The sequence below is a fragment of the Camellia sinensis genome, chromosome 1 (genome assembly GCF_055761805.1).
Source record: "Camellia sinensis isolate YWXY chromosome 1, ASM5576180v1, whole genome shotgun sequence".
NCBI lineage: Eukaryota > Viridiplantae > Streptophyta > Magnoliopsida > Ericales > Theaceae > Camellia > Camellia sinensis.
This window is the reverse complement of record NC_138961.1, coordinates 175,298,879-175,370,967: the sequence shown is the minus strand read 5'-3', so window position 1 is coordinate 175,370,967 and position 72,089 is coordinate 175,298,879. Positions and strand designations below refer to the sequence as shown.

The window sequence follows — 72,089 nt, the reverse complement described above, 5'->3', positions numbered from 1 at the left end:
ACTTGGAAAGCTGTAAGCCCGTAGGGCATTCTTGCTTTTGTTGTTAGCACGTAATACTTTTGTAATGAAACTTTGATGAATAGAAGAATGTGGTTATTTCATTTGTCAACGAATGTCTTAGTTGATGGGTTTAATGTTATTATTTTGAGGGCATTACAACTTGGTATCAGAGCGTACCGGGTTCAAATACTTTGGGTACGTGGGAAGTGATTAGTATCACAATGGATTTGTCTCGCTTGATAGAGACTTAGATGTAGTATCATATGATATGTGCTTGATTGATAACATGCTTATGTGACTATGTGGATATGGGATTTAATTTCTAGGATGTTGATTGGATCTTTGGGTTTCTGGGAATCTTGTTGGAAAGGCACTTGATCAATGTCGTTTCTAACCGGAACTCTAGTAATGCCTCGGGACTATCATTATCCGGAGATGAAATTCGTAAGTGCTTATGTGTTTATGTGCTTACGTGGAGTGAATTACAGTTGTCCATGCATTAGGACGTGAGTGTTTAGTTTCGGCACATTTGTGAATGTGCTAACGTTCTGTATCACCTTTGTTAGGATGTCAGGACGAGGAAGAGGTGCTAGGCGTGGTAGACCTGCGAGGCAGGAAGTACCGTTACCGGGTGAGATTCCGGTAGTGCATGAGGGAGTTGGCCAGGCCAATGTGGCCGAGCCAGCGGGTCAGCAGGCTATGGGTGCCTTGGCCAGAGAGATAGCAGGAGCTTTGGGTATTCTTAGAGCTGGGAATCAGGCAGCTGAGGCTGGGCCTTCTTTCTTGAAGAGGGAGTTTTTCCGGTCTAATCCGGATGAATTTATCGGGGATCCGAAGGAGCCACTGAAGGCTGATGAGTGGCTAGAGCAAATGAGTAAGACATTTGAGATGATTGGCATTGAGGACGGAGCACTGAAAGTGACCTTGGCATCCTTCCAACTGAAGGGAGATGCGGGTCAATGGTGGAAGTACGAGAAGGCTCGTGTTGGTGGTACGTGGGAGGCGTTTGTGAATGCTTTTCAGGAGAGGTTTTTGTCTGCAGTAGCTAGGGAGAAGCTGAGGGATCAGTTTAGCCGGCTTAAACAGCAGGGCTTGTCAGTGGCCGAGTTTGAGGCTACTTTTACCAGTCTGTCCAGGTTTGCACCTGAACTGGTAGCGTCTGAGGAACGTCGTTGCTATGAGTTTGAGCGGAAGTTGAGGCGGGGCCTCAAGTTGAGAGTTGGTGGGTCTTACATCCGAGAGTATAGACACCTGGTAGATGCCGCTACTCATATGGAAATTATGATGCAGGAAGAGGAGGAAGAGCAAAGGGGCTCCAAAAGGGGCCAAGATGGCCAGGGTGATGGCAGGAGGCAGAGGGGTTATAACCCTCAACAGTCTCAGGGTGCAGTTTCTAGATCGACCTTTCCAGTGCCGAGTGCAGGCTCGGGGAGAGGCAATCAGGGGGAGTTTGCTTGTTACAAGTGTGGCCAGCTGGGTCACAAGGTTTCAGTTTGCCCGCAGAAGGGTGGGGGTCAGAGAGCTGCTTCTTCTTCAGCTAGACCGCAGAGTCAGAGTTTGGGCAGGGGGCAGCCCTTGTCTTGTTATCAGTGTGGACAACCTGGGCACCTGAAGAGGTTTTTCCCGCAGTTGAGTGCCACTTCGGGAGCGTCCGGTTCTAGACAGACGCAGGGATTTCAGCCAGCTCAGTCTGTGCAGGCTTCGAGGGCCAATCCGGGGGCTTCGTCGTCCCAGTCAGTGCAACAGTCGTATGCTCCTAGAGGTGAGCAGGTAGACCAGGGGCCTACAGGGCGCGCGTATGCTGTTACTACGCAGGATTTAGTACCGGCTCCATCGGTAGTGAGAGGTACTTTTCTGTTTTGCAACTCGGTTGCTAGTGTGTTGATTGACACGGGTGCATCTCATTCTTTTGTATCTGCTGCATTTGCATCTGTTTTAGAATTGGAGTTGGCACTGTTAGCATCTCCTATTTGTGTGGTATCGCCTTTGGGTAGTGAGTTGATCTTGAAACAAGGTGTTAGAAGTTGTGATATAGAGGTCGCCGACCATAGGCTTCCTTTTCCGTTTGTTGTCATACCCATGAAGGGTTTTGATATTATTTTGGGTATGGACTGGCTATTGTCATACCGGGCTGTTATCGATTGCTACCGCCAGAGGGTCACGTTATGTACCTTGAGCAGGGAGTGGTTCCATTTCTTGGGAGACCGGGTTGGTTGTGTTTTGCCACCGGGGTATGATTCGCGAAGGCGAAGTGAGCTTAGTGGTCTACTTGCTAGCTTTGAGAGAGGTGAGACTGGTGAGACCCAACTTGTATTGCCAATGGTGGTTTGTGAGTATTCGGATGTCTTTCCCAAAGATCTTGTTAGTTTTCCACCTCACCGAGAGATAGAGTTCTCTATTGATCTAGTGCCCGGCACGACGCCGATTTCTATGGCACCTTACCGTTTTGCTCCAGCAGAGTTGGTTGAGTTGAAAGTTTAGCTCCAGGAATTGCTAGATAAGGGTTTTGTTCGCCCTAGTGTTTCACCGTGGGGAGCACCGGCCCTCTTTGCTAAAAAGAAAGATGGTGCCTTGAGATTGTGTATAGACTACCAGAAGTTGAATCAGGCTACGGTTAAGAATAAGTACCCTATGCCCCGTATAGATGATTTGTTTGACCAGTTGAAGGGTTCCCGTTGTTTCTCTAAAATAGACTTGAGATCGGGTTACCACCAGTTGAGGGTCAGGGAGGAGGATATTCCGAAGACGGCATTCCGTACGTGGTATGGCCGCTATGAGTTTCTGGTGATGCCATTTGGGCTTACCAATGCACCAGCAGTCTTTATGGACTTGATGAGCTGGATCTTCCGGGAATTCTTGGATCGATTTGTAGTCGTTTTCGTGGACGACATTCTTGTTTATTCGCCTTCTGAGGAGGAGCACGAGGAACACTTGAGAGTGGTGCTTGAGTTGCTTAAAGCCCATAAGCTGTATGCCAAGTTTGGGAAGTGTGAGTTCTGGCTGAGAGAAGTCAAATTCTTAGGCCACGTGGTATCCGGGGAAGGAGTGTCTGTTGATACATCCAAGGTAGAAGCAGTGCAAGATTGGGCACAGCCTAAGAGTGTATTTGAGATCCGCAGTTTTCTGGGATTAGCTGGGTATTACCGCCGGTTTGTGAGAGATTTCTCCAGGTTAGCGTCACCGTTGACTAGACTGACTCGGAAGGGAGTCAAGTTTGTGTGGAGTGAGACTTGTGAAAAGTTGTTCCAAGAGCTGAAGGTTAGATTGACCACCGTTCCGGTGTTGATTATTCCGGAGAGAGGGTTGGGTTATGCGGTTTATTGTGATGCCTCACGAGAGGGTTTGGGTTGTATGTTGATGCAAGAGGGGAAAGTGGTAGCTTATGGCTCACGTCAGTTGAAAATACACGAGAAGAATTACCCTACACACGACCTAGAGTTAGCGGCTGTGATCTTTGCCTTGAAAATCTGGAGGCACTACCTTTATGGTGAGAAGTTCGAGGTGTTCTCGGACCACAAGAGTTGAAAGTATCTGTTTACACAGAGAGACTTGAATTTGAGGCAAAGAAGGTGGATGGAGTTCATTGAGGATTATGATTTTGAGTTGCATTATCATCCGGGAAAGGCCAATGTTGTGGCTGATGCCCTTAGTAGGAAGTCCATTAGTGATGTAGCTAGTATAGCCATCCGGGAAAGGGAGATGTTGGGAGCACTTGGCGAGTTTGATTTGCTACTGGGCGAATCTGTTGAGGCTACGGCCTTGTTTTCTGTTGTTGCGCAGCCTACACTTGTGACACGAGTGTTAGAGGCACAGAGAGGTGACCTTGAGGTAGAATCCCTTCGAGAGAAGATCTTCACTGGGAAGGTTAAGAAGGGTTTGACGGTGTATCCTGACCTGAGTGTGAGATACCGAGACCGTTTGTTTGTGCCAGAGTCTTGCCGAGAGGAAGTACTCCGAGAGTTTCACCATTCGCGCCTTGCGGTGCATCCGGGAGGTACTAAGATGTATCACGATTTGGGTCGCCAGTTTTGGTGGCGGGGTATGAAGAGAGATGTGGCTGTTTTCGTATCGAAGTGCCTTACTTGCCAGTAAGTGAAGACCGAGCATCAGAGGCCAGCGGGTTTGTTGCAACCCTTACCTATTGCCGAATGGAAGTGGGAGCATGTCACTATGGACTTTGTTGTAGGTCTTCCGAGGACTCAGCGGGGTAGTGATGCTATCTGGGTGGTTGTAGACCGGTTGACTAAGTCGGCGCACTTCATTCCTATGCGCGTGAGAGATTCAGTAGATCATCTTGCCGACTTGTATATTCGGGACATAGTGAGGTTGCACGGGGTCCCAGTGACGATCGTCTCAGATAGAGATCCTCGTTTTACTGCTAGGTTGTGGCAGAGTTTGCAGAGTGCCTTGGGCACTAAGTTGACCTTTAGTACGGCTTACCATCCTCAGACTGACGGGCAGTCCGAGCGTACTATTCAGATCCTCGAGGATATGCTTCGGGGTTGTGTCCTGGACTTCAGTGGGACGTGGGAGAGGCACTTACCCTTGGTAGAGTTTGCCTACAACAACAGCTTTCAGTCTAGCATTGGTATGGCACCGTTTGAGGCCTTGTATGGCCGACCGTGTAGGTCTCCAGTGTGTTGGGCCGAGGTGGGTGATGCACCTTTGTTAGGTCCGGAATTGGTTAGGGAGACAACGGAGAAAGTTAAGCTTATCCGTAGGAGGCTTGTTACAGCCCAGAGTCGTCATAAATCTTATGCTGACCATAGGAGGAGGCCTTTGGCGTTTGAGGTAGGTGATCATGTCTTTCTGAAGATATCACCTAGGCGAGGCTTGATGAGGTTTGGGAAGAGTGGGAAGTTATCCCCTCGGTTCATTGGTCCTTTTGAGATTCTTGAGAGGATTGGCGAGGTTGCTTATCGGTTAGCCTTACCGCCGCAGTTGTCCGGAGTGCATGACGTGTTTCATGTGAGTATGCTTCGGAAGTATGAGCTGGATCCATCGCATGTGTTGGATTGGACCGATTTAGAGGTAGATGAGGATGCCTCGTATGAGGAGAGACCGGTTCGGGTCTTGGATAGGCGGGATCAGGTCCTGCGTGGCAAGACCATTCCTTTGGTGAAAGTCTTGTGGAAACATCACGGAGTGAAGGAAGCCACTTGGGAACATGAGTTGGAAGTCCGTGAAAAATATCCGGACTTGTTTGTTGATATGTAATCTTGTATTTAGATTTTGAACTATTGTTGAACTTAAGAGCTTTTATATATGTCTTAAGTTGTGAAACATTGAAAATGTTTGGTTTATTGGAAGTATGTTTTGGAACTTGCCTCATATGGAAGTTGAATGTAACATTATATATGTTGAATATATTGTTGAAATTAGAAAGGAAATGCGTAATGTTGATGCATGTTGAAAGTACATATGTTGTTTACATATTGTGAAATGCCTCTTGTTAAAGGGAGGGGGTGACCGGTAATGGGTCGAATTGTTGAATGTTAAAATGTAACATTGTTTAAAATGGAGGAAAACTTATTTTTGAAAACTTGTGCTTAATTTCGGGGACGAAATTCTTTAAGGGGGGGAGGTTATAGCGATCCCGGATTTTACCCTCGTTGTACAGTGATCCGGACATGTGTCCGTGGATGTTGGTAGTTGATTATTATCTTGTTTACATCCTTTTTACTTCGTATTTGAGTTGTAGGATGTGTTGGGCAGGTTTGTTACAGGTTGGTTGAGTTTAGAAACCAAAACTAGCTGCCTAGATTTTGACCTGTCCGCTCGAGCGGGGGTTCTGGCGCTCGAACGGGAATTACACCCATCCAGTATTTCCTGTGCAGTGTTGGACGCTCGAGCGTGGAATTGGCCGCTCGAGCGGGGTTGTGTGAGTGCCGCTCGAGCGGGGAGTTGGAAGCTCGAGCGGAGACCTGGTTCTGTAAAAGTTCTGGGAGTGTGTATCCGCCGCTCGAGCGGGATTTTTGACGCTCGAGCGGGAGTCTGTGAGTGACGCTCGAGCGGGGTGTTTGACGCTCGAGCGGGGCGACTGGGTTTAAATTCCGAGTTTTGACTTTTCAAATCACTTTTTCACTTTTTCTTCTCTCTCCTACTTTTCCAAAAACACCATTGTTGAGCCTCTCACTCTAGAACTCTACCTTCTCTCTAGGTTTTGATCTAGTAGGAGTGATTTGCTCATCTTTGGCCTTTACAAAAAAGTTGTTGATCGTCGAGGGCTACATTTTAATCTGAAAATTTCGAGATTTGGAGCACGTTGGGTTTTGTCATCTTCTCCCTTGGGGCTCCGAATTTGAGGTAGGGATATCCTACTCTTCTCTATGGATTTTGTCTTTAAATTTTGGTATTTTGAGATGTTGGGGTTGGTTTGGTAATTTTGTGAAAGTTTGGGGACTTTTGTGTTATTTTACAAAAGTTGGGGTTTTATTTATAATAAACCTAGATGCATGTTTGGTATAGAGGAATGGAATAAATGTTAAATCATTGATGAAAATGGGACCTGAGGGTTGTAATGTTAATTATGGAAAATGATCTAATTACATTGATTGGTTAATTGGGGTAATTAATTGTGAGAAATGAGGAAATGAAATGAAATTGTTGAGATTGGGAGTGCATGGGGTTAAAGGGTGTAGTTGAATTGTTTATCACACACCGAATTGAAATGTTGATTGAATATCCATTTGTGCATTTATTTTCTGTTTAGAAATAACTGCTTTGGCTATCGGTGGAGGATAGTCGTGATTGTTGTAGACAATGCATGATGATTAGGCAAACGGAAACTAATCAATGGAATGTGTCATGAAATTTGACGGTTGATAGAATACATTAACTGTATGTATTGAGTGATTGTATATAGAACCAATGTGTTTGTATACGTTATGTGTAGAGGAGGAGATGGGGGATGTACACCGCGGTTTAGGGGAAGATGGGGGATGTACCTCTAAACCGGATAGTATTGGGAGAAGATAGGGGATGAACTCCGTAGATACAGCTCATATGCTTGTCTAGAGAAGTGAAGATAGAGCTAATATGCTTATCTTTGTGAAGTGTGGATACAACTTATATGCTTATCTGTGAATGTGGGATATTGTTGTTATACATATCTGTTGGGAATGTGGATATAGCTTATATGCTTATCTGTGAATGTGGGATATAGTTTTTATACATATCTGTTGAGATGATGATAGAGCTAATATGCTCATCTGTTAAAAAAGGGAAAATGAAAAGTAACTTGGACTCATAAGTCGGATGACAGAAAATGTGATTTATGTGGACGTACCAGTGTTGGCCATCTATTAATTGCTAATCTTTTAGTCATTGTTCATGGTTGGTTTAGTGTATTTCTACTGGGCTGTGGCTCACTCTATATGGGAACATCATTTTCAGGTACAGGTAGCATGCCACCTCCAAGGTCATAGCTTGGGAGGCTAGAGGCGAGCAGATTGTTGTGGTTTTAGTTCCTTTTTGATGTATTACATGTATATTCAAGCCGAGGGCTTAATGTGTAGATGAGTTAGCACTCTTTTGTTGTAACCAAGTGTTAACTTGGAAAGCTGTAAACCCGTAGGGCATTCTTGCTTTTGTTGTTAGCATGTAATACTTTTGTAATGAAACTCTGATGAATAGAAGAATGCGGTTATTTCATTTGTCAACGAATGTCTTAGTTGATAGGTTTAATGTTATTATTTTGAGGGCGTTACAGATTTCCTTTACGATTTAGGAATTCGTGGTTGGCTTACTTTTGTTTGTTTGGTTACAGTTCATGTCCACTTGTCATGAACCCTCGCTCGCCCTGGCGTTGAGTCGCAACTCTTCCTGTAGAAACCTCCTTCAACTAATTCAAGTGATTCAGTTAGTAAGAAAGTTAGATGTCTCTCCTGCAGGCCTTGTTATCATTTTTATTGATGACTAACGAATTAATTCATTATTTTTATTCTTCAATAATTCATTTACGATTAACAAATTATTGATGAAAATAAGACTAAAATCTTATATGATTTAAAATATGCAAGGATCTTAATGAAATTATACTAAAATTGTAAATTTCAATATATTAGAGCGGTCAAGGATCAATAGGTAAATACAATAATTGCTGCGAACGAAGGCAGTATTTATACCAACATCAAACTATTAACGGTCCAATTGGAATACATAACTGTAATGAAAAGAAAGTCTTGCACATGTTTTTTAAAAAATAAAATGCTATTTAACCGTGGTTAGCATCAGCGTGACCATGACTTTTTGACAAGATAAGAATGAACTTATTAGTGAGGTTAGTCATATAAATGAGAAAATTATATTATCATTATTTTATATAAAAATATATATATATATATATTTACATCTTTTTTATTATAATTTTGATTCATTTAATTTTATTAAAAATAAATTATCTTAAACTTATGAATTATTGTATTTTTTTTTAATAACATTAAAATCGTTTCTTAACCTTTTTCGATTGACTGGCCAATAAATCTTTTAACTGTTTTGTGAAAATCATTCCATAACCTTTTTCGATTGACCAGTCGATAGATCCTGAACTTTTCCAATTTAATAAAAATATTTTGCTAGTATATTTTTTTTTTCTTTTTTTTTTTCTTCTAAAATTTCCGTTTCAGATAGGTCCACTCAGATGGCACACCATAGAGAAATTATTCATGGTTTCAGGGACAAATTTAGGTGGTATGTCAATTTAATTATTATTAGTTAAAACAGTGAATTCTATTGTTTGTTTGTCTTCTTTGAAGGAGACAACTGAAGACTTGTCCAAACATTAATAGGTGGGACAACACTATGAGACAATAAATAATTTCTCCACACCATAACCTCCCTGAAATTATTCTTTGCTCCTAGAACAATATTATGTGGTGCTCCAACTTGACTATCATTGATTGAATCGGTGAGATTCATTATCATTTTGTCTCCCTTCTAGAGACAATTAGATACTTATCTTTGGGTTCATTTGGGATGTGTGTTGAATTTTTGACTTTTTAATTATTTTAGCCTATGGCTAAAAAGACACATTTGGAATAAGTTTTTTTGATTTTTTTGACTCTTGTAAGAGAAAAAAATGAAATGATTATGCTTCAGATGTGACATTTTATCTTATTTGACTAAAAAGTTTATTTTATCTTTTTGTGACTATTTTAGTTAAAAAAATCCCATTTTAACTTTTGTCAAACGAAGGCTAGTGGTGTAAAAATGGCCCGAGGCTTTTGTCGGTGGCCCGAAGCCCGCCCGTGGCTTGAGGTGGGCCCGGCCCATTTCGGCCAAGTTAAGCCAGGGCCCGAGCCCAGCCCATTACCTTGGGCCTAGGCCTATACCTCGGGCCCGAGCATGGGCCTTCTATTTGAAACCCGGTCCAGCCCAAAAAATTTTGAGCCCTGCGGACGGCCTGACTTTACCCACCCGACTTGACCCTCTATTTACCAATGGCCAAATTTTAAAAAATAAAAATAAAAAACAACTTGCAACGGTTAAATAATTCAAAAAAATATTTTAAAAAATAAAAAATATAAACAATAAAATAAATAAAAGATTGATCTTACAAAAATAAAAATAATAAAAACAAAAACAAAATAACATAATAATTAATGTCATTTCCTTATAATGAATGAATTAAATATATATATATATATATATATATATATAATAATTCTAGACCCTCTCTCTGCCCTGCCCAACCTACCCCTGCATCATCACGTCATTACCTGACACCCCTTTCACTTTGCTTGCAAATTTGAAATTGCAATTGAATGAAAAATAAATAAATAAATAAAATTCAAACGGTTTGCTGCCTAGTTTATCCCACCCCCTACTAGCCTACTTTGTTGCATCTCAATCACTCAACTCACTCTTTATTCATTGAATGAAAAAAAAAAAAAAAAGGTCGTAAATTAGTAGAGATGGTCATAAAAAAATTCAAACGATTATAAAAATTCAAACGGTAATATATATATATATATATATATTTATTTATTTATTTATTTATAAATTTACTTCACTCTTTCAAACTATTATAAATATCCTTCATTTTTCAAAGCAAATCTCACAAATAATTCTCTCTTTCTTTCTCTCTTAAACTCTTTCAGTCTCTCTTAAACTCTCAATCTCTTTCAATTCTTAATTAATTTTGAAGTGTCATCCCTAAGTGACAATTGTAATTGTGCAAAAAGAAACTTTTATCAGAAGAAACTAATTTTTGTATTGCATTCGCCAATCAGTAACATTAATTAGTTTAATTAAATTTATTAGCTACTCATTTTTTCATTAATTATTTGTGCACCTATATTAATTATTATTTTTTATTTATTGTATTTACACATTATTTAAATTAATTGTTAATTCATATATATTGTTTTACTTACGTTACTATGGATTCTAATATTCCTAATGTTTATGTCAATGTTGATACATATATTACACAATATGAATCTGTTGATTTTCCTTCTAATATCCATCTTCCAACAATTGAATCATCATCTAGGATCAAAACTAGTAGTGTTTGGGAACATTTTAAAAAAATATATATTTATAAATAATCCTGATGGTACAATTACATTTAAAATAAAATGTAAATATTGTGCTAATTACTTAGTGCTGCATCTACAAGAAGTACTAGTCGTCTAAAAATGCATGCTAACAAATATTTACAAAGTCGACAGCTTGATATTCGAAGTCAAATGCAATTAGGACCTTCATCAACTGGTAATTTGTAAACATTTTTATATGATCCTATACGTGCACAAAATTCTGTAGTTGATTATATTATTAAAAAAGAACAACCTTTTACTACTAGTAAATGTCTCAATTTTACCGAAATGATTCACGAAGTCTTTGCACTGCAATATCAAAATTTTTCAAGAAATACTACTAGAAACAGGATTTTAAAGAAATTTAAGGATATTAAAAGTGAATTATTTGACATATTTAAAAATTTGAATGAAAGAGTTTGTTTAACATCTGATCTGTGATCAAATAATGATTTTAAATATCAATGTATCACTGCACATTTTATTGATAATGATTGAAAGTTAAATAAAAGAATTATTTCATTTAAATTAGTTGAACTTCCATATACTGGTCATTCGCTTGATGTAGAAAAAAGAAATGTATTATATGAGTGTACTTTACAAAATAAAATATTTATGATTAGTTTAGATAATGCAGCATATTATAATCAAACTGTAACCTATTTAAAAGCAACTTTATAATTATTTGTTAATGGTAATTTATTTCATGCTCGTTATTGTGCCCATATTTTAAATTTGATTGTTAGAGAAGCTATGCATGTATACGAGACTTCTGTATTTGTAATAAAAAATACAGTTGTTACTATTATGTCTTCTGTTATCGAATTTCGAAATATAAAAAAATTTGTCAACAAGAAAATATACCATTTAAAAAATTAATTTTAGATGTAGATAGTAGGTGGAATTCAACGTATAATATGTTAAAAATATTTTGTAAACAAAAAGGAGCAATAGATTTATTTTTTGCAACAATATCAATATGAGGAGTATTGGCTCCCACAGAACTTAATTAGCGCCAAGTAATTTTGTATAAAGATTTTTTAAAAACTTTTAATACTTCAACTAAATTATTTTCTTATATATATATATATATATATATATTCCTATTTCACTATTTGTTTTACATATGCCAGCATAAATAATTAAAGTCTTCGTAAAATATATGGGTAATGAATATTATGTAACCATTATTACTTTAATGAAAGTAAAATTTAATAAATATTTTGATCATTTGCCTCATCTTTTAGGTTTAGCCATAATAATTGATCCTAGGTGTAAAGAAATTGGTTTACAAGAATTTTTAGAATGTATTTTCGTTGATCAAACACAATTTGCCCCTATTATACAAACATGCAACATATTATTTAAAGAATATATGGCAGTTGCATCTGTAAATACACCTACACACACTACACTAGCAGTCTCGTTTCGAGGTGGAAGATTAAGTGTTTTTTCAGCAATAAAAAGTAGAGGAATATCTCAACATACAAGTGTAAGTAATTTTGAACTACAACGTTATTTGGAAAGCCCGTCAGTGGATGATTTCGATGATTTTAACATTTTGAAATAGTGGAAACAAAATGAAATTATGTGGTCTGTGGTTTCACAGATGGCCCGTGATATACTAACCGTTCATATTTCTACACAGTTGCTTTGGAAACACTTTTTAGTGCACGTTGATGTGTGTTGAGCGGTTACCGAGGCAGGCTTCTCTCTAAATAGTTGAGGCACTGATGATATTCAGAGATCATATGCATGCGCTTATAAGAAGATAAAATTATAGTGAAAATGAGTGAATTCAAAATGATTTGGATGACATATCTTCGGGCAACGCAACTGAAATGTCTGTCTCCTCCAATAATTAATCAACATTTTATTTTTTACTATTTTATTTTATTTTATTTTATTTTTTTGTATTAGATTATTGAGGTGGAGTATAATGCAAATGATTAGTAGGCTAGTAGGTGTCAACCTAGTTGAGATGTACTTGACCTATGATGATGCAATTGCTCTACTATCATCAATAGTCTACACTTATTTTATTTAATAATATAAATTTTTGTAATATTTTATTTCATTTTGAAATAAAAATTATTCATTCAATAAATATTATATACTCCATCCGTTCCAAAATATTACTCCCTTATTCCATTTTTCATTGTTCTAAAATATTAGTTCATTTTCAAAAATTAAGTACCAAAATAATATAACTTTCCTATTTTGCCTTTCTTTTAAATTCATTAACAACATAAAAAGTATAATTATGACACTGATATTTCCCAAAAAAAATACTATCAAAGGATAATTTTAGAAAATCAATTCTTTTAAAGTACAATAATCGTACTACCAAAAAAGTTGAGTTCCCCAAAAAGGACCATTTTTTTGGGACGAAGGGAGTAATTAGTTTAATATAGTAATAGTGAAAGTTTTATTTTCATATATACAAAATTATTCATTTCAAAAAAAAAACTACATAATTATATATTTTTTTAGTTATAAATTCATAATTAAAAAAATAAGTTATACATAATTAAATTTAAGTATCACTATAAAACATAACCAAACAAAACATTTTATTAACCTTAACTAAAATATTATAGTATAATTTTTTTTTTATTTTTTATTTTTTATCTCTATTTATTGTTTATTTTTCTATAAAAAAAAAACTTGCCTCGGCTCGGCCGGTGGCCCAGCCCCTAGGCCCAAGTCCAGACCCTATTATAAGTAGGCTTAGGCTTAGACTTACTTTTTGACCCATGGCCCAACCCGACCCCGCTCGACTCGCTAAAAATATAAAAACCCATGAGACCGGAATGGGCCGGGCCAAGTCCAAGTCCAAATGCACAGGGCCGGGCCCGGTTATAATGCTCCTAGAACACCAAATAATTTCTAACTGATCAGAGCAAACATGTGGTGACGTGCAGAAGTCATATCAAGTACATATCAGTCATGAATGAATGCTAGTACATACATTATAACCTATGCAGATAGTGTCCACATATACATTTTCGAGCTATCAGTCATTTTTCTTTTAAAATTGTGAGTCTTTTAATAAAGAGATCTCTATTATTGTTTATAATGTATTCATTAATTTGTGGGAAAATGACTGGTAGCTCAAAAGTGAAGGGTCGAATGGGTCGAAAATATTCTCTTACCGGTAAGAGAATATAAAAAAAATCTAAAACGACGTCGTTTTAGAATTTCAAACCATCCAACCCTCTGATATTTCGAACTACCAACCAGAGTTGATTTTAAAAACGATTCATACCACTCATTATGTGAGATGTCTCGCATATTTTCCTATATATCATGAATGGTCAGGACTCAGGAATGATATAGAATTTACTCCTAATAAGAATAAAGAAGGAGAGCCATAATAATGCAACGCCCAAAGTTGCGTATTTTAGTTTTATTAATTTATTGATATAAGATAAATGGATATTTTAAAAAAATGATAAAATTTTAACTTTTGATTTTTTATCAAGTGTTTTTAATTTTTTTAAAAAGTGATTTGAAAAGTTAGTAAAAAGTTATTTTTAACTTTTTTTAGTTAATAGTTATTTATAATATCACATGACAATTAAATGACCAAAATATTCTCATCCATTTAGTAAATATACCTTTTTCATCCATATATAATCCCAAACAGCATGAAAAGTATAATGGTAATTTCATATGTAGCTTTTTTTAGACTTTTCAAACGACTTTTTGCTAGAAAAGCTAATCTAGCTTTTTGCCCCCAAGTTACAAAAAGCAGTTTTTAGCCCTGGTTTGGCAAACAATTTGGGCTAAATAATCACAAAAAAACAAAAAAAAAAAGTTACAAAATCACAAAAAGATAAAAAAAAAAAAGCCACAAAATGTCCAATTTGACCCATATACAAACAAAAAGTCAAAAAAAAATCATTTCCAAGTGGCGGGTAATTTTGTCATTCTAATGCCAAAAAGTCAAAAAAAAAAAAAAAAAACCAAACAAACAAAAAAATCACAAGCTAAAAAAGTTAAAAAAAATCAAAAAGCCAACTAAAAAAGTCATTGCCAAACGACCCCTTAATTTTGCCTCTTCCATCAATAAAGTTTTGTTTTTGTTGATCAAAAAAAATTATAACAATGTATTTGTAATACATGAAATAGTATCTAAAATTTTGTATTCAAATTTGGTCATAGTGCATTTCTCTATCAGAAAACTCCCATTTTTTGTACGGGTACAATACCATTTTCAAAAATTTTTTTGGAATGTTTTTAAGAAACATATTTAATAAAGGAGGAGAAATAAAGGGACATTATAAACAAATTAAGAGAGACCTGACAAAAAATAAAACAAAAAATCACATATACTACTTAGAAACTTAATTACAGTTATGATTTATGATATTTCTAACAAATATTAAAAGACGCCTCCTAAAAATATTTTAAAATGTTCTATGTAACAATTTTTAAAATTTTAAATTAGGCACAAAAGGAATTCTTTTTAAACTTCTCCCTTATTCTTGGATCACCAAAAAAAAGGGAAAAAAAAAAAAAGAAAACCCATCATACAATTGAACTTATGCAATCCACTAATGCCAATTTTTTTCAAATGGATGGAAAAAAAGTTAAATAACACAAAAGTTTATATTCAAACATTGACGTTACTATGAAATGAAATGAGATGTAGAATTCACACATGTGATGTAGTATTTTTATATTTCAAATAAGGAGTATTTTGAAAAAATGGTTAAAAATTATTTTTTAATTTTTTTTTTAATTTTTTTGTGAGAGAGGGAAGTGGGTTAAAACCCACTTTTCAAAATAGCCCTAAGTAGTAGAATGCTAGTCTAATTTTGTTTGTATTAACAATTTCTTATAGCATACTGGCTTAGACAGGTGCTTTTGTTTGTTTTGTTGGTAGCACCTACTCAACAAGATTTTAATGTTATTTTATTTTTTGCTTCTGTTTCTCAAAAATTGCAGAGTTCATTTACATCTCAAATATAGTGCAATTCAAAATTTAGCTACAATACAAAACACCAACTTGCAGTAAGTTAACATCTTGTTAAAATGTCACTTTCTCTACATTATAACTTAACTTTTGGATGTACGATTTGGTTTCAATTTTTTAAAAATTAAGATTTTTTTTTTTTTCGTACTTCCTAGTCAAGTACATGCACTCTCTCTCTCTCTCTCTCCCCGTTGTATATGAATTTTCTCTATGACAATAATTCAATAGCCTAATTTCCATTGTGAACTAAGTCCATACTATTTTGTGAAAACGTGTTAATTTGGTAACATCAGCAGCTAAACTAACACATTATTGCTCGTGGGAAATCCATTTGCTTGTTGATGAGGCCAGCAAGTTAACAAATTGCTAAGTTCAAATATGGATAGTGACAGAGGCGGCTTAACCTTTAGCGCACCAAAAATGTCAAAAAAAAAATTTGTTAGGTGAACAATCTCATCCATACTACTATACTATCCTCTATTCTTCAATATTCTATTACGAAGACCTCAGACCTCGTTTTGAGTTCACAATTGTTAATGTATATATTTTTATATATATTAGGTATTGATTTTCTAAATATATTAAGTATTATCATAGTTAGATCTCTTATAGAATACTCTTTCTTATAGTTAGATTTCTACTAAGATACTCTTTTTCAGCCTATATATACAGGCCTTCTATTGTATAGGACAATATATTCAATACAATTCATTAAATACAATACATATTTTTTTTTCTTTCTTTTTGTCTCTACTATTCTAACATAGTATCAGAGTTAGGTTAAGTACCTAGTAATTTCGCTTTATCGGTGGGCGGCCACCTTACCTTGGCCTCCCGTCGGATCTCAACCTATTCCGCTGTCATATTTTCTTGTCAGTATCGCTTCGTGGTGATCTCTTCCTTTATCTGCTGGTTTATTCTTACCCCAAATATCTCCATCATATATATACACACATATATATATTTTTTGTTTTTTACTCGTAATATCTATTTTTTTATCCACTCTCTTTTCCCTCTGCTTCACTTCAAATTGGTTTCTATTTTCAAACTTATTTGAGTTTGAGGGGGGAGGGGGGTATTTATTATACCTATATCATGATGAACATAGTTATACCTATACAAACCACCTAGCCGCCTCCTTTGGCACATAATCCAAGCCGCTTCCTCTAGTGCACCACCAAACTCATTCCCTGGCGCACTCAGTCATCTGTTGCCATCATCGTTTAGCACCACGTCATAAGTTATGTGTGTGCCACACTTGTTGGTTCAACATCCAGTCTTTACAACAGTCTGACATGACCTTAAACTGTCTCGACATTAGTTCCAGTCAGTTTCTCCAATAGTCCGACATGACCTTAAATTGTCTTTGCATTAGTTTCAGACAGTTCCTACAATGGTGTGACGACCTTGACCTCCAAAATAACACATTATATAATTTAAATAAGTTTAACTGCATGATTATGTGCTTGATTGTGTGATTAAGTGTTTAATTCTATAATTATCTGTTGATATATGGAATATTTGTTTAAATCGACAATTTAGAGTCAAGAATTGAAAGCCTAGATGACTTCAGAAGCTGAAACTGACTAGCCCAATAGGCTAATTGGAATATTTAGAATTTTATGGTGACTACAATTGAAATTTGATTTGGATCAAAATAAATAGAGTAAACTGATTGAATTAGTTAGAGTTAAGCCTAATTCACTAATCCTAACCACATTTAATTAGGCTAACTTAATCACATCTTATATAAGGCTCAATTTAAGCGTTGAACTCATTTTATACACTCTTGGGCTGAGATTTGAGAGAGAGGGAAGAGTTGAACACAACACTTAGAGAGAGGAAGAAGAGATTGTAGAGAATTGTGGAAGATTGAAGGGTTGGAGCTACAACACACTTGGAACACACAATAGGTATGAGATTTATCCTAAATTCTTATAATTGAACCATGTAGAAACTAAGTTCATGGAGTTATAGGATCATTAGGTTGAATTTGGAAAGGGTGAGCATGAGTTGTTATGAATGGGGTGAATTGGAGTTGAATTACACACATGCATGCATAATTTGAGTTTGAATTCATGAAGATCCTACATGCATGGCACATTTATAGCTTATTTTGGAGAATCCTACATGTTTTCATGCTTCTCATGTCACTTGATCATATTTTGAACATGTTTTGAAGGAATATGCATCCAATTTGAATTAAACATTATTTTACAACTTGGAATTGAAATAAATGGTTGAGAATTGCCATGATTTTGAATAAATGGATTCAATTGAAAGTGTTTTCATGTTACATAATGATTCTCCATGTTTTTGTACCAAAAACCAAAGATTTGAGACTTTGGATATCAAGTTTGAACCTCAAACACAGTTCTGGAAATTCTAGAATTCGTGATGTCCACTCGAGCGAGGGAGTCTACGCTCGAGTGTGGAATTCGAGCTCCTAGAAGTTTTTAAAATTTTACAGTCCACTCGAGCGATTGAAGTGGTGCTCGAGCGAGGACCCCTTTTATTAGTCTTCTGCTCGAGCGACTATCAAGCGAAAAATTCATGTATCCAGTACTTTTGCAGATCGCTCGAGCGACGGAAGTTAAGCTCAAGCGACCACCCTTGTTTTTGGACCCCCGCTCGAGTGAAGGAAGTCACGCTAGAGCGAAGACCCTATTTCCAGCAAAATTTTACCAACTCTTCTAAGTGCATATTTGTATCCCCATGCCACTCCAAGCATTCTTAGGCACCATTTGGACTCCATTAATCATACAATAAGTTGGAAACGCATAAAGAGAATTGAATTGGAATGAAATGGAAGCTCATTTGTACTGTGTTATGTGCTTTGCTTAGGTGGACGTTGAGGCTGAGTGTCACCGCAAAGCACTGTGAGTAATAACCTTCTAAAGATATGTTCAAATTATCTTTACTTTCAAAAATGTTATTGCCATCAAAATGGACATGTGATTGATTGAATGAATTCTTAAAATGATTTGAAAATTGATAGCATGGCTTGTTGAAATGTATGTCCTTTAATGAATGAAGTTCTTTGAAATGATATTGTGGCATCCATTGAATATAGCCCCTGCCTGGGGGTAACAATACCATGGCTATAGGCCCTTGCCTGGGGGTAATAGTACCATGGCTATAGGCCCTTTCCTGGAGGTAACAATACCATGGCTATAGGCCCTTGCCTGGGGGTAACAATACCATGGCAAGTATGATATGTCACATTGGAATGAAATTGTCACTTCATGGATGTACCACCAATAATAGTATTAATGGCTTTTGTTACTACAAAGAGATGCTTTTATGGCCAATCAAAATGTTTTGTTATGAATTCGATCTATTATGGCGAATGCCTCCCCTGAAAATGATTTAAGATTCATTACGGAACTGTGAGACATGTTTTTGTACTATTGTCGAACTTCATTCATTTAACCTCTTTATTCTGTTATTACTCATTGGGAGTTTACTCGGGTCAGCCTTTGTGGAGCTTCCAAGTGAAGTAGTCAGGCTTGCGTAGAGCCATGCTTGTCAAACCTCTTTTGTGTGGATTTATGGTTTTGTATTTGTGCATAGTTGGGGTTGTATTTTTGTAAGACATGAATTGTACTCATGTTTGATGTAACTTGAAACGAAGCCTTGCCTAACATGTTTGTTCTCCTCATATATGCACGGCTCAATGGATGAATTTTATAACCTTTTTGACTTCCGCTAAGCCCCGTATTTTTTTTTTTAAAAGTTTATATGTATGGAGGCCGTAGGTAATCTATGATTACTGGCCGATCATGACGCTGAACCTATAGGGGCGGGTTTGGGTCGTGACAGAGTGGTATCAGAGCACGGAATATATCATTGAGCTATAGAGAGTCTAGAAGAAACTTCAGGAATGCATTCATGTGCATTTGATATGTTGGATGAAATAACCTCGTGATTATATATGCAATTGCCTGCATGACTATGTGTGTATATGCATATTGTGTTTGTGATAGTACAAAATTTCATATAGAAAATGGTGAGAACTATAGGTAATGAATTAGAGGAGGCAACCTCCTCAAGATTGGATAGAATGGAACGAATGAAGCATGACATGGCTGAAGCCATAAGACAACAACAGCAATGCCAGCGACAACAACAACAACCACCTCCCCCACCTCAAATGCCTGTACCACCTCCAGCTCTAGGGTGTCAGCCGAAAACTTGCATTGTTGCCTTGACTAGAGAATTTAAGAAGATGAAGCCACCGGTGTTTCATGGGGGAATTGAACCATTGAAGGCCGAAGCTTGGGTTTTGGGGATTGAAAAATTGTTTGAGGTGTTTCCGTGTACCGAAGCCCAGAAGGTGCATCTAGCTAAATTCACATTGGAAGATGACGCAAGGTGTTGGTGGATGTTGGTTCGAAACGATAATAAGGATGTCACTTGGACCCATTTTCTGGAAATTTTCTATGAAAAATATTTTCCACAATGTGTGCGGGATAGAAAAATAGCTAAATTCATGGAACTCAAGAAGGGAAATAAGTCAATTGCTGAATATGAGGCTCAATTTACAGAATTAGCTCGCTTTGCATCCCACATGGTAGACACAGATTATAAAAAGGCTAGACAGTTTGAAGAAGGGTTACGTGATCCAATTTTGGATAAAATCAATGTACTCAAATTATCGACATACGTGGAGGTACTTGATAGGGCACTAATAGCGGAAAGAAATGTGGCCAGCCGTAAACAAAACTTTGAATGGAAAGGCAGAAAACAAAATTTTAGTAAGGGAACTACGTCATCAAACAAGAAGTTCAAGTCGGGGAATTTTGGTAATACGGGTTCAAGCCAAAGTGGTGAATCAACATCAGCTTGTACTACTTGTGGAAAGAAACATAGAGGTGTATGCTACCGTGCAACAAGGCTTGTTATCACTGTGGGAAGTTTGGGCGCATTGCCAAGGATTGCACTTAACCACGTCAGGGTGGCAACAGATGTGCCACAAGCTCAATTGGGTCAACTCCCACAACGAAACCAGCTGCAGCATCACCCACCACAAGAAATGAACAAACACAAGGAAGGGTTTTTGCACTGATTCCGGGGGATACTCAAAATACTGAGGCAGTGGTGTCAAGTACAATCTCCATTTGTGGTAAACCTGCTTATACTTTAATTGATTTCGGGTCTACACATTCGTTTATTTCTATGGCTTTTGCTGAAACTTTGGATAGACCTATGGAAACATTGAATTATATGCTATGTGTTGCATCACCTGTGGGGGATCCATGCTATGTTCAATTGTGTTTATTGCATGTGAACTATTTCTTGGGAATGCTACTTTGTATGCTGATTAATACCTTTAGATATGGGACATTTTGATGTTGTTTTGGTATGGATTGGCTAACTAAATACTATGCAACTATTGATTGTGCCTCAAAACGAGTAATATTCCGACTTCCCGGGCAAGATGAATTTTATTTTGAGGGAAAGGGAGTAGTCTCGCCACCATACCTTATATCTGCTATGAAAGCCCGGAAACCAATGAGAAAGGGTTGTCAAGGGTATCTGTGTAGTGTAATAACCGAACCAACAATATACATTACTCTAGACAGTATACTAGTGGTGAGAGATTTTCCTGATGTGTTTCCGAACGAATTACCTGGCCAACTTGTTGATAAAGAAATTGAATTCATAATTGATGTAATACCGGGAACTCGACCAATTTCTAAAACGCACTACCGTATGTCTACTATTGAAATGAAAGAATTGAAAATTCAGTTGCAGGAATTGCTTGATAAGGGGTTTATCAGACCAAGTACATCCCCATGGGGCGTATTGGTATTTTTTGTTAAAAAGAAAGAAGACACTCTCCGATTGTGCATTGATTACCGAGAGCTCAACAAGGTAATAGTGAAAAATAAATACCCTTTACCACGTATTGATGGCCTGTTTGACTAGTTGTAGGAGGCACAGATATTTTCAAAAATTGATTTAAGATTGGGATATCATCAATTGAAGGTAAAAGCCGAGGATGTTGAAAAACTGCCTTTCGAACCAGGTATGGACATTATGAGTTTTTAGTCATGCCATTTGGGGTTACAAATGCGCCCAAAGCATTTATGGATTTAATGAACAGAATTTTCAAACCTTTCTTAGATGACTTTGTTATTGTATTCATTAATGACATCTTGATCTATTCGAAAAGTAAAGATGAGCATGAACGACATTTGAAACTGGCTCTTCAAACACTTAGAGAGAAACAGTTGTATGGGAAATTTAAAAAGTGTGAATTTTGGCTTGATAAAATTGCATTTTTGGGGCACATTATTAATAAGGATGGTATATATCTGTGGATCCTTATAAAATTGAAGCCATTATTAACTGGCCTACCCCAATTAATGTATCAGAAGTTTGTAGTTTTATAGGATTTGCAGGATATTACCGAAGATTCGTTAATGACTTTTCAAGAATTGTTGTGCCATTTACTCAGTTGACTCGAAAATGGGAGCTATTTGAGTGGACGGATCACAGAGAAACAATTTTTCAAGAGTTGAAGACAAGACTGACTACAACCCCAATCCTTACTATTCCCTCAGGTACTGAAAATTTTGTGATTTTTAGTGATACATCCTATAAGGGCTTGGGTTGTATTTTAACGCAGAATGGCAAGGTTGTTGCAAATGCCTCTCGACAGTTGAGACCACACGAGAAGAACTATTCTACACATGACTTGGAACTTGCTACTGTTGTGTTTGCATTAAAAATATACCAACACTATTTGTATGGGGTCAAATGTGAAGTATATACAGATCATAAGAGTTTGAAATACTTTTTCACACAGAAAGAGTTGAACATGCGTCAAAGGTGATGGCTTGAATTAATCAAAGATTATGACTTGCAGATTCACTATCATCCGGGGCAAAGCTAATACTGTAACAGATGCACTTAGTAGAAAGAATGTGGGGAATTTTGCCTGTTTACTCACAGATCAACGAGAGCTACTGCTGGAGTTTGAAAAACTCGAAATTGAAGTGGTGCCTTTTGAACAAAATGGCTTGATGGGCACAATGTTTGCCCAACCCGCTATTATTGAAGAAATCAAATAGAAATAGTTGGATGATGAGTTTTTGAAGAAAATTTGTGATGAACTTGACACCAAGCCTAAATCGGGGTTCATAATTGAAGATTCCATGTTGAAATATCAAGGGAGATTATGTGTCCCGAATGACATAGATTTGAAAAGGAAAATTTTGGAGGAAGCTCACAAGTCAATGTTTACTATGCATCCAGGAAACACCAAAATGTACCAAGATTTGAAGTTAGTGTATTAGTGGCCCAACATGAAAAGGGAGATCGCTGACTTTAACTCTAGATTCTTACAACGTCAGCAGGTAAAAGCAGAACATCAGAGACCAGCAGGTCTGCTTCAGTCTCTTCCTATTCCGGAATGGAAATGGGAACATATCACCATGGACTTTGTTGTTGGCCTACCTCAGACACCTAGAGGTATGAACTCTATTTGGGTTATAGTGGATAGATTGACTAAATCTGCTCACTTTCTCGTTGTAAAGACTTCATTTACTACTTATAGACTTGCTACTATCTACATTGATGAGATTATTCAATTGCATGGGGCTCCAGTGTCTATTATATCAGATAGGGATCCTAAATTTGTTTCTAGATTTTGGCATAGTTTGCAGGAGGCAATGGGAACAGAATTGAGATTTAGTACAACATTTCATCCGTAAACCGATGGGCAAACCGAGAGAACTATTCAAACCTTAGAAGACATGCTCCGTATGTGTGTATTGGATTTTCAGGGAAGTTGGGAAACTTATTTGCCATTGGCCGAATTTGCTTATAATAAGAGTTTCCACGCGAGTATCAGTATGGCACCATATGAGGCACTATATGGCAAAAAATGTAGATCGCCAGTTTGTTAGACAGAGGTTGGAGATAGAACTATTTATGGAACTGAACTGGTGCAAGAAACAACTGAGAAGATCAAAATCATCCAGTAAAGGCTCAAAATTGCACAGAGCCGACAGAAAAGCTATGCCGATCAACGAATAAGGGACTTAGAGCACGAGGTGGGAGATCATGTATTCAACAAGGTGACCCCAATGAAAGGGCATATGAGATTTGGTAAAAAGGAAAAATTGACTCCTTGCTACATTGGACCGTTTCTTATTCTTGAGAGGTTGGGTCCTGCTGCTTATCGTATTGCCTTGCCACCAGGAATGGAACAGGTGCATAATGTTTTCCATCTATCCATGCTTCAGGGGTATCTTAGAGATCCGTTCCATGTGATTGATTACCACTGGATTGCTCTAGATGAGGATATGGTGTATGAAGAATGGCCTGTGCAAATCATTGATCGGCAAGTGAAGCAATTGAGGAACGAAACTATCCCTGTGGTGAAGGTCGAGTGGGGAGAACATTATGGGAAAGAGGCCACTTGGGAGAAAGAGGAAGAGATGCGGCAACAATATCCGCATTTGTTTACATCTGAAGGTAACTTAAGTTTGGAGGACCAAACTTTTTACGGGGGAGAGACTGTGATGACCCTGACCTCCAAACTAGCACATTATATAATTTAAATAAGTTTAATTGCATGATTATGTGCTTGATTGTGTGATTAAGTGTTTAATTCTATAATTATCTGTTGATATATGGAATATTTGTTTAAAGCCTAGATGACTTCTGAAGCTGAAACTGACTAGCCCAATAGGCTAATTGGAATATCTAGAATTTTATGGTGACTTCAATTGAAATTTGATTTGGATCAAAATAAATAGAGTAAACTGATTGAATTAGTTAGAGCTAAGCCTAATTCACTAATCCTAACCACATTTAATTAGGCTAACTTAATCACATCTTATATAAGGCTCAATTTAAGCGTTGAACTCATTTTATACACTCTTGGGCTGAGATTTGAGAGCGAGGGAAGAGTTGAACTCAGCACTTAGAGAGAGGAAGAAGAGATTGTAGAGAATTGTGGAAGATTGAAGGGTTAGAGTTATAACACACTTGGATTCACACAATAGGTATGAGATTCATCCTAAATTCTTAGAATTGAACCCTGTAGAAACTAAGTTCATGGAGTTATAGGATCATTAGGTTGAATTTGGAAAAGGTGAGCATGAGTTGTTATGAATGGGGTGAATTGGAGTTGAATTACACACATGCATGCATAATTTGAGTTTGAATTCATGAAGATCCTACATGCATGGAACATTTATAGCTTATTTTGGAGAATCCTACATGTTTTCATGCTTCTCATGTCACTTGATCATATTTTGAACATGTTTTGAAGGAATATGCATCCAATTTGAATTAAACATTATTTTACAACTTGGAATTGAAATAAATGGTTGAGAATTGCCATGATTTTGAATAAATGGATTCAATTGGAAGTGTTTTCATGTTACATAACGATTCTCTATGTTTTTGTACCAAAAACCGAAGATTTGAGACTTTGGATATCAAGTTTGAACCTCAAACACAGTTCTGGAAATTCTAGAATTCGTGATATCCGCTCGAGCGAGGGAGTCTACACTTGAGCGTAGAATTCGAGCTCCCAGAAATTTTTAAAATTTTACTATCCGCTCGAGCGACTGAAGTGGCACTCGAGTGGGACACCTTTTCTCAGTCTTCCGCTCGACTGACCATCGAGGGGGAAATTCATGTATCCAGTACTTTTGCAAACTGCTCGAGCGACGAAAGTTACGCTCGAGCGACCACCCTTGTTTTTGGACCCCCGCTCGAGTGAAGGAAGTCATGCTCGAGTGGAGACCCTGTTTCCAGCAAAATTTTACCAACTCTTCTAAGTGCATATTTGCATCCCCATGCCACTCCAAGCATTCTTAGGCACCATTTGGACTCCATTAATCATACAATAAGTTGGAAACGCATAAAGAGAATTGAATTGGAATGAAATGGAATCTCATTTGTATTGTGTTATGTGCTTCGTTTAGGTGGACATCGAGGCTGAGTGTCACCGTAAACCACTGTGAGTAATAACCTTATAAAGATATGTTCAAATTATCTTTACTTTCGAAAATGTTATTGCCATCAAAATGGATATGTGATTGATTGAATGAATTCTTAAAATGATTTGAAAATTGATAGCATGGCTTGTTGAAATGTATGTCCTTTAATGAATGAAGTTCTGTTTTGAAACGATATTATGGCATCCATTGAATATAGGCCCCTACCTGGGGGTAACAATACCATGGCTATAGGCCCTTGTTTGGGGGTAACAATACCATGGCTATAGGCCCTTGCCTGGGGGTAATAGTACCATGGCTAGGCCCTTACCTGAGGGTAACAATACCATGGCTAGTATGATATGTCATCATTGGAATGAAATTGTCACTTCATGGATGTACCACCAATAATAGTATTAATGGCTTTTGTTACTACAAAGAGATGCTTTTATGGCTAATCAAAATGTTTTGTTATGAATTCGATCTATTATGGCGAATGCCTCCCCTAGAAATGATATAAGATTCATTACGGAACTGTGAGACATATTTTTGTACTATTGTCGAATTTCATTCATTTAATCTCTTTATTCTGTTATTACTCATTGGGCTTTAGCTCACTATTTATTTATATATGTAATTGTAGGTGGGCAAATGGAGCATTAGAATTAGATAGCCTCGAGTTTACCCGGGTCAGCCTTTGTGGAGCTTCCAAGTGAAGTAGTCAAGCTTGCGTAGAGCCATGCTTGTCAAACCCTTTTTGTGTGGATTTATGGTTTTGTATTTGTGCATAGTTGGGGTTGTATGTTTGTAAGACATGAATTGTACTCATATTTGATGTAACTTGAAATGAAGCCTTGCCTAACATGTTTGTTCTCCTCATATATGCACGGCTCAATGAATGAATTTTATAACCTTTTTGACTTCCGCTAAGCCCCGTATTTTTTTTTTTTAAAGTTTATTTGAATGTAGGCCGTAGGTAATCTATGATTACTGGCCGATCATGACGCTAAATCTATAGGAGCGGATTTGGGTCGTGACCAATGGTCTGACACGACCATAAACTGTTTTTCGACTCTCTGATCTATTTCAAGCGCCCTTGTGCTCCCGTTCGGATTTTGCAATCTATTTGCCTTTTATTTTATTTAGTTTTATTTCATGTTTTAGTTTCTCTCTCTAAACTCAATATGTTAATCCTCCATGAGTTTGAGGGGGGATGTTAATGTATAAAAGGTATATATTCATACATGAAAAACCTAAATGATTCGTGATTAGATCAAGATTAAATTGTTTCAATTCCCAATCAATTAAAACTCACAATCTAAATCATCAAGCACGTACGAAAGTGATTTAGATTGTTGTTTCAGAAAATAATAAATCGACACAAACAATTTTTACGTAGAAAAACCACAATTGAATCACCTTCAATTGTGATAAAAAAACCATGGGCGCGCCACAAATCAATCCACTACTGAAGAAAGAAAGATTACAAAGATACCAAACAAATTACCCGAACGGTTCCAATTTGTCTTCAAATCTTCTATATATCTTTCACAGTAACCTTCGTCTCGGAATTGAGTTGATTGATGTTGAATCGACAACATCTATTGTCGAATCAACGACTGCACACAGCATCAAACTCCTTTGATTACTCTGTGCTTGAATCTTCGGATTCCACCAAAGAAGAATACTCTCAAAGAAGATCAAATAAACTCCTTGATGTGTGCTTATAAGAACATGAGTTCAAACTCAATGAAACATCAAGGAAAATCAGAAAAATATCCCCAAAAGAAAAACCTAAAACTCGTAAAGAGGATCTAGAAAAATGTAACCCTAGAACAAGCTTAAACAAGTATTTATAGAAAACAGAGTCTGTGACGGTCGCTTGAGCCTCGCTTGAGCGAGGACTTTCTCGCTGGAGCGAGGAACCAAATACACGTGTTTTCCTTAAGTGCCGTCGCTCAAGCCAAGCTTCCTTCGCTCGAGCGTACAATTCTTCTTTTCAGAACTTTTGCAGACAAAACAACTTCTAGGAGCATAACATCTTCGCTCGAGCGAGGACTCCGTCGCTCGAGCGAGCAAGACAAAATTCTTAGGAAAATTACAACTCGATAAACATGTTTGTTCATGGGATTGACAAGACTAAAGGACCTAATAATCTCTCCATTTGTCAATTCACGGACAAAATATTCTAACAGTTTCCTAGAAAACATACGCGCTAACAAAAACAACCAACCTACGCAACACAACCAACTCAGCTAACAAAACAACCTAGACCAAACAACTGCAAAAATAGAAAACCAACACCATGGGAATAGATAGAGTAGTTATTCAAAATCAAAATATATATAAATATATATATTATAAGACATAGCAAATCAAAACTATATTATCACAGGAAAATAGTATGAAACTGTATCATCATGCAAAAAGAATATGTCTAGTAGGATGTTCAATCTGCAAAAAACCACAATGAGTATGCACAATTCAACTATATATCCCAACTACCCCTACCATCATCATGTAAGAAAAATATATACCTAGATACCCCAAAACATATATACCCCATGAGACAATAGAAACAGTATATTGTAGACGTGCTCGAACGTCCCGGGTTCCGCGCGCGAGATTTGGCGCGAAATCCGTTTTCGTTCATTAGGCTGCTACAGTTCGGCCTCAATGTCATGGTTCTGAATCTAATCTCGAAAAGTGCAATGCAAGACCGATAAATCATCAAAGAGTTTAAATCCAGCAAATCGTTTTGGAAAACTGATTTTTATAAAGAAGTGCCAAACATGGACTACTTTGCCAGATACAGAGTCGTCACCTAAATGTTTTATTTTGAAAAATTTAGGAAACCCTGACTCGTGCCTAAGGCCATGTGTCCGTCATCACCAAAATTGCCTCAGCTCGGGAACTTAGGTACGAGAACGAAAGGTCATGCAATGAGCACCCCCGCTCGCCCGATCAAAGATCGGCCTTTACTAACATGATATTTTATTTTTGAAAAACACATGCGTTCTTATTCCGGTTATTAGCCTAGAATTACTATGTGATGCGCACAACACACAAGTATAGACTAGATCGCTGAAGTTGGAACAAAACATCTCATGTTTGCTTGTTTGAAAATGGTTTGAAGGTGCTACTCGCTAGTAGGCTAAGACGTGGATTTGTCATCCTCAAGCGGGCTTAAGAAAACATGATTTTTCCACTCTCAAGTGGGCTTAAAAACACACATTTTGTTGAATTGTTTCAATTCAAGCAACCCAACCTTCACCCACAGGCATTCAGGAAGTTAAACACTTAAGCAGTTAGTCTCATGGCAAACATGCTATCATGGCAACACTCACACTCATGCAAGATGCTAAAGCATAACACTTACAGTGTACTCCGAGCCAAAACAACAACTAGTTAGAAATCATGCATGATCCTAGTTTATGTTAAGATGGCTAATGCAACACATGCAAAATGCAACTAAAAATAGGCTCGGCTATTCTAAGATGGCATATAAGATGCAACTTGATAATCATGTATTCAAGTAGGATTTGAAACACAATGCAGTTAGTATGATGCGCCGAGCCCGGTGCATGCGATATAGATGAATGGATGCAAACATGCAAGCATAAGAATGCTAATTGAAACATGACCTAAAACTAACCATTGAAAGCCGGTAAGTAAAAGGGAGAAAGACGTGGGGTTGGAAGACATTCACACACGCATGCACACTTATTACAAAGTTCGCCCTCTCGACGGAGGGTCCAAATAAATAATGCAAACCAACTAATTAATCAACTACCCTAGCTAATTAATTATTATAAAAATCTTAACTAATTAAGCAAATTAATTAAGTTACAAAAACAGTTAAAGCGGCCTCAAGAGGAGGGACAAATGCATGCTCGATCGGCTTCACTCGGAAATCCGTTGCCATGCCCCATGTTGCCTCTGTTTGCACACTTATGCTCCTCTGAAAACTGTGAAATTCCTGTGATGCTTCTGAACTACCTCATGGACATCCTGAGAGGCCATCAGCCAAAGGATATGGCCATTGGCCAAGGGAAAAGGGTCATCGACCAATTTTTAGTCCATCGGCCAAAAATTGTTAGCCAATCGGCACTGAAGATAGCCGATCGGCCATCTCTTCCTGCAGGCTGCTCCTTTTGCTGCAGCAGAGGACAAACAAGGGCATGGCAATACATTTGCAAGAAAATGTTGTGCACCTACACCTCTTATTATGTTTGAGACTCAAAGGAGTGTAGTATTCGACTCTCGAGCTATTAATCACGTATTTCGATGCATGATGGCCAAAGAGGCCAAATTGCACAAATCAATATGGAATGAATGCACAAAAACACATGAATGCCTCACACTCTATCATGTTGGATCAAGAGTGTCGGCGACCGAGAATTGAGGCACGTTTCGTTACTTCAAGTACGAAACATCTATCGGTCCTCGTGTTTGGTTTGACACCCCAAACCAAACACAATGCAATGCATGCAACATGGAAAAGCTATGCAATGCAACATAAGCATGCCAAATGCAATATGACTCAAACATGCACACAAGGCTAAGGTAACAAGCATGCCAAATGCAATGCAACCTAAACAAGCATGTGACAAAATGAAAACTAGCAAGCATGCAAAATACAACCTAAACATGCAAACATGCATGGCATGCAAAGATGGACAAGCATGCAACAACATGCAAACTAGCAAGCATGCAACAACATGTAACATGTCAAGCATGCAACAACATGCAAAGATGGACTTAAACCAAAATGGGCAGACCTCAGCCATGCCCAAATCAGTGGCCAAAATGCTAAGAAACGATGGAATGAAATGCGAAAGAAGCATGCATGCCAATTGGCCTATCACTTAGGCATAAGGACACAACTCTCAAACATGAGCAAGGAGTGACAAACATGAGAATGTGGCAATGCAATAAGCTCTAAAACCATACGAGGAATGATGCCAAATCATGCACACAAGTCAAGCATAACATGCAAGAAAGCTCAAGGCTTAAGGCCAGCCAAGGTGCTTGTTCTAAGGCCATAACAAGCAAGCCCCAAAGGGCCAAGGTGACTTGTAACAGTCCCAAGGCAAACCAAAACAAGGCTAGAACATGCATGGAATGAGGCCAAAACATGTTAGAAAGGTGAGCACAAAACATGACGCATACAAGGCCAATAAGGATGATTGCACTACACCTATCAAAACAAAGCACAATATGATTTAACCAATGAAAAACAGAGTTATGGCATGTCAAAAAAAGCCCAAAAACCCACTGAGATGGAATCCCAAAAGCCTAAGTATGATAGCATGCACAATGATTCACTCTTGAGGCATAAAACACCAACTCTCTTAAGCATGGAAAATGTGATAAATGTGAGTGCATGAACACACTATATGGACTGAAATCACATATGAAATGATGCCAAATCATGAAAATAGTCTAAGCAATGCATGCTAACAACTTGGACACTCAAAGCCAACAAGCTAGATTGAACCAAGGCAATACAAATCAATGCATGCATGACTAAAACAACATGAAACAGAGCTCATGCATGGTAAAACATGACTAAAAGCTTCTTTGAGTTGAGCCAAAATATGCAAGAATGATGGTCCAAATGCATGATGCATGTTAAGGCAAATGAGGGGATTGCAAGACAAGTGCATGGAGTATGCAAGATGCTATTAAACTAACCTTAAACAGAGGTATAGCATGCTAAAATAACACCAAATACTTGCTGAAATGGGGCCAAAACATGCTAAGTAAACATGCTACCATCATGAGCCATATATACAAGTAAATGAGACACGAGGAGAGAGCGGTGTCCCTCTCCTATTTAAGACTCCAAAACCACTTCTCCACCAATGAAAATCCTCTAGATTTCAGTGGTGAGAAGGTTAAAACAAGATGGTTCCAAAGCTCAAAAGGGAAGGCACAAAACAAGGTCAAACAAGGCCTAAAAGGGGGTAGACTACTCCCAACCAAAAAGTGACCTTAAACAAACTTCACAAGCATGAAAAATTAGAACTTTTTGTAGTTTAGAGCTAAGCTTAAAACAATATGCAAGTAGGTCTAAAAGCTTAAGCCAAAATAGGGGATTAAAAGGTAGTTTACTTACCATTGAAGAACACCTTCAAGAACACAACTCCAGCACCTTTTCTGAGCTTAAACCACTCCAAGAACTCTAAAACCAACTCCTAAGGACCTCAACAACCAAAGGATGGTGTTCTAGTAGGTGCTCTAGTGTAAAAGTATGAACAAAATGCACTTTCAAGCACAAACTCACACAAATATATATATATATATATATATATATATATAGAGAGAGAGAGAGAGGAATACATATAGAGAGATATATAGAACTTGTATATCAAATTTTCAGAACCTCTGGAAAGGGAGGAGGGCCTCACTTCTTATAGAATTTCAATTCTCAAGCTTGTTGAACAAGCTTGAGTTTTGAATGCAATCCCTCCATAGACGTGTATAGAGGATGAGAATTGTGCCCACCAGCTGTCACAGCTGGCAGAAAATATCTGCAAAAAGCAGATGGAAAGGTCTCGGCTCAAAAATATGGCCGATCGACGAAAATAAGTGCCGATCGGCTAACACTTATGGCCGATGGCAAGAAAACAAGGCCGATGGCATCATGCCTTAGCCGATGGGTTGAGGGATGGCCAACAAGCCACCCTCTTCCCTTAAAAGCAAAACCAGAAGTCCTGGTCCTCAACCAAGCACAAAACGAACAAGTTGAGAGATCCTAAGGCAAGGAGCGCAGCCGAGACTTCCGGGAACTCAAAACGAACACGAGTATGGATGATCATCGAGTGTTCAAGCGATGACGTCCAAGTCTTGAGGATGGTCAAAATGGGGTGTCTACATATATACAGACCAAAAAAAAAAAAAATTGTCCAAAAACTATCTAAGAATAAATAGAACTATGAGTCTGGTGGAGGTGGCGGTGGCATCTATAACAAAGACAAAATCTGAGTCAATAAGGCAGTTTGCTGATCAAGACGGCCATCAAGAGTATCAAGCCTAGCATCGAACTGATCAAGGCGCTGAGTGACAAACTGCGCGAACTACTGCAACTGGCCACGAAATGAACGAGGGCGCATCTCAGGTGCACCGGCAACGGCTGCATCAATCTCAGCCTTCTCGGCTATAGGATCATCACCTGCATCAGAAACCCCGACTCCCGACGGACCCCCCCGAACAAGAGCTTGACTCTGAGACACAGCCAACTTGGTGATGGGTTTAATGGGAGAGGCAAACTCATCATTCTCAAAGACGGGGACACCACGAGAAGTGAGAAATCTAGTGAGGAAACAACCATATGGAAGACCTAAGGACTTGCGACCCTAAAAAATAGTGATCATTTTGGTGCAAATCATCTCGGGCAGGTCAATGGGAAAGCGATGGTCAATATAATATGACACATACCCCTAATCTTGAGTAATGTGAGAGGAATGAGTAGTGACTGAATGTTGGCACAAACGATGATGTTAAGGAGACAAAAATGAGAAAGAAGCTCATTTTGCTGAATAAGCGCCCCGGCAATCCAAGTCCGGGGAGTTCCACAAAGCTCAGTGGCTACTCAATCAAAATCAATACCGCTGCATGTAATGAAAGTATAATGACAATTCCGGACTTTCGGAAGACCAAGAAATAACCTAAAAGTTTCGTCATTGATGACCAAAGCTTTGTTCCTAACCCAGGTGCGAAAAGAGGGAGCTATTTCCTTGCTTATTGAGTGCATATTATAATAAAATTCGTGAACCAAACTGAGATGTTGAGGCTCGAAAAAAGACAAGACTTGAGCACCCCCTAGAGAATCAAACAAGGTACGAATGGGAATCGACTCAAAAGCACTAGGATGGACATTTCGTTCTAGGTGAACTTTCCTAGAGGTATAAAAATCTTGAAACATATTGGATTTTTCCTTGGATTCAAATTTGTCAGTATTGTAATTTGGGCAGGACATAGTGGATTTACGATGTTTCGAAGGCTCAGTTATGACTGACCAAACAAGAGACAAGACAACCACAAAAACCACCCACCAAACCACAACACAAGGTATCCAAAAAGAACCCATTACAACCCCCAAAACCAAACAAAAGATCACAGTAAACATTAGTAGTCCAACAGAGTTAAAACCATCAGAATTTTCAAAATCATAGCAGTATAAGAATGATAGTAAGAGCAAAGCTAAGGACATGACATCACAGAGAACATCACAGAAGAGCAAAACAATTAACAAAGAATAGCACAAATTAGTAAGTAAATCTCATGGAAAAACAAGGGTAAGAAGAAATTAAAGCCCTAAGAACAAACTACTCACAATGAACCCTAGTAAAACCCTAGCCAAAAAAAAAAAAAAAAAAAAAACCAAATTACAAACCAAAAATCAATCTAGAGACAGTAATCATAATGTAAGAAACAAAACCAACAATGAATAACCCTAGATACTCATAGACAAAATATAGCAAACACAGACAGAATGAGGACGAAAAAATTAAAAAAAAAAAAAAAACTTACCAACGAAGATGATGCTAGATGGATGGATGAGAGACGCCTTCAGAATCGAGGTAAGACCAAGGAAGAACCAGCAATGGAGGCGTAAAAAACCTAGGAAAGAGAGAGAGAGAGAGAGATCTCGAAGCAAAAGGAAAAAAATGAAGTGAAGAGACGCAACATCCGTATTTAAACCACGACAGGTCGCTCGAGTGAAGACACTTACACACGTGAGGTTGCTCGAGCCAAGAACTTGTGGCTCGAGCTAGAAAGACAAGCTTCCAAAATCTTGTTCTATCTGCAAAAATACTGGGTTGAGAGAAATCTCGCTCGAGCGCAAACTCACTCGCTCGAGCGAAAAAAAAAAAACAAAAACACTTCAAAACATCTTTCTAAGCAAAAACAAGCACTCACACTAGTAAGTGGAACTTGAAACAAAAAGGAGTGAGCATAGTAGCATGAATGTGACTCAAAGATAAGATAATCTACAAACCATGAACCCTACAACTCGCAAATTTTGACATTATGAACCACAAAATCCTGAGCAAATCTAAAAAAAAAAAAAATTGATTAATAAGCATAAGCAACAGGAGAATGCACAACTCAAAAACAAACATGAGAGCTCACATGATGAAAGTGTGTGTGTGTGTGTGTGTGTGTGTGTGTGTGTGTGTGTGTGTGTGTGTGCAATCCTTGAGAGGCCACAGAGCTAGAGTTAATCCTTGTAGTGATCAGATGGCTGGACCTCCGACAAGAGTAACTAAGCATCACAGAGAAAAGTCAAACCACTAGGAATCAATGGATATTTGTTGAGTAAACGTGGAGGCTCCCCCTCAATCAAAGAGTCCCTTTTTTTATTATTATTTTTTATCTTTTGGGAATTTTCTTTTCTGTGGGCACTCACTGGTGGCTTGCACGCTCAAGAGTATGGAGACCAAACTAGAGAAGCATGAAATCATAAAGGATGACCTGGTTGGTGCCTCTGAAGTAGCATTTTCCTAATGCTCGAACTTCAATGAACTGAGGGAGGAACCGTGAAAGTGAAAGAATGATGATAGATGGTTAAGAGACTCAACATCACCCATGATATGCTAGTATAGGTCAATTCCTCTGAAAATGAATAAAAAACACTGTTAGTGGTCCATAGAGAACTTTGATCACTTGTGCGGAAACCCCTGCAATAGTTTAACTCAAGGATGTGTATAGAATGAGATCATGAAGTCAATGAGCATGGGCATTTAGAATGAGTTATGAACAGAGAAGAATAAAATCTTGTAAGCAGCATGAGAGATGTCCATACGAGTCTAAATGCAGGGATGACAGGAATTAATGAAAAAAAGATTATAGCATCCAAGTACACATAAAAGCAATCACTTACACCTACTCAAGTAATAGGTAACGCTCTAGTAACTGAGCACTACACCCAAGGTCTTTCTAAGAACCTCAAACCTTAGAAGATCAAGGGGTTTTGTAAAAATATTAGCTTTTAAATGCTCAGTAGGTACATGACACATGAGTTTGAGATGAACATGATGAAAGAGTTGTCTTATTTTTTAGGTCTGCAAATTAAACAATCTTATTTGGGTATGTTTGTTTCTCAGACTAAGTATGCCAAAAACCTTGTGTCAAAGTTTGGTCTTGAGTCGGCCAAACATGCATGCACTCCCATGAGCACCAGTCTTCACATTTCCAAAGATTCCTCTGGTGCTGATATTGATCATACCCTTTATAGGAGTATGATAGGGAGTCTCTTGTAACTCACAACCAGTCGTCCTGACATTGCATTTAGTGTAGGTGTTTGTGCCCGTTACCAAGCCTGTCCTAAAGAGTTTCATCTGATTATTGTCAAACGAATCATTAAGTATGTGAATGGGACATTTGGTTATGGGATCTGGTTCTCAACCGACACTACAATTGAAATCACTGATTTTTCTGATGTTGATTGGGTAGGGTGTGCTGATGATGGTAAGGGCACATCTGGGGAGTGTTTTTACCTTGGGAATAACTTGGTTGCTTGGCATAGAAAAAAGCAAAATGCCATTTCTCTTTCGATCGCTAACGCTGAGTACATTGCTGCAGGGAGTTGTTGTGCACAAATGCTGTGGATGAAGCAAATGCTTCATGATTATGGAATTGACCAGAACACTCTCACTCTTTTCTGTGATAACACAAGTGCCATTAATGTTTCTAAAAATCCTGTCCAACACTCTTGCACCAAACACATTGAATTCAGTGATTTCAGCTGTAGTGTCGATCGAGAACTAGATCGCATAACCTAATGTCCCATTCACATACTTAATGATTTGTTTGACAGCAATCAGATAAGACTCTTTAAGACAGGCATGGTAACGAGCACAAACACCTACACTAAATGCAATGTCAGGACGACTGGCTGTGAGGTACAAGAGACTTGCTATCATACTCATATAAAGGGTAGGATCAACATCAGTACTAGAGGAATCTTTGGAAAGGTGAAGACTGGTGCTCATGGGAGTGCGTGCATATTTGGTTGACTTAAGACCGAACTTTGACACAAGGTTTTTGGCATACTTAGTCTGAGAAACAAACATACCCGATGAAGACTGTTTAATTTGCAGACCTAAAAAATAAGACAACTCTTCCATCATGCTCATCTCAAACTCATGTGTCATGCAATCCGAAAAGTATTTAACAAGATGATCAGCAGTGTATCCAAACACAATATCATCAACATAAATCTGTGCAACAAGTATATGAGACTTAGTATGTTTCACAAATAAACTCTTGTCCACACTACCCCTTTAAAAATCATTATCAAGAAGAAAGGTAGTGAGTCTATCATACCAAGCCCGAGGGGCTTGGTTCAATTCATACAAAGCCTTGTCTAACTTGTAGACATGGTTAGGACATTTAGGGTCCTCAAACTCTTTTGGTTGCTCAATATAAACCTCTTCTTTCAAGTACCCATTCAGAAAGGCACTTTTCATATCTATTTGAAACAGTTTGAAACCAAGAAAGCATGCAACACGAAGTAAAATACGAATAGATTCAAGACGTGCAACTAGGGCAAACATCTTATCATAGTCAATACCCTCTACTTGTGTGTAGTCTTAAGCAATCAACCTAGCTTTATTCTTAAAGATTTATTCTTATTCTTAAAGATCTTCTTATCAGATTTATTATTAAAGATCCACTTGGTACTTATCACATTCATGTCTCTAGGTCTGGGAACAAGAGTCTAAACAATGTTACGTTCAAATTGACCTAATTCTTCATGCATAGCATTGACCCAACTATCATCTAGTAAGGCCTCTTTTATATTCTTAGGTTCAATTAATGAAACATAACGCATATGAGATACCTCATCCCAAATTTGTTTTCGAGTTTTCATTCGATCCGAGACACTTCCAATCACTTGTTAAGCTGGATGATTCAGTTTCACCCTTGCTGATGGTTTGAACTCTGGACTTGTGGTGATAGAAGCATCAGAAGTGATGTCTCTCTGTGCACTCTTTGGACTCTGACTTACCTGAGACGTCGATGTTGTCTCAACCTCTTGTGCTTGGACCTCAGCTTCTTTTTGACTTTATGGTTTAGCATCCAAGATTGGAGACTCCCCATTTTCTTCCTCATTTATCGCTGAAGTAGGAGAACCTGTGTTATCTATAACCACATTGATCGATTCCATTAAAGATGAAGTTTGCAGGTTATAGACACGAAAAAGGTCTACTAACGGTTGAATACCCTAGAAAAATACTTTCATTACTTCAGGAGTCAAATTTGCCCAAAGACTCTCTATCTTTGAAAATGTAACACTTACTCCCAAAAGTTTTGAAATATCTTACATTAGGTTTCAATCCCTTCCACAATTCATATGGAGTTTGTAAAGTGCCAAGCATTAAATGTACACGATTTATGACATAAACAACAGTATTTAGGGTTTCAGCCCAAAACTTTGGAGGAACTTTCTTACTAAGGAGCATGACCCTAGCCATCTCTTGAACAACTATGTTCTTCCTCTCAACAACTCCATTTTGTTGTGGAGTAATAGGTACTGAAAATTCATGCTTAATTCCATGCATATCACAAAAATCCGAAAACGAATTATTTTCAAACTCACAACCATGATCAACTCGGATTCTTATGATACGCCCAATAGAAATACCCTGTTCATTTTGGATTTTAAGGACTAAGGCTTGGAAAGCATCAAACGTATCAGATTTTTCTCTTAAAAAATTTACCTATGAAAAATGAGTAAAATCATCAACGGTTAAAAAAATGTATCTTTTACCTCTAATGCTTTCAGTGCGAGTAGGTCCCATTAGATCCATATGAACCAATTCAAGAGGGCGTTTGGTTGTAAAGTTGTTCACCTTTTTATGTGGGGCACAGGTTTGCTTTCTTGGTTGACATGGTCCACACACATGGTTCAAATTCTTACCCAGTTTAGGTACTCCTCTCACAAGCTTTTGTTGTCTATCTTAGTTAGGTCTTTGAAATTCATGTGACCTAATCTTTGATGCCACAGATCAATGTTACTTATGATGGCTAAGTGGCATGTGAGATCATTAGTGGTAACAATCCCATAGCAGTTATCAGATGTGCGAACCCCATGTATGACAGTATTTCCTTTTTTATCTAAAATTTCACATTTAGTTTTTGAAAATAATACTTTATGGTGGGAATCACACATTGGACTGATGCTCAAAAGATTTTCTTTAAGGCCATCAACAAGTAATGCATTTTCAAACTTGGGAAGACCAGCCACACTTATAGAGCCCTTACCAATGACTCTAGAAGTGCCACCATCTCCAAATGTAACAATTCCACCTTCATATTTTTCAAGGGAGGTGAAGTAGGATTTGTCACCTGACATGTGACGAGAGCACCCACTATCAAGGTACCACATGTGTGAGTCACGTGCTTTTAGAGTAGTGTGAATGACTGAACAAGTCAAGTCATCTTTTCTCACCCATATCTTTTTCATCTTAACAAAATCAGGACTGGCGGTCTTGGTAAATGTCTTAGCGTTGTGAACACCTTTATGTATCTTGGTGTTCTGCCTAGACATGTAAGGTTGTCTCCTAACCCAAAAAGTATTAGAATTTCTATCATTTTGAGACACCTTACCAAACAATTAAAAACAATAAGGACAAATGTAGCCATACCTACCACAATGATGACAAACAAAAACAAGTTTTACCTTCCTTTTGTTGATCTTACCCCCGTTAGGTAGATGAAGAGAGGGATCACCCTGGTGCACCTTCAGCTTTCCCTTTGCTTGAGTCTTCAAGTCATGAGATGTAGAGGCCTATCCCTTGTGAGCTATCGCATTACCATAGCCTAGCCCACTTTTGTCACAACCCATTTGTTGAGACCGGATGATGTCTTCTAATGACTTGGAACCTTTATTCCACATGGAAATTATGGCTCTAGCAATTCTGAGTTCTTCATCTTTATGGCAAACCATCTCTTCTAATGTAGCTTGTGATATCTCAAGGCTTTCAATCTTCTCTTCATATATGGCTTATATTTTCAGAAGTTCATTCCTTTCGGTCTCACAAGATAGAAGTTTTCCACATAGGTCTTGCCTATCATTAGAGATCTTGATGACATTTTGCTTTGCTGTTGCATTTTTTTCCTTTTAGTTTGATATTTTCGCTTTCACATGCTTTGAGCTTGAGAGTGAGTTTGTTATTGATCTTGGACAAATTTAGAAATTTTTTTTGGGGTACTTACATGTGGGTCCTAATAAGTAGACTTATTGTCTAATAGGCCCTATGGGAAAAATATATCACGGAAAAACGTCACTATTTGTAAGTTTTAGCGACAATTTATAAAAATTATGACCCAAAAAAGTCACTAATTGTCAGTTTTTAGCGACATATAAATTATTTTTAGTGACAATTTTACCAAGACTTATTTTCAATAGGACTTGATGGGAATTAAGTCTAACTATTAGGACCTATTGGTAGTTTACCCTATCATAAAGCTTTTCGTAAGCTTGTTGTAGATCATCACCATCAATCTTATCATTACCTTCTAACGTTTCATCATCTCCTTTTTGCTCCTCTTTCTTCTGGACCTCATCCAGACTAGCAACTAAGGCAGGAAACATGATAGATGGTGGTGAAGATGACTCTCCTCTTTCATGAAATTGACTCAAAATGTCCCATGCATCTTTGGCTTTTGTGCAGTGAGCAACCCGTTGCTGTTCTTCATCAGAAATTGCTTTACGAATAGTAATCAGAACTCTCTGACTGCTCGGATTGTCAGTACTTTCAGCATCCTCTTCAATAGCTTGCCAGTCTTCAGGGTTGAAAGCTCTTAGAAATGCTCCCATTCTAATCTTCCAATACAAGTAATTACTCTCATCAAAGGTAGGAGCACGGTGCGGATTCTAACCACGGGCAACTTCCACTGGCTTCGGAGAAGGTTGAGTGAAAGTGGACCAGAATGCCATGAAAGCACTATTCCTGTCTTCACCAGATTCAGTTTTTTCGGATTTTTGCTCTGACCTGCTTTTATCATCCCAAGTCACTGTATAGACTTTCTTCTAATTCATTTTTGATGGACATTCAAGAGAAATATGTCCAAACCCTTGACATTCATAACACTTGACCCCTTGCCCTTTTACAATCTTCTTTTTAGTTTTTGCAGCAAGTTTTGGTGGAAACGTTTTGGGTTTATCATTACTCTTATCTTTTGAAATAGGATCTCTGAAATTAGGCTTCTTTTTCTTTAAATTTTTTTTGAACTGTTTAGTAAACATAGTCGTCATCTCGGACTCTAGATCAAACTCAGTCTCAGGAGTTTTTGCAGTCTCATGAGCACTAGTGAAAGCCACACTATCTTTTTATTTTTTCTTAGAAATCTGGCGGGCTTCCTAAGTCTGCAAGTTTCTAACCAACTGATCAAGTTTAAGGGTATCAACATTCTGAGACTCTTCAATAGCTGTCACTTTTGATTGGAATCTCTCGGGTAAAGACCTTAAAATTTTTCCAACAACCTTAGCTTTAGGGATTTTTTCACCGAGTGTCAAACAGGAATTCACGATGTCACTAAGTTTAGCATAGAAATCATCAAACATCTCATCATCACGTATAAAAAAAGTTTCAAAGGCAGAGGTGAGACGTTGAAGTTTTAATCTTTTTACAGAAGTCGTATCCTCGTGAATCGTTTCAAGAATGTCCCAAGCCTTTTTTGCTACCTCACACGTGCAAATACGACAAAACTCTTTAGGTGTGACGGAGCAAAAAAGGGAATTGAGAGCCTTACTGTTCTAACTCGAGTTTTGATAGTCGAATGTGTCCCATTTATCAAGGGATTTGGGAATATCAACACCATCAATGGTGACAATAGGTTCACTCCACCCATAGATCACATAATGCCAAACTTTCTTATCGATAGATTTTAAAAACGCTCTTATATGAGCTTTCCAATAAGAATAGTTTGTATCATCAAGTAACGAAGGTATATGGGTCGAGTTACCTTTGCGAATTGAATCCATATCACTAATCACACAAAATCACACTCTTATAGTTTTGATAAAAACAAAGAGTGACCCGCTCTGATACCAATTGAAAAACCTAAGTCATCAAGGATAAATTGTTCCAATTCCCAATCAATTAAAACTCATAATCTAAATCATCAAGTATGTACGAAAGTGATTTAGATTGTTGTTTCAGAAAATAATAAATCGACACAAACAATTTTTACATGAAAAAATCACAATTGAAGCACCTTCAATTGTGATAAAAAAATCACGGGCGAAATGCTACAAATCAATCCACTACTGAAGAAAGAAAGATTACAAAGATACCAAACAAATTACCCAAATGCTTCCAATTTGTCTTCAAATCTTCTGTATATCTTTCACTGCAACCTTCATCTCAGAATTGATTGATTGATTGATGTTGAATCCACAACATCTATTGTCGAATATATGACTGCACACAGCATCAAACTCTTTTGATTACTCTGTACTTGAATCTTCGAATTCGACCGAAGAAGAATACTCTCAAAGAAGATCAAACAAACTCCTTGTTATGTGCCTATAAGAACATGAGTTCAAACTCAATTAAACATCAAGGAAAACCATAAAAATATCCCCAAAAGAAAATCCTAAAACTCTTAAAGAGGATCTAAAAAAACGTAACCCTAGAACAAGCTTAAACAAGTATTTATAGAAAACAGAGTCTGCGACGTTTGCTCGAGCGAAGAACCAAATACGCGTGTTTTCCTTAAATGCTGTCGCTCAAGCCAAACTTCCTTCGCCTGAGTATACAATTCTCCTTCTTAGAACTTTTGCAGACAAAACAACTTCTAGGAGCAGAATATCTTCGCTCAAGCGAGGACTCCGTCGCTCGAGCGAGCAAGACAAAATTCTTAGAAAAATTACAACTCGATAAACATGTTTGTTCACGGGATTGACAAGACTAAGGGACCTAACACTAGATATATTAGGTATTGATTTCTTAGATATATTAGGTGTTGACATAGTTAAGTCTCTTATAGGATATTCTTTCTCATAGTTAGATTTCTAATAAGATACTCTTTCTCAGCCTATATATACATACCTTCTATTGTATAGGGCAATACATATTATTGTCTCTTTGTCTCTATTATTCTAACAACAATAATGATCTGAGCTGTTCATTTTGTATGCCTAATCGTAAAAATAAGTTGTGCAAAAAATTAGTCTAATCAAATATCACTACACCCATGAACAAATTATAAAGCTGCAATCTTCTAAAGGAACCTCATTTTGATTTTTCGTCTGAGGAATAAAAAAATGCATAGGAATAACTCAAAATTGTTTTGTATGTCTAAAGTGTGCAACTATATAGTGAGAAATCATATTTTTAGCATGTGGGCTTGGTTTGGGATCAACTATAAATGTGAATATCGTAAGTTAAGACTCTTATTGCTGTTGTACGCAATTCTAATCGATACATATGGTTTGAAGTGATTGCAAGTCTCTTAGATTTACTCTATAAAGGTAGGTTCGATATGTCCTTACCTCGTTGAGATTCCAAAAAAATAAAAATCAGGTCATTAACAATCAATTTCGGTCGTATGATTTGGAAAGAAAATAAAAAGAATTCCCCTCCTAAAGGACTTGTCTGGATAGATTATTGTGTGAGTGGGAGAGAGTTATCTTTCTCAAAAATTGTTTGTTATTGTGTGAGCAGGAGAGAGTTGTCTTTCTAAAAAATAGCTCTTTTTCTTTTAATTTTTTTTCATTTTTGTTCTAGGGAGATTTACAAGAAAAAAAAAAAAAAACATCAGTACTACTAGTTTTATATGTACTTTTTGGATTAATTGATGAAAAGTCAATACTTATGAGGCTATATGTTATTTGATCTTTTTTTTTTTTTTTTTTTTTGTGATAAGGACAAACGGTGAAAGTTGCCGCAAAATTAGCCAAAAAAGTTGCCGTTGGTGGCGACTGATAGTGGTGAAATGTGAATGTCAATGTATACAACTATGTGACATTTGGAAAGATATGTGAAGCTTGTATAAATAAGTGACATTTGGATAGATATATTACATTTGAACAAATAGTTTATGTTTGAACAGACAAATAGATAGGTGTATTTTTTGACAAATAATATTTTTTGGCCGAAAAAAAAAAAAAAAAGTTTGGGCCTCTTGGCCCAATAATTTCAAAAGTGGACCTATTACTTGAGCGCCTAACTTTTTTAAAGAAAAATGCTAGACATCTCCAATTTAGACCTCTAAATTCACCCACAATAATGTAATAAGGTAATGGGACCATGTATAATTGAGTGTATGACAAATTAAAAATGTACACTTATCACACTAAATCATTGTGAGAAATTGAGGGAGTTCTTTTAGAAGTCTAATCATTTTTTTTTTTGGAGAAGTGATTTTGAGTTGTATCTCTTTATCCGCATTATAAAATTTTATTATATTTTCTTTTCTGCCCCTTATTTTTTTTCAAACAAATAAAAATCATAACTCATTATTTTTCTTTATTTCTCTCGTAAATTATCCACACAAAAAGAAAAAAAATATCAATATTTGATTTTCTCTACTATTTAGTAATCTATTTTCTTGCCTCGTTTAATTTTCAAATGGACGATAAGTAATACTTTTGAATATAAATCATTCATTTTTTGAGAGATAAATATAATAAAGTACAAATGTTATGATTATCTGATCAATCTAATTTTTTTATAGATAATACATATGGAGATCTTACAAAATGAACGATTCAGAATATCAAAACTAGACTTGTGGAGGCCCAACTGACTCTTCGAATTTGCTGAAATTTATATTCAAACTTCAGAGAAACCCAATCTTAAAATTTACCCTGGAGTTTGTCAAAATGTTTCATGTATTAATAATGCAAGCGGATTTGAATTCCCAACAATTTTTTCTAAAGCTAAGTTTGGTTAGGATGAAATGGTGGAAAATGACACCCCAAAAAAAAAAAAAAAACAACTGAGTTTATTTAGCAGGAAGGTGATGGATGTTTTAATCAAGTTAATTTTTTTTTTGGTTTACAACTCATGACAGAATAGTAATTAAGGCCATGTTTGTTTGGGTAGATTGAATTAGATTAGATTAGCATTCTCATGACTAACAGTGCTAGGATTATGAATCCCTTTAGATTGTGTGTCATATCTTATGTTTGAATTGAGTTAGGATTATAAGGAGATTAACAAAATATTATCCAATCCGATGTTTGTTTAAGGGGATTGAAATGGATAGGGCATGACAGGACATGAGACATCCAATATGTTGACCATAATACCTCTATTATAATTATTGTAAAATTTTGCATTAGCATGTGTTATAATTTTTAAAAAGCAAATTTCCCTATTGATGCTCCACATCAATTTCGATTCATTGGAACAAAATTTAATCCGCTTTTTTTTAATAGAAAAAAATCAAAAAATCATTCAACTATAAAATTTATATATACATAAGCAATCATAAAAAATAAAAATAAAAAATATTAATTATCTAACCATTCATTGCCCATATTCAAAAAAGTATTTATTTGAACAAAATTTAACCCCCGCTCTTTTTTTTTAATAGAAAAAATCAAAAATCATTAAACTATAAAATTTATATGTCCACAAGTAACCATTAAAAAAATATGTACGACTATTTTAATCATTCATTGCCCACATTCAAAAAAGTATTTATTTGAACAAAATTTAACCCCCCATTTTTTAACAGGAAACATCAAAAATCATTTAATTATAAAATTTATATACACAAGCAACCATTAAAAAATATGCACGGCTATTTTAATTATCCAACCATTCCCTGCTCAAATTCAAAAAGACATTCATTTAAACAAAATTTAACTCTCTTTTTTCGAACAAAAAAATATCAAAAATTATTCAGCTATGAAATATAGCTATTTAGAAAAATGGTGATTAGAAAATATAGAAAACAGAGCAAATATATTTATGAGAAGTACATACAAAATACCAATTGTAGACATGTTGAATTAAAAGTCTATGGTGGTAATTAATGATTACTACAATTCATAATCATTTTGGTTTCAGTTTTCTAAAAACTGAGTTTTTTTTTTTTTTTTTTTTGTGTTTTTTTGTTTACAGTGAATATTATTAAAAATTTAAGAATTTTTTTTACTTTATTAGATGCACCTTACTTAGATGTATCTAAAAAGTAAAATATTTGTGAAAATATATTTTAAAAAATTAATAAATATACAAAAATACAAAAAAATACTGAATTTTCATTTTTTTGTATTTTTGGTATTTAGTGAATTTTTTAAGGATTTTTTTTTCACGAAAATTATATTTTTTAAGTGTATTTATGTTAGATGTGTCTAAAAATTAAAAATTTTCTTAAAATATTAAGAAAATTTAGTAAAAACAAAAAAAAATACGGAAAACAAGAAAGTAGAATTTTTTGAAAAACGTTTTCAAAAATCTGGAAACAAACATGGTGTTGTTCTTAGATCATCTCCAGTAAAAAATATGTCAATATCATGTTCTTAGTTGCATTTTGAAATTGTTTTGGAATTTTTTTTTAATATTTAAAAATTTTCTTAATTTTTTAAAACATTTACAAATTAAAAAAAATTATGAATTTTTTTAAAAAAATATTTCAAATATTTTTAAAATATTTCAATGGGGTAAAAAATAAAATCTATTAGTTATAATTTGCTAAGACAATAGTAGCACATCATTCCAGTTGTAGTGATTTTTTTTCTTTGAAAATCAACACTGGTTCTGGAAAGACAAAGAAGGTAGAGACAAAGATTTGCAAAATCAAACTTTTTCAAATATATATATAGTCAAGGTTAATTTGGTTATTTGATGAGTTAGTTCAGACTTTGGCTTAATCTCTCAATTTATATCCTATTCTTCTATGTGGGATTGAATAGTCCATTATATGTAGGATATCATATCCGAATGAATTATTAGTTCGTATTTTAATTTTTTAACCAAATATCGGATTAATAATTTTATTGGTCTATTAGTCCAATCACAAGCACATGACCGTCCAAACAAACATGACTTAAATTTCTAGTTTATTGCAAAAAAGTATGAAAAAAAAAATAATTTAAATTTGTTATAAAATTACTTATTCGAAATTTTCATCCTAATCCAGTATATACAAATATATATATATATATATATATATTTTCATTATTTATTTATTTATTTCATTTCACTTTCTATTATTTTTACTTTTGATCATTTATTTCTTTGTAATTAAAGGGAAAATTTCAAATAATTAATGAGGTCAATGTAGGCAAGCCCTAACCTGGCTGAACTAGGCCTGTTATAATAGCCCACTGGATTTACAAATTCGGTAATGGACACAGTTATTAATGCAACCTCCAAAGCCCCTTTTGAGTGATCAAGTGATTCGGGCTCTGGACAGCCCAAAGAGAATATTGATATTTTTCAAATACCCATTCATAGAGTATTATAATGCTTCATCAATTGGAGAGATTCTAGACAAAAAAAAAAATATTGAGTAATGTTAGGGATCTCAAAAATTTTATAAAAAATTTTATTAAATATTTTATATAAATGTGGGACTTACACAATGTGGGTCTCACGTGGATCCCATACTTTTGTGAGATATTTGGTAAAATTTTTGATAGAATTTTTAGGATCTCTAGTATTTTTGAAAAATAATAGTGGTTCTATATGTACCAATTAATGTACACATTCATATACCAACTAGTATTATACCATTATTACTAACCTCATCTATTATACAAATTATAAGTATCAAAAACTTTTAAAATTATACTATATCATCTATTAATATATTAATTAATACATTAATTAATACACAAGACATTATTCAAAAAAAACAACACATAAACAATTACTCTACCAAAGTAATCACCATGGTTTTCTCAACTCACGTGGATTCATGTGAATGTGTAAAATTTATTATATTTAAATAATAAAAATTAATAGTGGGAATTATAACTTTTTAAGTAATGCTAGCGGCATTTTTAATTGACAAGATTAGAGTATGAAAATGAGATTATTAATTGGTGGGTTCAATAATTCTATATTTGTTTTGAAATTTTGTTTCAAGATTATTAATTCAACGGATAATTAATCTAACAAAGACTCTTTTACCGTTGACTAAAAATTAAAACACTTATAATTTTTATATAATTTTATATTTTAGAAGGTAAAAAATATTTTTAAATTTAAAAGTATTTTTTGATATTTGTTTTATCAAATTAGTTTATATTTAAAAAAAAAAATTAAAAAACAAACCAAACATGACTTTGTATTTTGTATTTTTATTTTGCTTTTATTTATTTATTTATTTATTTATAACTTTTTTTTTTCTTTTCAAAACCACGTTTACGAAGAAATTTTGATAAAGTAAAGATTGTGAAAAAATATTGATAGAGGATAAGATTGGAAAAGAAAATAAATATAATTGTAATCTTACATTCATATATTTTTTTATCCAATGCAAATTAAACAATGGACAAGGGCATAATTTATCTTACTAATTTAATTGGATAGTGAATACTACACTAATTTTATGGGATTAATAATAGCTTTACTATTAGTCTTGTGAATCAAACATGACATAAAAGTTTTACCAAAATTTCTACTAAATGTCTCATATAAGTGTGAGACTCAGACGTGGGTCTCACACACACCCATGTGAGATATTTGATAGAATTTTCAATATATATTACTAAAATATTTTATTAAAATTTTCAATTTTTATATGGTTTAATGTTATGTTGGGTTCTATATTTTTAAAATATATAGTAAGTGTTACGTGTATAAATATGTTTTGTTGTATGAAGAATAGTGATTTAAGGTGTTTTGAGATTTTAAGTTAAATATTAATAAACCTTAAACAGCAGGCTAAATAACTGTGCCACATCAACTTGTGAAATGCACATGTGGATTAAAATAAAACAATCAAATAATTATCATTTTCCTTTCCTAGACATAGACTTCACAAACGTGAGAGGGAAAAATATATATGTTACATGCATAGAAAAACGCAAAGAGAAAGTATACAAAAATTAATATGTAGCCTAGATAAATTTTGAATGTTGTTCCTTCCAATCCAAAATGAATATGGATCACATATTATTTTTTCTGTGTAATTTTTTATTGGGGGCATTTATTCTTAATTTTGTTGTCTACTTATATTTCACTTAATTTGAATTATTTTGTCATGTGTCAATAAGTCTTATGAGTGAGATAGTTATCAAAATATTCCTAATAATAATAGAGTAAAATCTATATTAATGTTTACATTGATCGTGTGATTATTTTGGTGATGTAAATATTCACACAGTCAAATTTATATTTTGGATAAACATTAATAAGTTTTAATAGTTAAAATTAATTCTCATCAAGTCCCATTGAAAATAAGACTTAGTAAAATTGTCCTTAAAAATAATTTTTTGTGACGTTTTTTTGTATATGTCGCTAAAAATTGACAATTAGTGAGTTTTTTTTTGTTATAGTTTTTATAAATTGTTGCCTACAATTAGTGACGTTTTTCTGTGACGAAATTTTTAAACTGTTGCTAAAATTAAAAACTAGTGACCTTTTTTGTGAAATTTTTTTGAAACTATCGCTAAAAATTAACAATTAATGACTCTTTTTTAATAGTGCTTGATGAAAAACACCATTAATTCTCACAAGACCTATTGGACAATAAGTCTACATATTAGGACCTACACGTAAGTTTCGTATTTATTTAATGTGAATGTTCATATTATGGAACATGGACACTGTCAATGTGAACATTCAAATTGTCAAATTTGTTTATTTATTTTTATTTTATAAAATTACATATTCAAATGAGATCTTATTGATAGATCTTGTTAATTAGGTTTTAAAAATATAAATTTCATATAAAAAAATATACGACAAAAATTATAAATTTTTAAAATTTAATATATAAAAAAGTACAAAATAGTCCAAAATAGTGCACACTTCATTGCTAAGAGTTCAAAAAAAATTTGTGAGAGTAAAATTCTCCATAAAATATCTTAAATATGAGAATTATCAAATGTATAAATAATAAAACTTATTCGGATATAAGAATATGTTATGGATTAATTGAGATACAAGTACTTGAAAAAAGATTTCCTAATAAATTTCTATTTTTATAATTTTTATTTTTTGCACATAGCTTTAGAGATTAAAGGGAAAAAAAAAAGAAAAAAAAAAAGGGAAATAAAATTCATCATGTGACAAAATATCATGTTTCTTTGTAAAAACTACAATATGGTAAACCACGAGCTTAAATAAGGTCAACTAGAGTTTTACAGCTTAAATAAGAGCACCCCATCCTTATTAATAATCAAACATATTACTTAATCATTATTTTTACATTTGTTTTTTTTATTATTATTTATTTATTTATTTATTTTTTGGTGTGATTCCCCACGCAATGTTCGGCCCAGCTTAACATACACCAGAACTAATCCCCACACTACGCCAAAGTTGATATTTAATGGCGGCTTCATTCACGGCGGTAACAAGATTGTCGTTAAAAATATACTTAAAATGGCGGTAAAGATACCGCCTCTAAAAATTTAGTATTCACGGCGGTTACGAAAAACAGCCGATAAAATGTGAGTGTTAATGACGAAAAAACTGTGTGAAACTGAAGGGTCAGTCTTTTATGGCAGTTGTTTGAAGTCTGCCGTAAATGTAGTCCATATTTTTTTAATTCCCTCTCAAAAAAAATTGGATTCCCTCCAATTAATTGTTAAACGGCATCGTATTTTACCCATTTCTTCCAATTGATTAGTTTTTTTTTCCTTACATCTCTAACTTCTGCAAGAGAGGCGTTGCATAGTGAAACGAAAAGTCACCATTGTTGTTTGAAGGTCGTACGAAGTACCAGCATCGGAGGTCGTTCGAAGCACCATTGTCGCATTATAGCACCATCGTTAGAGGTAAGAGATCTTTGCCTACCTTCTGATTCCCCTATTGGCTTCATGTTGCCTCTATTGGTTTTTTTTTCCATGCTTTTCCTTCTCTTTCTATTGCCATTCTACCTTTGCTGATAGTGTTTCTATTAAGCTATCAATGATTAGAGGAAAGGTAATTTCATTTCAGGGTTTGTTTCAATGGAATCAAGTATCAACTATACATTTCTTAAATCTCCCTCTTATTATTAGTTTTGATACACATACATATACATATATACATACATATATATATATATATATATATATATATATATACAGGTTAACAAAGATTAAAGAAGCCAAAATAAACAAACCCATAAATCAAAACACAGTTTTTCAGAGAGATTTTTGTGGGTTCACAGATTAGAGACACTGAAATTGGGGATTTTTGCATATACATGCAGGCTCTCTCTCCTTCAAGAGAGCCTTCCCTCTCACTCATCAGTTTGGATCTCTTTTTCACTGTAGAAATTTTAGAGAGTTTTGAGCAAAACCCAAGTTGAGAAAGACCTCTATTTCACTAAATGTTCTTTTTGCAAATCAAAAAAATGCTTGAACTCATTTTATTAGTTATTGAAATTCAAAATTATGATGCTTTTGTATGTTCAAATTTTGAATTTTAGTGGCACTCACCACCAGTTTGATGAAATGTCTATTATGTCTTGTATTTGTTAAACCTGTAATATGAAGGGTAATGGATTATTTATTAAGGCCTATAATATGTAGACTTGCATATATTTTAACTTATAACTATTGCCATGTAGAGATGCACAGGCAATGATCTTCACTTAAATCTTTTTGGATAGATTCCCATAATAAATAAATAAATAAATAAATAAGTAGGCACATAAGTTTGTTTCCACTAAACCTAACTATCAGTTATTGTCAAGTAATAATTAGAGACAAATCATAATGGATGTTCTACACACACACACACACACACAAAAACTTTGCCTGCACACACCCACAACAATTTGAATTTCAAACCTTCCTAATGACTACCCATCTTACTTTCCAGTCCTTTTTGGTTACGACAGTCCCAACCAAGAAAAGCACCATAAACATCTTTATCTCAAATCTGAATAGACTTTGATAAGAAACCAATCGAAAGATTTAAACTTTCAAACTCCTGTAGCAATTCAAAACTGCCACTGACTACTATCACAAACATTTCACATGACTATCAAGAGGCATTGCCACAAAAAACCTTCATAACAGTCCTAGCTACAATAGTTGATGCTAGAAACTCCAAATTTAACCAAAAGACTAAAAATGAGTAATATCAGAACCTATCATTTCTTTCAATAATATAGTCGAGTAAAAGGAAGAGATAGTGAAAAGAAAATTACGAAGAAGCGTACTTTAACTTTATCTACCAATCTCTGGAGCTTAGAAGCCATGGCGTGCTTGGAGAGCTAGGAATGTGGTAGAAGAGAGGACGAAGAAAATTACAAAGAAGCATACTTTAACTTTATCTACCAACCTGAGACATTAGATTTATATATTGATGTAAGACTTGATAACATTAGCTGGACTATTTGCTTTGAGCTACAGCCTTGGATGTGGCCTTGGTTGCTGGACTGTGACCTTGGTTGCAGCTGAACTGTAGCTACTGTGGCCTTGGCTACTCTGTTGTGGCTATGGCCTTGCTCTGCTTCAACTGGATATATATATATGTATTAACTATTTATTGGATTTTGAACCTTCTTGTTGTGCCTTTGTTTCATAAATATATATATATATATATATATATATACATACTTATGTTTTGATGAACTATTTTTAATGCATAGATATTTCAATTTTTAAATTTTCCATGTTTTTGTGATTGCCATAAATTATTTGAAGCTTTGGTAGGAAAATAACATAAATTCTCATTCCTTAGCACTTATCTTAATGCTTTACTTCAGCTTGAAATAGACTTTGACATGCAAAATTCACTGAAATAGTAGCTATGGATAGACTTTATATCCTAAACTGACTGGCCTTCATAGAAACATATGGCACTTCTTTTTTTTTTTTTTTTCTTTTTTTGTTTTATCGCTCCATCACTTTCTGCAGTGGATCAAATCGTAAACACATGTGACATCTTTGACTGCTAGATCCATATGGAGAATATGACTCTTGTCCCAGCTGCAATGCCTAGATATTTTCTAAAATAAAAACAAAGGCAAATGATTGTATGCTGTTTTGGAAAGACAAAAAAATTTCAGGTAATCTTGAAGACAATTGGTATGGATAAGATTGGCAGTCCAACTAAGGCAAATGATTCTCCATGTTTATATTTAGACTTGCACCTTCTTCTTTTTTTGAATTTCTTTATTGTATATAATCATGCTAATTATATGTTGACTCATACTTTTTAATTTCTTTGTTATATACATGTTTACATATAAAATTTCAGGTAATCTTGAAGACAATTGGTATGGATAAGGATTGGATTCATATAAAAAATAGGTTAGACCCTACATATGTGGAAGGGGTTGAAAAGTTTATTGAGTTTGCTTATGCTAATAAGCCTTTAGAGTCGAAGATATATTGTCCGTGTAAGAAATGTGTTAACGTTAGATATGAGACACGAAATGGCGTAAGAGAGCATATCATCATAAATGGGTTTAACACTAACTACATAAGATGGACAATTCATGGGGAGGCCTTGGCTCCATGTGGTAGAAATGAAGTGAATGAAAATCAAGAATTCGATGTAATTGATGATATGATTGGTTTGGTACATGACACATTTCGAGTTCCAATGGAAAATGGTGTCTTTATTGAAAATCAAATACATGAAAATATGGGATTGGGGCCTAATGAGGAGACAAAGAAATTCTTTAAACTATTAGAAGATGCACAACGTGAGTTGTCCCCAAGTTGCAAGAGGTTCACAACTCTTTCTTTTGTTGTTCGATTGTTGCACATAAAGGTACTTAATGGATGGACTGATACATCATTTGATATGTTGCTTGAGTTGTTGAAGGAGGCATTTCCCGAGGGTGAAACATTGTCGGACTCATACTGTGAAGCAAATAAGTTCAACGAAGCCTTAGGCTTTAGTTACACAAAGTATGATGCTTGTCCTAAGGATTGTAAGCTGTTTTGGAAAGACAAAAAAATGCTTGATAAATGTGAAATTTGTGGGAGATCAAGATATAATGAATCGAAATTTCGTTTAGAGGATGGAACCACTAAAGTAACATAAATTCCCGCCAAACAAGTAAGGCCTTTTCCTTTAAAGCCAAGGCTCCAAAGGCTATTCATGTCAACAAAAACAGCATCACTCATGACATGGCATGCAAATGAACGCACCGATGATGGGATATTGAGACATCCAGTTGATTCACTTGCATGGAAAACTTTTGATGAAAAAAATCAAGATTTTGCTAGTGACAGTCGAAATGTCAGATTTGGATTAGCATATGATGGTTTTAACCCATTTAGGACAATGAGCATTGCTCATAGCACGTGGCATGTTGTGATGATGTCATATAACTTGCCTCCTTGGTTATGTATGAAGCAACCATATTTCATGTTATCTTTGCTTATTGATGGGCCTTGTGGTCCTGGAAATGATATTGATGTGTATTTGCAACCTTTAATTGACGAGTTAAAGGAATTATGGACTAATGGCATACTTACTTATGATGCATGAAGCAACTAGATGTTTCATATGCATGCAGCTTTGTTGTGGACCATAAGTGATTTTCCTACATATGTTAATTTATCTGGATGGAGTACAAAAGGAGCATTGGCTTGTCCATCTTGTAATAAAGATACCCATTCTAGATGGTTAAAACATAGTCAAAAGTATTGTTATATAGGCCATAGGCGGTTCTTAGATGAAGGGCATAAGTTTCGGAAAGATGCAATAGGTTTTGATGGAAGTGTTGAAACAAAGAAAATGCCACCTCAATTATCCGGTGATGATATTTTCAAACAAATAGAATTCATTGAGAACAAATATGGGAAGGATGATGGAAATGAAAGACATATGTGTCTAAAAAAAGAAAAGTTGTTGAGGATGGGAGAGGCATTCATAAAACCTTGAGGGAAGAATATAATTCGAGAAAGAAAACTATTTTTTTCCAATTACCATATTGGAAGGACAATTTAATTCGACACAATCTTGATTGTATGCACATTGAGAAAAATGTGTGTGAAAATATACTTTGGACCCTATTGAACGTTGTGGGAAAAACAAAGGAGAGTCCAAAAGCTCGTTGTGACCTTCAAGAGATGGGACTTCGTAAAGCTCTTCACCCTCAACAACGGCCAAATGGTAAAGTTTTTTTTACCTACAGTTTGTTTCACAATGAATAAAGAGCACAAAGAAATATTTTGCAAGGTGCTAAAAAATGTGAAAGTCCCGGATGGATACTCGTCAAGTATTTCACGCCGTGTACAACTCAAAGAGAGAACTATTTCAAGGCTTAAGAGCCATGATTGCCATATTCTAATGCAATAACTGTTGCCTTTAGTTGTGAGAAGGACACTGCCTAAGAATGTTTGTGAAACCTTGAGTACTTGTTTTTAGACAGTTATGTTCAAAAACAATACATCCAAATGATTATGGTCGTCTTGAAGAGAAAATTAGATTGACTCTTTGCCATCTTGAGAAATTTTTTCCACCTTCCTTCTTTGATATCATGGAACATTTGCCTGTTCATTTAGCAGAAGAGGCAAGACTTGCTGGACCAGTGCATTACCGATGGATGTATGCTATTGAGAGGTATGCATTAATTTTTCAATTTTAGGTACATATAAATGACGTGCGCTGATCAAGCTTATCTTCTAACTAAATAAATTTTATTTTTTCATAGGTATTTGCTTACACTTAAAAAGTGCGTGCGTAATTGAAGCCATTCAGAGGGTTCCATTACAGAAGGGTATTTAGCAGATGAGTGTTTGACATTTTGTAGTCGATATTTGCATGATGTTGAGACAAAATTAAATCGGCCGATACGAAATTATGAGGGTGAACAAAGGGGGCGTTCTTTAGGGAAAGGGAAAGGGAAATTATTCCTACTTGATAAAATTGCATGGGAACAAGCACATAGATATGTGCTAGCCAACTCTAATGTAGTCACTCTATTCCGAGAGTAAGAAACCTACTAAATTAAATATTCAATTTCTAGTCAATTAAATAACATATTTAATATCCTATACCTATTCTCAATCATGCAGGAAACACATTCAAGTGCTTAAAGCTGATAGACATCGTTTAAGTGAGCATGATCTTATGAGAAAGCACAACGAACAATTTCCTCTTTGGTTTAGAGAGCACGTAAGTCATACATGCAAACATTGGATTAAAATAGTGGTATATGTATATATAATGGTATCTCTGATATGTGATTTCTAATACATTGGATTAAAATGTAGGTTCAACACTTGCAACAAACTGAAAATGCAAGCATCTCATATGAAGTAAAAATTTTGTCCGTAGCACCAGACAATTGGGCAAGACGATACAGTGGGTATATTATAAATGGGTTTAGGTTTCACACTAAACAACGTGAGGAGAGTAGAAAAACTCAAAATAGGGAAGTGTCATTGACTGCATATACACAAAGTTATGCAAGTTCAAGAGATAGACGACCAATTAGTGGAGAAGTTACTTTCTATGGGGTCTTGACTGATATAATTGAGTTGAGATATTCTAATGACTTCAAGTTTGTGTTATTCAAATGTAATTGGGTTGATAACAATGTGGGGAAGAGGCAAGATGAGTTCAAGTTCACACTTGTGAATTTTAAGAATCTTTTGGATCAACAAAATCGAATGTCAGATGAACCATTCATCTTTGCATCCCAAGCACAACAAGTTTGGTATATACAAGACCCTATTGAGAAAGATTGGCATATAGTTGTGAAGATGACACCCAGGGATTTGTATGATATGCGCGGAAGGGAATCTTTTAAAGATGCAATAACATGTCCGCAAGTTGAGCCATATTCTAGTCAACATCTAGATGATTCAACATACATTCAGGAGGATGATGTTGATTGGGTTCGGTCAAATGTGAATGAAACAACTGTTGATGGTGGTGATGATGCCACTATAGATTATAGTGGTGAAGAGGAGGATTATGACAATGATAGTGATGAAAAAGAAGATGATTATGATGATGAAAGTGATGATGACAGTGATGATATTTATGTTGATGGTGGTGACAGTGATGATGATGACTATGATAATGATTATTAGTTCTTCTTTTGTGCATGATTCTATGTTATCCTAAAAGTTAGCACATGTAAGACAGTGAGACTTATTTACTTTTTATTTAATTTGTATTCATTAGTTAGTGTTTATATATTCATTAGCATCTAACTAATAAGTATTCAAATGTGTTTTTTTTTTCTTTTTTTTTTAGATGACTACGAAATGAAAGCAGCCTTGTTGGACAGCTGGCTCCATGGCTAATGTTTCACAACCAACACCTACTACTAATCAGTCACAACATCAACCACAACCTCAGTCTCAGCCACAACCAGCGTAGCTGCAACCACAGCCACAATTACAGCCGCAACAGCAGGCACTACAACCTTGCATCCTTGCATAAGTTTGCATATATAATTTCATACTTATTTGCACGTACTTTCATCTAACTAATAAGCATTCAAATGTGTTTTTATTTATTTTTTTTATTTATTTTTTTATTTTTTTATAGTTGACTACAAAACGAAAGCAGCCATGTTGGACAGCTGGCTCCATGGCTAATGTTTCACAACCAACACCTACTACTAATCAGTCACAGCATCAGCCACAGCCTCAGTCGCAGCCACAATCGGCACAACAGCAATCATAGCCACAACTGCAGGCACTACAACCTTGCATCCTTGCATAAGTTTGCATATATAATTTCATACTTAAGTTTGTAACACATAAGTTTGCATACATAATTTCATACTTATTTGTACATCCTTCCATCCAAGTAACAAGTGTTCAAATACTTTTTTGTTTTGTTTTGTTTTATTTTTTTCCAGATGACTATGAAACGAAAGCAACCCCGTTGGACAGCTGGCTCCATAGCTGATGTTTCACAACCAGCATCTACTACTAATCAGTCACATCCTCAGCCCCAGCCTCTGCCACAACCGCAGTCAGAATCATAGTCGCAACCATTACAACCTCTTTGCAACAATATGACTCCAACCTTGAGCTCATCCCAACAAAGTAATCATGAATTGTAGTCATCAAGTGGAGCAGGTAATTTAATTTGAATAGCCATCAAATATAGCGCAATTACCATTACATGCTACGCTATGAATTGGAATCTTGAGCTGAAATTCACATGTTTACTTAATTTTTGCTTTCTTTTATGCCTATTTTATAAAAGTTTCAATAGCTACCAGCACGGGTCAATCAACAATTAGACAAACAAGAGGGCTTGGTCGTCCTTTTGCCATATGGGGCACGGGACAAAAGTTAAAGGTTACATTAAATGAAGAGAATCAACCTATTGGCAATGAAGCTGCAAAATTACAAAGTCAGTTAGGCATTCTAGCTTGGAATGGGATTTTGCACCATTAACTTTCAATGATTGGAGAGCTCCACAGTTAAACCAATATAAAGAACGTATATGGCAGGAAGTTAAGGTGTGAAAATGCAAGTACTATATAAATCTTATTCTCGTACTCATACTTTAATTAACAAATATATTTGTTTGATATCTCGTTATATATATAGGAAAACACTGATGCACCAGATATTTTCAAGCATAATTGCTTGATGTCAGTTGGAAAGAAATGGAAAGACTGGAAAGACCAACTGAAAAGAAAGAACTTCAACAAGTACAAAACTAATGAAGAACGCTTAGCAAATTGTCCCGATAGGGTGGATCCTAGTCAGTGGAAGATTCTTGTTCAATTTTGGAATAGTCTAGAGGCACATGTATTAATTGTTGCATTCTATAATTTTTTTACCTTAGAATTCTGTTTTTTATGACCTAATAATGACTTATTGTGGTTGTTATTCCGGTTATGGTCAATAAAGTCTTTGGCTATGCTTCAAGTAATGTTTGAGGATGACTGAATTTAGTGTTAGTTAAGACTTAATGATGATTTGTTACAGTATTGATTACATGACTTATTATGATTATTGTTTTGGCTATGACCATAAAGATGCCCTTGACTGAAGTAAAATAAAATCTCAATTAGTTTATGAATATAGAGCAAAGCATTGTCTAAACACATGCATATATTTGCCAAAGAATATGGTGCGTGAAGGTTTGGCTATTAAGCTCTTTTGTTAAAAGGTCTAAATTGCTTCAAGAGTTGTTGGAGAAAGACTTGTACCAAATCTCAATATCTATTTATTGTGACAGGAATGCAGTACAACCAACAATGACAATCGAAAAAAATTGACAATGTGCCATACAAGTGGGAGAAAGGCCCATTGTCGGGTAAATGATGAGGTAAATGATAGATTAACAATTTTTTCTCAATATGCATTATATTTGGTAAAGTTGTAATATGTATTTATTGTTCCTAATAATGAAGATGTATAAGAGAGATAAGGTGCAACCAGATTGGATAGTGGTCTACATAGAGACACACACAAAGAAGAATGGAGATCCAGTTGATGAAGCATCAGATGTAGCCATTGTATGGGTAATAATATGAATGTTTACGATTAATTATTTACCTATTCATGTTCTAATAAATTTTTTTCTTATATTTTAGTCTCGTTTGAAAGAGAGATTGTCTTAAGTGCCCGAATCCTTACAAACTGAAAAATTTTGAGAGGAGCTATTCACTGTGGTCTTAGGAGTAGATGGGCATGGTCGTGTACGTACCTATGGATTGGGACCTTGCCCATCTCAGGTGTTTGGGACAAGATATTCTGGACCTTGACAACGTATAGACATGGATAAATTGCGCACAGAGGTACGAGAAGAGGTGTGACAGGAATTATTAGCTGAGTGGAGTGAAAGGTTTACTCAGTTAGAGCGCAAGTGTGACAAAATGCAAGCTCATGTGGAAACTATGGGATATCCAATGCCTCAATCACCATCAATGCCTTCACATATTGGAGGGGTAATGTGTATTTAATCCTAGTTTAATTTAAGTATGTTTTACTATAATAAATTGGATATTGTAAAGTTAGCTAATTATATGGTTATGTTTAAACAGAATGGTTCCAAACCATCATTCAATATGCAACAGGTTCCAGATGCCTCTAGTTCTCACCAGTTGAATGAAGAGCTAATGGTTCTATCACATGAAGTAAGACAATGTTTACGCATAATGAGTATTTAAACATAGTTATTAAATTTTTTCATAAACATTATTATTAGTTCTATTTCTTCAAGGAATACTAGTTAAATTTTTGGGTTAGTTAGAAAACACATTATTACCTCCCTATAGTTTAAAAATATACACATCTCTGGTATGGAGTAAAATGCAAATGTTATTTTCTTTTGTTTTTGAGCTAAACTAGAAGGGGATAAAGTGTATTTAATCCTAAATACTTTAATGTGATTGCTTTCATACACAACATTTACACATTAATTTTTTTTGAAGGTTGGACAAGAAGTAGAATTACTTACTTCTAAATTGCCAAAGCAAGTTGTGGCAATTGGCATAGTTATTTCTAAGGACCCATCCAAAGTAGTAGGTGGACAACGATTGGGTCCAGAATTTTGGAAAGTTCGTATTACGAAAGCGATAAAGCCTCGTCAAAATTTGGTGAAAGCTCTTGAAGGTGTCAAAACAGTTGGAGATGCACTTCACAAATGTGTAGCTTGGCCTTCGGTTGATGTAATACATATGCACTAATACTATATTTATTATATTTTTAAATCTTAGTGGTAGCTAAATTTACATCTTTTTATACATGTGCAGATTGAGGATTCATTTGCAGACTTTGCAAATTGAGGGGAATTAGATGGACCATGTAGATAAAGGACATACTTTTTGGAACTTTTATTTTGGCACTTGTGTTTTGAGACAGATATTTTGCAACTAATTGCTACATTTGCAGGTTTGAAAGGAGCTAGATAGAACATGTAGATGATGTACATGCTTTTTGGGACTTTTTATTTTGGCACTTGTGTTTTGAGACAATATTTTGGAACTAGTTGCAGTATTTTGCAGATTGGGGGAGCTAGGTGGACCATGTAAATGCAAATGTCTTTTGGGACTTTTATTTTGACACTATATATTTTGAGACAAATATTTTGAACTAATTGCTACAAGTGACATGTATTTTGGAACTAATTGCTACAAGTGACATGTATTTGGAACTTTGCTACATGTGACATGTATTTTGGAATAGATTTTGTTAATTGAATATGGTGTATGGATTTGTATGGCTATAAATTGTATTGTGGCAGCTTATATATTGTTATATTGAATGTATGGAAGCTTTAGTAGGTTATACACTTCTATTGAATGATTTTCATTGCACTAGCAGGTATTGAATATAAATGTATAAACAAAGTCAGTTTAACAAATGGTTCATAATTTTCGGCGGTTTAATTTTGTTGCTGAAAGAAAAACATATTTATTTTGAAATATATTTAACGGCGGTAAATAAATGCCGCTAATTGTTGTAATCTTTTGCGGCAGTAAAAAAATGCCATTTTTTACTCTAAAAATACTGTCATTAACAAATGGTTCATAATTAATGGCGGTTTAATTTTGTCGCTAAAAGAAAATTATATTTAATTTTGAAAATTATTTAACGGCAGTAAATAAATGCCATTAATTTTTGTAGTGTTTTGCGGCAGTAAATAACTGCCATTTTTTACACTAAAATACCGTCGTTAAAGGCATGACATTTACGACGGTTCTACAAACCGCCTCTAATTTTCAAGATCATCGATTTTTTATGTGGCGGTTAATAACCGCTGTGAATACCGTCGTTATTAGTAATGGCGATAAAATAACCGTCGTTAAATTATTTCCGACACTTGTATAGACGTCGGTTACACTTTTTGTCGTCTTACCGCTGTTAAAAGTTTTTATGACGGCTGTATGGTTATTAACGGCGGTTACAAACCGCTGTTAAAGGCAAATTCTGGCATAGTGCCACTTGCAATGGAGCATGTCGCTGGTCACAAGGTGTTATAGCTGTCAGGATTTGAATTGGGGAGCAAACCCAGTCAAACCTTAGAATCTTACCCAGCGCTAAATAAGCCACTAGGCCACAAGGTCGTGGTTTACTTCTATTGTCACTAAATTATATTTCATGCATTCATTTTCAATTTTAATCATTGAAACTCTTTTAACTAAAGTAATATTTGGGTCATTGGAATAAAGTGAAATAGAAAGAGTATTCCATTAAAATATTAATTCTTATGTTTGATTTACTTAAATAATAATAAAAAATAGGGCGCTCGGAACAAAAAAATCCAAATTTGAATTTTCTATGGCCAAAGGTCCATGCACTAAACTTTTCTGTCCATAAGGACAAATTTAGATAAAATGACCAAAATATCCACATGTATATATATATATCATTTACAAGAGTCCAATACAAATTAGTCATGACTCTCTCTCTCTCTCTCTCTCTCTCTCTCTCTCTCTCTCTCTCTCTCTTCCTCTCTATCTATCTTTATCTCCGACACCATTGTCTTTCCCCCTTGTTGCAATAGTAAAGAGAGGCAATAATATGCATTGTATTCAATAAAATCATCCTATATCATAGAAGGCTCGTATATATAGGCTGAGAAAGAATATCCTATAAGAAACCTAACTATGAGAAAGAGTACCTTATAAGACATCTAACTATGGTAATACAAATATATCTAGGAAATCAATACCTAAGATAACTATGAATATATACCATATATACATTAACATTCCCCCTCAAACTCAAGGAGGATAAACATCTTGAGTTTGAAGAAAAAAACTAAAACATCATATAAAAGTAAATAAAATAAAAGACAAATAGATTGTAAAGTCCGAATGGGAGCGCAAGGGCACTTAAGATAGAGGCCGGAATTAATGCCGAGAGACAGTTTATGGTCGTGTTGGACCATTGTAGAAATTGGCCAAAACTAATGTCGGGACAGTTTAAAATCATGCTAGACCGTTATAGGAACTGGTCGGAATTAATGTCGGAACAGTTTACGGGGTCATGTCAAACCATTGTAGAGACTGAATGTTGAACCAGCAAGCGTGGCATACACATAACTTGTAACGTGGTGCTGAACGATAATGGCAACAGATGACTGAGTGCGACAGGGGCGCTGCTTGGATGGTGCGCCAGGGGGCAACTTTGGTGGTGCACCAAGGGGTGGCTTGGGTTGTGCACTAGAGAAGACGGCTTGGATTGTAAGCTAGATAAGGCGGCTTGGGTGGTGCACCACAGGGAGCAGCTTAAGTTGTGTGCCAACGGGGATGACTTAGATGGCTTGCATGGTTTATAACCATGTTCACCATGATATAGGTATAATACCCCCCTCAAACTCAAATAGATTTGAAGATAGAAACCTATTTGAGGTTGAAACAGATAGAAATATAGAGTAGAGAAAAATTACAGGAAAAAAAAAATTGAGTGCGAGTAAAAAAAAAACTATAATAGAGATATTTAGAGTATGAATAAACTAGTGGATTAAGGAAGAGATCACCACGAAGGGATACTAACAGGAAAATATGACAGCGGAATAGGTTGAGGTTTGGTGGCCAAGGCAAGGCTGCCACTCGCCGATGAAGCAAAATTACTAGGTACTTAACCTAGCTCTAATACCATGTTACAATAGTAGAGAGAGAGAGAGAGAGAGAGAGAGGAAATAATATGTATTGTATTCAATGAAATAATCTTATACAATAGAAGACCAGTATATATATGCTGAAAAAAAGTATCCTATAAGAAACCTAACTATGAGAAAGAGTATCCTATAAGAAACCTAACTATGACAATACAAATATATCTAGGAAATCAATACCTAATATATCTAGGAATATATACCATATATACATTAACACCCCCCACCACCACCGACCTTCTAGATCTAAGTCAGAAACCTTAACTCCCCATAACTAGAACCCTAACCCTAAGCCTTCATCGCACTATTACAAAAATAATTAAAGATCACACTTTGACAAATGAAAATATCTCACTTTTAATGGAAGTGTGATAAAATATAAAATAAAAATTAGATTGATATTTTAATTACACTTGATTTGATTGAGTGCGATAATATTTATTTTTTATGTCACTTTTCAATTAAGTGTGATTATATATTTTTTTTTTCAATCACACCTTTTAATTAACATGTGATTATATTTATTTTTTTGTCACTTTTCAATTAAGTGTCATTATATAAAATATTTATTTTAATCGTACTTTTTAAATAAGTGTGATTATATATATATATAGTTTAATCACAGTCCCTAAATAGGTGTGATTATATAAAATATTTCAATTTGATTTTTATATAAAATCATATTCCCAAATTGGCACCTATTCTATACCCACGATTGAGAGGAAACGACTCTTGCCTTTCCCAACAAGATTGAATTTCCCAAACAGTTTGGATCTCTTCTTATTGCCTTCTGTTTCTGAAACAAGGCCCTAATTCATTTTCTTTATCACAGCTCCGAACCACCATCGAAGTTACTCACTCAAACCACCATTGAAGTTTGTTTTTTGAAATCAAAGACCTTTTGAAATTTCTGATGAGTCCTCTGGTTTTTATGCCCCTTTTGTGTGTATATATTTATGATTATGATTATTATTAGTGGAATTTTATAGATATAGGTTTTCATTGTAAATGAGGGTCTTAGGTGGTAATGGTATGTGTTCTGTAAATCAAAGTACAAATTGGTAAGGTTTTTGTTGATGGTTTGTGGGCTTTACTAGGTGGGTCTATGTCAATTGCTTTGTAGAATATGCAACTCCATTACACTGGTGACTATATATATATATATATATATATGTAACTATATGGATAATATATTTATTTGACACAAACAAAACAATATCTGGGAAAAGAGAAGGACCCATATATATTCATCTATACATATATAAGGATATGGTGGAGAATTGGAGTGAGAGAACCATAGAGGTTTTATATGTAAAGTGGGTTTTTGAATTGGGTTGTTTTGTATTATTAGAGAAGTTGAAAATATTTCAAGTTTCAGAAACTTTTGATTAATTAAAGTAGAGTACTTTTGATGAATCTATCTTTTATTGTTGGGTACACTTTTCTTGGTTCTTTATTTTCCTTCATATGTTGTTTCTAGTTTCCATGTGTTCTCTCCCTCTCTCTCTCTCTCTCTCTCTCTCTCTAACTTTTGGATTCTGCAAACTGTATAGGAGAAAGTTGATGATCCGATTGCCTTAATTTTTCTTTTTCTTCTTTTTTAACTTGTTAGGATTCTTTGCAACCATGGTAGTAAAATGTTGATTTTTCCTTTTTTTTTTCTTTTTTTTTTCGACTTGTTAAGACTCTTTACTTTTCTAACTGCATACTTTTTGCCATCGATTCTATAATTTGATTTTATTTTTGCTTGTGAAAAAATTCTTAAACATATGTTTCCAAATCACAAGCAATTTATTGGGTGCTTTAACAGTGTGTTTCCTATATGAGGTGAGGGGAAAATAATATATTGCAGTTTTTCACTCAAGTGAAAATAAATAAATAAATAAATAATTTATTTGTCACAACTTAGATATTTATGCATCTTGGTGTTTTTTTTTTTTTTTTTCGGGTGAATAAGTCATAAATTAATACAACGATTACAAGGGGTACACCCGAGGACCTAACCACTATACAAACCACAGCCAACCAGCCAAACAAGGGAAAAAAAATACTCAATACAAAAATAACCTATTCAAGCACCTGATAATGCAGCCAAATGATGAGCCTGAACAGGAGACACAACCTACTAACAGACCCAAGACATCAAGATCTAACCCAAAAACTGCATCAACTTAACACACCTAATTAAGTAAAGAGCCCAAAACACAACAATTCTATAATAGTCCAACATTCAACAAATAGTCCAAATACCATGTAGATATTCCCATCTACTAATACATTTCAGTTTTAGATAAGGATAAATTACACTAAATTCAAACATAAATGAATAGTACTGCACTTCAAATAAGGATTTGTTTTGGTTTGTTAATGCTTTTGTTACTGTTGCTACAGAGCTGTTTTGCTGTTGTTGCTCTACTACTGCTACTTCAAGTTGCTACATGTTTGGGAAGCAAACCACCTAAGTGAGTTCGGCAGCCCACTTTGAGCCCTAGGGTATTTCCTAGCAGTGTGTAAAGCCTGCACATCTCTTCTTGGATGTGAAACATTCAATATAAATGATAGTATTGAATAATGAATGCCTAGATTATTTAGACTTTATGGATTTTTTTTCTTTTTTATTGACTTTGCAATTATTCATAAATCAGATAAATTATTTGTTATAAGATCTTGTATTTTTTTTTTTTTTTTTTTTTTTTTTTTTTTTTTTTTTTTGCTTCAGGCATTTAATGTTCTATCAAAGAAATTAAACCTTCTCAATGACATTCCTTTGAGATTATCAACTATGCAGCCTCTAGTTTAGTGTTTTTATATTCTAATTTCTTTGTTGATATAGGTATTCAAAAATACATTTAAAATGGACAAATCTTGGATGTTCAAGGATAGAAAATCAAAAGACTATGAGAATGAAGTTGAACAATTTCTTAATTTTGCTATGATTCATGCAAGTGATCTTTAATCCATACATTGTCATTGTAAAGTCTATAGACACTTGATAGGCCAACCTATTCGAGAGACTAGAAATCATCTGTTTTTCAATGGTATTGACCAAAGTTATACCACATGGATATGGCATAGAGAAGCAGTCACCAGTGGGGCATCACCATGTTTAAATGAACAAGATTTTTCCCAACAACAATTTGATACGTCTCTTATAGACAATGTAGCTGAAACAATAGAAATGGTTCAAGATGCATACAATCATTGCACGACTAATCCTGAAGTGTTTAAGAAATTACTTGAAGATGCGGAAAAACCATTGTATCTGGGTTGCACAAAGTTTACCAAGTTATCTTCATTGGTTAAACTGTATAACTTCAAAACTACGAGTAGCCTATCTCACACTAGGTTTTCAAATCTATTGACATTGTTGGGTGATATGCTGCCAATGAACAATGAAATAACGTCATCCATGTATAAGGCTGGGAAGACGTTTGCTGCATTAGGAATGGGATATGAGAAAATATATGCATGTCCATATGATTGCATAATCTATAGAAAGGAGTACAAAGATGCAACTCTATGTCCTACATGTGGTATACATCAAGATGGAAGTTGAAGAAGAATTCCACTGAAATAAGAAAGGATGTGCCTGCAAAAGTTTTATAGTATTTTCCACCTATCCCAAGGTTTAGAAGGATGTTCCAATCAGCAAAACTAGTGAAGGATTTGACATGGCATGCTCACGAAAGAGATTCTGATGGCACAATGTGTCACCTTGTGGATTCTCCATCATGGAAGTTAGTAGACCACAAGTGGCTAGATTTCGCTACAGAGCTAAGAAACCTTCGATCAGCTATTTCTGCAAATGGAATAAATCCACACAGTTCCCTTAGCAGTAGGTATAGTTATTGGCCAGCTATAATGATTACCTATAATCTTCCACCATGGTTATGTACGAAGAGGAAATTTATGATGTTATCATTGTTAATATCAGTTCCATAACAACGTGGTAATGACATTGATGTTTACTTGGCACCATTAATTGATAATTTGAAAATGTTGTGGGAGGTAGGTGTTGAAGCTTATGACGCTTATAAAGAAGAACACTTTAGGTTGAAGGCTATATTGTTGTGGACAATTAACGACTTTCCAGCATTAGGCAATTTGAGTGGTTGTACTGTAAAAGGATATTATGCATGTCCAATTTATAGTGAAGGAACATGTTCTCACATATTAAAATATGGTCAGAAGAACACATATGCTTGCCACAGAAATTTTTTTCCACGCTACCATCCATATCGGAGGCAGAAAAAGGCTTTTAATGTGAGCAAGAGTTTGGATTATCTCCAATACCATTAATTGTGGAGGAGATATTAAATGAGGTTGAATGGCTTGTAACCATGTGGGGAAAGAAAAACAAAAAAGGATTAGATGTTGGTGGTACAAAATGTTGGAAAAAGAAATCATTATTACTTGATCTTAAATATTGGAAGTACTTACATGTTCAACATAATTGGTATGTTATGCATATTGAGAAGAATGTGTGTGAGAGCCTCATTGGTACGTTAATATTCTAGGAAAAACAAAGGATGTAATTAATTCTCACATTGATCTTGTAGAAATGGGTTTGCGTGAAGAATTGGCACCACAAATTGGGAAGAAACGAACATACTTGCCTCTAGCATGTTACACATTGTCTAAGGAAGAGAAAAGAAGAGTATGTACAACATTATTGGAACTGAAGGTTCTAGAAGGATCCTCTTCAAACTTGGGAAGTCGTGTATCAATGCAAGATTTGAAACTTTATGGTCTAAAATCACATGATTTTCATGTATTGATGTAATAGTTACTACCTATGGCAATACGATCTGTGTTACCTAAGCTTGTGAGACATTCCATTATCATGTTATGTTTCTTTTTCAATGCTATTTGTAGCAAAGTGGTGGATGTGGAAAAATTAGAAGAGATTTAAAAAGATCTTATGGTCATATTATGTTTGCTTGAAAAGTACTTTCCATATTCGTTCTTTAATATCATGGTGCATTTGACAGTGCATCTTGTTAAAGAAGTTCGACTTTGTGGACCAGTTCACTTTAGATGGATGTACCAATTTGAGAGGTTCATGAAGATCTTAAAGGGTTATGTTTGTAATCATAATTGTCCTGAAGGTTACATTGTTGAAAGTTATATTGCAGAAGAAGCTATTGAGTTCTGCGCAGAGTACTTATTTGGAGTGGATGCAATCGAGATTCCTTCTAATAGAAACATGACAGTTGATGATGTTATAGAAATTGGAAGGCCTTTATCAAGTGGTTATGTTATTACCGTTGATCGTAATGAATAAGAGCAAGCACATCGGTATGTGTTAGAAAATACAAGTGACATTCAACCATACATTGAGTAAAAATATTTCATGTACATTTTTTTACAATTTTATTCTCACAAGTTAAAGATTTATCTCATAATATATTGCTTTATTCATGATTTGATAGAGAACATATGGCTTGGTTGAAGCTAAAATATCATCGTCAATTACAAGTCAAAAATGGCTACAAATTGAGCATAATAAAACATTTATGTATTGGCTTCGTGAAAAGGTATTGGGGTAATATGATGTTTATCTTTTTCTAACACCGAATATTATTTAAAAAAAAATTAGCTAACTATTCAACCATATACAAGTCTTAGAGGAATTAAGTGGCCAAAATAATATCTTAAATAACCTGAACTGGATAGCATAAGGACGTCGATTGGATGTTATAAAATTCCTTGGCTATATCATCAATGGTTGTCGTTATCACACAAAAGATCAAGATAACTCACGAGTCAGCCAAAACAGTGGAGTTAGTTTAGTTGCAACAATAATGCAAGTGATAGGTTACAAGGATAAGAACTCAATGTTTACGGATATGAGTTACTATGGAGTTATTATTGAGATATGGTAACTTGACTACAATATGTTCAAGATTTCGGTATTTAAGTGTGATTGGGTTAACAACACAAAGGCAATTAGAGTCGATGAGTTGGGTTTCACATTAGTTGAGCTAGGGAGGATAGGCCATAAAGACGATCCTTTCATTTTGGCTTCCCAAACTAAGCAAATTTTTTATGTACAAGATCAACTTGATTCGAGATGGTAAGTTGTGCTAGAACCTCCTCAAAAGCAATATTCTTGTGAAAATAATGGCGACTTCAATGATTTTTGTATACAACATCATGGCTTTATAAAAGTTTTTCCATAAGTTTAATCATTAGATATGGTTGATGATTCTATGTCATCTTACATGCGAGGAGATTGTGAGGGAACTTGGCTCGATAATCCATAATGAAAAAAAAAATGTCTTTGTAAGAATGTATGTCTAAGTGTTGTATTTTTATGTTAAAATGTTTGACTTATAATCATTTTCTTCACATCTTTATATTTAATTGTCTAACTATTTGAGATTTTTTCTTAAATTTTTATTTTATTTTATTTTATTCATAGGATGGATACTTCTCATGTCCTGCCTACTAATGGAGAGGATGCATGGTTACTAGCAACATAACCAAAATCTAATAAAAGAAAAGGTAGAGGTTCGACAACATTACCAGGTGTCATAAAGGATAGGAATTCTGGTGTACAAAAAGCCATTGACTATAACGAGAATGGTCAATCGATTGGAAACAATTCAATCAAATATTCAAGCTATCATAGGGTGTTGGCTCACACAATGGTTTCGATATGCTATAAAGACTGGTTTGAGGTATCAGTTAAACTGAGAGAAAAATTATGGAGTTGTGTAGAGGTAAGTAAGACTAATAAACATTGTTAGGTTTTTATTCTTGGCAATCCCGTTTGACAAAACTCTTTTCAATTGTAATTTTATTCGGTCTTTTATTTCAGTGAGGCTATGAGTTTTAGATACGAATCCAACTCGAATTGTGCTTATGCAAAGGAGTTTGTGATCTTAATCCTATCATGTTTGCCACTTCGCTGACTATGTCGGGGATCGAGCTGCCCGGTTAGCCCATGGAGGTCTAGGGGGCAGCGCCCCTTGGTGGGTCCAGGGCAGCGCCCATGAGGGGCCGAGGGGCAGTGCCCTGAAGCAAAAAGTAAAATTGCAGTCGAAGTTATTTGTCCGCTCGTGCAGCCATTCTTGTACTCGAGTGGAGATCGTGGCCTTTCAGAAATTTTACTCGCCTGCAAAAGTACTGGGAGTTTTCTTTTTCTCACTTAAGCAACCATTCCTGCGCCCAAGTGTAGATCCGCTTGAGCGGCCATTCTTGCACTTGAGCGGAGATCGCGAATCTGTTTTCTATAAATATGTGTTTTAGCCCAATTTTAGGGTGTAGACACCCCATTTTTGATCGTCCTCAAGACTTGGATGTCATCGTCTGAACACTCGATGATCATCCATGCTCGTGTTCGTTTTGAGTTCCTGGAGGTCTCGGCCGCGCGCCTTCCCTCAAGATCTCTCAACTTGTCTGTCTTGTGCTTGGTTGTGGACCAAAGACTTGTGTTTTTGTTTTCGAGGGAAGATGGTGGCTTGTTAGCCATCCCCTCAACCCATCGGCCAAGTCTTGAAGCTATCGGTCCCTTTTTCTTTCCATCGGCCAAAGGTTCTGGCCGATCGACACTGTTTTTGGTTGGTCGGCCACCCTTGTTGGTCAATCGGCCATATTTTCTGGCCGACCCCTTTTCATTTGCTTTTGGCCGATATTTTGTGCCAGCTGGAACAACTGGCACGCACAATTCCCCCCCTCCATACACGTGTATGGAGGGATTTGAGCATTGCTTAGCTTCTCCAAGAAACATTGCAAAATTGGTTTTGTATAAAAGGAGAGCCTCCTCTCCCTTTCCATGGGTTCTAGAAATCTGATATACAAGTTAGATATATATATCTCTCTCTCTATATCTCCCTCTCTCTAGATTTGTGTGTGTGTTTGAGCTCAAAAGTGTGTTTTGTTCTTACTATTGCACACAAACACCTAGCACTACACTATCCTTGTTTGCTGAGGCACTAGAAGGCTGATATTAGGGTTCTTGGGCTATTTTTTATCCAAGAAGATTGTTGGAGTTGTGTTTTTGAAGTTGTTCTTCAAGGGTGAGTCAACTTGCTTTTGATACCCCATTTTGGCTTAAGCTTTTACACATACTTCTACATTGTTTTAAGCTTAACTCTAAACTACAAAAAGTTTTGATTTTGTATGCTTGTTATGGTTGCTTAAGGTCACTTTTTGGTTGGGGGTTGTCTACTCCATCTTAGGCCTTGTTTGGCCTTGTTTTGTGCCTTTACTTTTGAGCTTTGGGATCATCTTATTTTGACATTTCCACCACTGAAATCTAGAGGATTTTCAGTGGTGGAGAAGTGGTTTTGGAGTCTTGTATAAGAGGGGGACACCTCTCTCTCCTTATGTCTCATATGCTTGTGTTGTTGGCTTATAAGAGTAGCATGCTTACTTAGCATGTCTTGGTTCTATTTCAGCACTTTTTAGTGGCTTTTAGGACCTTCCTTAACTCTATTCCATGTTGGTTTGATGGCATCTTGCATGCTTCACATACTTGTAGAGTAATCTTGCACGTTTGCATAACATGCATCTTGTGTTTGGACCACTATCCTTGCATGTTTTGGCTCGACTCCAAGGAGCTTTCCCTCATGTTTTACCATAATTAAACTCTGTTCGGTGTTGTCTTGGTCATGCATGCATTGTTTCGTATAGCCTTGGTTCATTCTAGCTTGTAAGCTTTGTGCCTTGAGTTAATTAGCATGTGTTACTTGAAGTATTTTCATGATATGGCATCATGTGAAATGTAATTTTAGTCCATGTTTCATGGTCACACACTTGCATTTGTCACCTATTCCATGATTTGGATAGTTTGTGTTTCATGCCTTAAGAATAGGTCATTGTGCATGCCATCACACTTAGGCCTTTCGGATGCAATCTAAGTGGGTTTTTGGGCTCATTTTAACATGCCATAACTCTGATTTTATTGGCCTAAGTCATGCCATGTTTGGTTGTAATAGGTGTA

At 35.5% G+C, this 72,089-nt stretch overlaps 2 protein-coding genes across 2 annotated transcripts; both read left to right on the top strand.

The window, feature by feature from the left end:
- The first annotated feature begins 23,618 nt into the window (after positions 1 to 23,618).
- LOC145820871 (uncharacterized) lies at positions 23,619 to 26,147 on the top strand. The gene is made up of 2 exons (XM_082917511.1): positions 23,619 to 24,009; positions 26,128 to 26,147. Exons 1-2 carry the CDS (start codon positions 23,619 to 23,621, stop codon positions 26,145 to 26,147), a joined length of 411 nt encoding a protein of 136 aa, XP_082773637.1.
- Positions 26,148 to 53,707: 27,560 nt separating this feature from the next.
- Positions 53,708 to 56,631, top strand: LOC145820870 (uncharacterized). Its single transcript, XM_082917504.1, has 5 exons — positions 53,708 to 54,053; positions 54,246 to 54,417; positions 54,959 to 55,153; positions 55,609 to 55,708; positions 55,807 to 56,631. Exons 1-5 carry the CDS (start codon positions 53,708 to 53,710, stop codon positions 56,629 to 56,631), a joined length of 1,638 nt encoding a protein of 545 aa, XP_082773630.1.
- Positions 56,632 to 72,089: the final 15,458 nt, after the last annotated feature.

Coding starts and splice junctions, on each gene's coding strand:
- LOC145820871 (XM_082917511.1), top strand. CDS start 23,619: ATGAAAGGGCATATGAGATTTGGTAAAAAGGAAAAATTGACTCCTTGC. Junction 24,010..26,127: donor GCATTTGTTTACATCTGAAG/GTAACTTAAGTT, acceptor ATGTAATTGTAG/GTGGGCAAATGGAGCATTAG.
- LOC145820870 (XM_082917504.1), top strand. CDS start 53,708: ATGACATGGCATGCAAATGAACGCACCGATGATGGGATATTGAGACAT. Junction 54,054..54,245: donor AAAGGAATTATGGACTAATG/GCATACTTACTT, acceptor ATTGTTATATAG/GCCATAGGCGGTTCTTAGAT. Junction 55,154..55,608: donor TGGATGTATGCTATTGAGAG/GTATGCATTAAT, acceptor TCAATCATGCAG/GAAACACATTCAAGTGCTTA.